At 38.1% G+C, this 60,948-nt stretch overlaps 2 protein-coding genes across 2 annotated transcripts in view; both read left to right on the plus strand.

Moving 5' to 3' along the window:
• LOC145771261 (lysosomal thioesterase PPT2-A-like) overlaps positions 1-10,166 on the plus strand; it is a 10,768-nt gene extending 602 nt beyond the window's left edge. Inside the window, exons 2-6 of the mRNA XM_082582997.1 lie at positions 1-150; positions 3,208-3,303; positions 5,673-5,789; positions 6,631-6,863; positions 8,317-10,166. The exon at positions 1-150 is cut by the window's left edge and continues 4 nt beyond it. Coding sequence (XP_082439123.1) covers positions 1-150; positions 3,208-3,303; positions 5,673-5,789; positions 6,631-6,863; positions 8,317-8,460 — 740 coding nt within the window. The 3' untranslated portion in view covers positions 8,461-10,166. The remainder of the gene's footprint in view (positions 151-3,207; positions 3,304-5,672; positions 5,790-6,630; positions 6,864-8,316) is intronic.
• A 9,997-nt stretch (positions 10,167-20,163) lies between these two features.
• On the plus strand, positions 20,164-60,632 carry LOC145779640 (uncharacterized). Its single transcript, XM_082591279.1, has 23 exons — positions 20,164-20,288; positions 21,399-21,475; positions 21,973-22,024; positions 22,888-22,994; positions 24,077-24,223; positions 26,417-26,510; positions 28,148-28,252; positions 29,473-29,727; positions 32,275-32,351; positions 32,755-32,868; positions 33,118-33,232; positions 33,833-33,892; positions 34,124-34,222; positions 40,682-40,816; positions 42,112-42,240; positions 42,797-42,906; positions 51,504-51,585; positions 54,524-54,714; positions 55,429-55,489; positions 56,109-56,239; positions 56,780-56,878; positions 57,698-57,816; positions 58,376-60,632. The coding sequence occupies exons 1-23, from the start codon at positions 20,237-20,239 to the stop codon at positions 58,686-58,688; spliced, it is 2,724 nt and encodes a 907-aa protein (XP_082447405.1). The 5' UTR covers positions 20,164-20,236; the 3' UTR covers positions 58,689-60,632.
• The last annotated feature ends 316 nt before the right edge of the window (positions 60,633-60,948 follow it).

The following is a 60,948-nucleotide window of genomic DNA, read 5'->3' on the forward strand; positions in this document are numbered from 1 at the left end:
ACCCTGGAACGAAAGTTCACAGTGTGGACATATTCGATGACGTAGAAAGTTTACAGCCCATGTGGAAGCAGCTGAAATCTGTGCAGAAAATAACCAACAAAATCATGGCCTCCTCAAACGATGGTGTTCACATTATTGGCTTTTCTCAAGGTAAAGTGGATCACAATTTATGAAATAGAAAAAACAAGTCAGCTAATGCAGCCTTGTACCGATAGTGGACTTGGCCAGTTGGGCTATTCGAAATATATTTCTTTTGGATCAAACCTTCAGTATTTACTGAAAACTTGACGTTGGTTGAAATACACAGCTGTTTGCTATGACCGAAAGTAACCTCACGTTGTTAGGGGTGTTGCCTGACCTTCATATTTTTGCTTAACTCTGCAGAAACTTGTAACTTTTAGCTGATCGATCTACATTAGTAAATAAGTTTTACGTGCTTTAACCTTGGACAATAATTGGTGATTTGTTATTATCGTCATACGTCAAAATGATACAAAACAACATGACGCAACAACTCTTCAAGTCGATTATGTTTGACCGATAATAACCTCTCAGCTGGAAACACGCGATGTTCTGAACTTTTGACGTAACCAGCCTTAACTTGGCACAGTGACCTTCTGCTGCTTGGAAAGTTACGTCCGTTTGTCAAGCAAGGGTTGTTTATAAATTTTTGGTGAAGGTCTCTGGTACAGAGGGGGTAGGTACTTTTTTTTCTGAAGAAAATAACGGTTTATAACGTCAAGACTGTTTTCATCAACAATATTTTGATACAATTTTGGTAGAGAGGTAACTTTCTTCAACTACAGACAGATAAAACCAAGCAACCACACGGCATTTAACATCATACATTAGAGTGAACATAAAACTATAAACTACGAACGTTTTCGGCCATACTCAGGTTAGTTCTTCTCAAGTAACGAAAATAACTGATTTTTACAATAACAACTACATTGAAAATAACTGATCTACACAATAAATTGAAGTAATATTTTGATGTAAAATATTTGTCTTCTCCTGTTAGTATGTCTATGACGGGCATTTATTTGATTTCGAAACAGATTTCTTTTGGGAAGATGTCGTTTCGTCTTGAACTGAAAGCAAACTTGACTTGATAGCTAGTGTGAAGGCTACACCGGTATGGTCAGCGAAACACAATGCTCGCTGTTCTACAGTTGAGTACTCAGCGTAGTGCTGACGCCAGGAAGATCGCTCCTTCTCAACAAAATAACAAAACGCGATTTTTAAACCACGTTGTAAAAGAATTATCGGCCTACCGACTTTTCCCATCTGCTCTTGATGAATTTTATGAAAAGCTCGTCGAAGATTTCCTCACAAAGACAGTGAAAGCTTATCAATGCAAGTTTTTATGAAGTAAGGTAATGCAAAAACGCTCATATTATCTCAGATACGCAGCAACTCAAAACCGATTGTCTTTCTTTGTTATAACCCTTTGTGTGCCATCTGCTTGATAGGAAAATGGTATTGATGAGCGGTAACAAGTCGGCCATGCTTGTAGCGATGATGCAAAATTTCATTTGGACACCGACCTAACAAGCCAAGCGGATATCCAAACGTATCTCAATTACTTTGGGAAAACAATGAAACAAAGCTTGAAAAAAACGAGTATTTTGTTTATCAATGAGCTGCTCTTTTTCAACTTTTATTTCAAGTGGATTAATTATCCCTTTAAAGAAACTAACGGCAAACTATAAGAAGCATGGTTTTGAAGTGCCAATTATAGTCCTGACAAAGTGTTCATTTAACAAAAATAATTTTTGATCAAGGCGTAGGTGTCGCCTTTCTTGTCTTTATCGTTTTCGAGCGGCTTACAATGATTCGTTTAGAATCCTATATAATAATCTGCCACATTGTGTGAGCATTCGTGAGCATCGAATTAATTATATTTGGATGAAGAGGTTATATACTTTTTTATACCATAAACAGACATAACTTAGCAATCACACTCTATTTAACATTATAAAAAAAAACAATAAGCGAACGTTTTCGGCTAGTCATACAGCTCTTTTCAAGTTTATAAAAGAAACAGTATTGTAAAAGAAATAATACTAAAGAATCATACGGTATCACAGCATAAATACGGTCTAACATTCGAGAAACTGCTCAATGTGCCCACACAAAATAATAACTGAAAGATTATGCAGCGTCCACGTCCCACACCCTGACCGTTTTTATAGATCTCTTCAACCACTCTCAGCAAGCTATTTATCTTGATTGTTATTGATGATTTTTCACTCCTAGTTTCCTTGTTCTGTTGTTTTTGTGTGTTGAGGCAGCTATGGACAATTTTGACTGAAATAAAATTGAAATTGAAAATTAAGAACGGGAGTCGAGTCAAAGACTTTTGACTTAAGTTTTTCACAACATCAACTTCTTGTCTATTGATCGTGACTTTGATGTCGGTGTGGCCATATTTTCTGAGATGATGGCCTACCAATGTTTTCTTCCATGCCATTCCACCATCTTCTTTTCTGTCTCTTTCTGTTTTTTTTTTCTCGTCTCCTGGTGTCCACTTTGTGGGTATTTTGACCCATTCGTTACCAAATCAACAAAATGCAATTTCTAACTTTAACAACAAATTCGACAAAGAGAGCAAGTGTCAAAAAATAAAATAGGTCACGAAATACCTCGTGGCTCGTATTAAAAGCTTTTGCAGGCTGCACACGGCCCGCGTGCGGTATGTTGTGCATGACTGATTTAATGGATTTTTTTGGACAGCCTACTGCGCCCTCGTCTCGTATGCTTACCTCGTCACCTGTGTGACATTTGTAACACGAATAAATTATTTTTCAAAATTCTAAATATTTTCGTGGCACGCAGTTTGAGACCCACTGAGTACATTAGCCGTATAGGTCTATCACAGCAACATATGGCATGGCTATTCAGGAAATAGTTGATGTGTTATCATTTTTTAAATCGAGGGCAGCCAGTCACCGTATGCTAATGAGTTGTTTCCTTATCATAGATGCCACTCCCTGAAGTGGCGATGGGGTATTGTGGAATTTTTAGTGATTTTACCCTCCTGCGTTGGGTAAACTATAAATTCAGCCTAATATAATGGGTTGATACAATTGTTCAATCAGCCTTGGCTACTTGTAATTAAAATTCTTCTCGTAGAAAGTTAAGTTGTTCTGAGAGGATTGCTAAGCACAACTTCAGTTAATGTTTGGATGCTTTGCTGTATTCCAGGTGGATTGTTGGTCCGTGGCATCATTCAAACAACAAATGACCACAACGTGAATAACTTCATTGCTCTCTCCTCCCCTCTTAATGGACAATTCGGGGGTGAGTAACTAAATGTTAATTACAATATTGTAGTGCATAATATACATATTATATGCTACAGTAATATGTAATATCTATATAAGTAATCCCCGCTGATTAAGCCTACTCCGGGACTGGACTATTTTAGGCCTTAATAAGCGGGTGGGTCTATTAACTGTGGGACGATTGTCTGCCATTCATATACATTCAGTAATTGCGGACCGGACCAAGTTGGGTTTAACAATCGGGGGGGGGGCCTATTAACTGTGGGCTTAAGAAGCGGGGACCTTTGTAACAATGTATTAATTAGTTTGCTCCTAATGATTGTCATTTACTCTAACACGAAACTCTAGGTTGCGTATTACTTGTCTGTGCCAGTCATTACTGTAAAAGTTCTGTAATACTCATGTGTAAACAATATATATATATATATATATGGCATGTAGTTTAAGTGATGAAACATTTATAAGTATTTTGCCGAACAAACGCGTTGATTGCGTGAGTCAATGCGATGATTGCCTCAACTTCAAACACGTTTCTATTGAGATAAAAGTTTCTTGACCAATTCCTCCCATTCCAATCATTTATAGAATGTTGTCAACATATGCTTGTGCTTATATTTTCTAATTTTTGTTGTCTACCTTTTTGTGAATGGTTTAGTTTCCCTTTCAACCGTAGCGGGACTGCGCCCTGCATGCAAATTGCAGTCTTCTTGTGTTTTTGTGATGTGAAGAAAATGTAGAGAAAGTAGAGCATTACGAATCCCAGCAAACAGCGCTCATGATTTATTAAAGTGATAATAAAAGTTAACACTATTTAGATTGTAAATTCACATGGAATTAAGCTTACATTTTGTTATGTAACGACCATACAATCATTTCTTTATCAAGCGAGAAGTGAAGTGGTCTTTTGTGGCTTATGGCTGTACTGTGAAAATAAACAAAACCCTTGTAACATGTTCTGTTTATAGAATTTTCTTAATGCTTTTCACATGGATCGAACTCGCGTTCACAACGCAAGAGACGAATAGGCTTTTTATTGTGCTGCTGTGGTCCGTAACAGTTCCAAATCCCGACCTTAAGCTACACGAATTATTTTATACTACTTTCACAGAGTGCCATAGAGGACTTTGTGCGGATGTTATTCTATAGGCGATTATGATAAATTTAATTACAGTCCAGGTCTTGAACCTACTGCTGAAAATCTGTAAAATGCAGTTACAGCAAGGGAGTTTTTGTTTGTGCTTTTTGTGTGAGGCAGGCCTCGAAATTCGTTTTTGTTGACGGCGGACAAACGTGTCCGGTCTGAGCAGCTTATCTCGGCGGACAAATTAAGTCTCAAGGCGGACACACCAGTTTTAGCGTCGATTGTCGTGCTTTATTCACTTTATCTTGAAAATTCTTCGCCATTTGAGAACTATAGCTACGGTTTAGAAGGCTTTTTAAAATTTCAGCAAAGTCACTCTGAAAGGCTTTCAGACCAACGACGTGCGCTTGAAAAGTCAAAGCGCCGTGTCGCTGCTCAATACGCCGCATAACTGATTGACTTTCGCTCGAACGAGGTCGTGCGGCTTCTTGCGTCACAATGCTTTGGGCACGAGTCGGAAAAACTTCTACGCTAACGCTACTATTTTCTGCTGTGCAAAGTTTCACTTGGCCTTTTTCTTTAAGTTTATTTTTGCGTGTCATGTGAGCGAAAGTGAATTTTCCCTGGGCCTTTTTTTTCTTACAGTAATACCAAAACTTCACAAATTTTGCTGTAATAGCTTACTGAACTCGTATAATCTAATTTTGTAACCAACCTTGCCGTATCAATATTACTAGGAGATCAAAGCCAGATATTGTGACGTAAAACTTGAACAAAGTTGCGCTGATTAGTGTAGAAGTACAGGTACTCCCATCGATTCTTAGCGAAGAATTCACCTGAGTTGTTACCCTGATTCAATGTCATCAATTGTTGAAGCAACGTAAAAATCGAACGTTTTCCTGCTTGTATGGAAGCTACCCAGATAACATAATCTATCATTTTTACATTGATTCAACGTCTGCGTCTACAATGAATTAATATAAGAATGATAGATTTTGTTGTCTTGGTGAGAAATACGGTATTCACATTTTCTAGATGCGCGCTAGAATGCGCGGGAAATTATATTCTTGCAACAATTGTTAGTACTATGCAATGACGATTTGTATCGCTAGTTCCTGAGTTATTTCTCGGCGGACAAATATGACCGATCTAGATGGTACTTCCCGCGGACATCACATGCTGTGATGGCGGACATGACCGCCGTGTCCGCCGTGAATTTCGAGGTCTGTGAGGTGATAACTTCTGCTGACTTGGTTTTTAGTTCAATACCAAATGATTTTTAACACGTTCTGTTCTTTCCACAGACACTTCGTACATAAAAAAGTATCTTCCTATTTTTCCTAGTGGCCTGAAGGAAGACATGTATGAGTTTTTTTATTCCTCATTAGGACAAAGATGGTCCATTGCAAATTATTGGAAAGGTAAGGTAGTCGATAAATGATAATAAAATAGGCTAATGATGTGTGTTTTTATATAGCGTTGTATCCATCCATTGCAGATATGCGCTGCTTCTCAGCGCTTTGCAAAGCAGACATGGTCAGTGCAGCTGTATAAAGACGCAACCGAGTACAGTATTGCCCGAATTTATTCCATTGCTGAGTGCCAAGCAGGAATAAGATTCAGTACCACTTTTAAAAATGCTTTGGATATAAACTAAATGGAAATAATTATAAGCTAATTTACATCACATAGCCTAATAGTTACTACTTTCTAAAACCTCTACAGCCTGTTTCTCTCTAAAAGGGGGATCATCAGAAGGTCCTTCTTCAAATGGAATCCTAAGATAATTTATGCATTCAGTTTATGCATAATAACATGTTGTGTCTATTGTTCTGTTTAAAGAATTCTGTAACATACAATAGGATGCTGCCACACTTTCGTTTCCACTTTCTACGAAATGATTTTGCTTTATCTATTTACTGCTTCACGCGGGGATCGAACCAACGCACTGTTGTTCATCAGTTGGAGGCGTGTATTAGGCTACTCGGCTACGCAATCGGCAGCTAAACGTTGTAACCTAACTAGGTCCGCTGAGAGGGAAATTTGGCCCCTGTGCCAATATGATCTTCGGGCCCCAAACCAAGACACCGCTGAGAAAAACGAACTATATCCAAAGAATACGGTGTGGTTTCCGCAAGTTCCGGGTTACATGTAAAGCCCTTTTGTTTAATCTGCCCCACACCATTGTCCTTTTAAGTTTGATTGACCTAGATGTTTTATTATTATTGAAAGCGATTACTGACTCAGTAAACATATTTACAGATCCCCACCAAGTTAAGCTCTATGAAGAGTATAGTTCCTATTTGGCTATTTTGAACAACCAAAGCAGCTCGCAGCCTCAAATGTTTCAACCCTCGTGGCGGAAGAATTTTGCTCGACTTAAGAACCTTGTTCTGATTGGTGGTCCTGACGATGGCGTCATCACACCTTGGCAATCTTCACAATTTGCTTGTTACGATAACAACGAGAAAGTAGTTCCGTTCAGAAGCTTAAAGGTGATTGACTGGTTGTAGCCTAAATTATCCAGAGAGAAGGCGATAGGGGCGATCTTCCCCTTAAAATGCACAAAAATGTGACTTTATTTATGATGTATTTGCAAGATCGGGTGCAGTCCCGGATTTAGGGGGGAGCAGAGGGTGCAGGTGCCCCGGGCCCCCCGACTTTTAAAAGGCCTTCTACGTGGAAAATGTGATTTTGTGTTTTTTTTTTTTTTCTTTTACCCTGCAAAATGCTGTGCAGTGCTGGATTAATGCTACTCTAGAAATGGTTTTTCGCGCTTAGGCGCGAAAAAATTTTTGCACGTGGGGCCCCCGATCTAAAAGTGCCCCGGGCCCCCCATCAGCTAAATTCGACCCTGGTCGGGTGTTTTGTTGAAATGCCCCCATCTAAGGATAATCGTTGGATCCACCCCTACATAGCCTACTGCTAATACTAAACAATTGGGAGAAATCAGTTAAAGAGCCCAAAATGTAAATACCGAACTCTATACATGTTTAGCAAACTCGCACTGAAGATGAAAACAGTTTTGTTTTGGAAACGTTTGCCATCAGTTTAGTGTCTACAGTTTGGGCTCTTTATTTTTTAGTTGAGGTAAAGAAGATATTAAACATTAAATTGAAGTTTAGTTGCCAGTAGGATGGCCAGACCCCTACCTCCCCTTGATTCTTGTGTGACCTTGTGGCACGAAACAGCTTAGTCCGCTTTCGGGATTTTGCTCTATTTCCGTACCGCAAACCTAAGTTGTTTCTGATAGAACACAAAACCCAACATAGAGAGCTCCCACTCTCGCATGTGAAGCAACGTCTACCAACGGGTGAGGACTAGCGACCCTCCCCCGCAGGCCGCACTCTCGCACCGCTCCCACTCTCGCATGTAAACCAACGTCTACCAACGGGTGTGAGGACTAGCGACCCTCCCCTGCAGGCCGCAACCTCACGAAAATTAACTAATAAAATTATTTATCATCATTGCTGATTCGTTGTTGGCTGCGTGGCTACGTGATGGCAGCGTCTGCGCGACGTTCGAAAGGACGCCGGTTCGACACCGCTCCAGAGCGCGTGGCTGTGTCTCGACAAGACACTATTAACATACCAAACACTGGGAAGCAGCTGACTCGACGACGACATGTCCCTTCGCTGCTTCTAGATGTTTTTTTTTTGCATTTGCGTGGTATAAGCTATGTTGTGACATGATAGTTATCGCAATAACTCGTTAGTGTGGCGATGTGTTGGCGCGATGACCTGCATCACTGGTTCAATGTCTCTACAAGTGTACGAAACTTCTCAGTCCGAGGATCAAGATTCCTACAATCAAGCAAACTCATTAATGTTGTCCCAACAAGGAAAGCTACTTTGTTTACGAAACATTTGTCAAGATTTTCGCTTCTACATCCGAGTTTTTTATTCTTTTCATTTACAGCTACTTCAGTTCATAATTTGTCTGTTTTAGATCTACCAAAATGATGTTTTTGGATTGAAGACCTTGGACAAGGAAAAGAAAATACATGAATGTACTGTACCAGGAGTTGAACATACTACTTGGCATAAAAATGACACTGTGTTTTTTAAGTGTATTGAACCTTGGCTTACATGATTTTTAGATGTTAAGGTTGCTTAATTTTTTTTTTCTGATTGAGTTACTTATTAACGTTGCAAATACTACATGAGCTTGATGCATGGCAACTGTGTAGGCCTATTTTTTAATCTGGCATTGTTTTATTTATATCCGCAGATGAGCTGTTTGCATAAGAGTTGTTGATTTGATTTTGTGTCGTTGTTTTAGCGTTTTATTACGCACGTTAAATGTAGTGTCAGTGTGGAAATACACCAAACTTAGACAAATTTGTAGTTCCACTGGATTGAGAGTTTGCTAATGTAAGGTAGCCCATTTAGGCTGTGTATAGGCTAAGCTGTCTCAAAGCGCTATGCTTAGTTAGTTAATTGTAAATAAAATGCTTGAAGCGTGTTATCAATGTGAAGAGACTTTTCACTTTTTGACGTATGTCTTACTTTAGACCTCTCATTCAACATGTAGGCTACGTGTTTTTATGTGTGTTTACGTGTGTATTAATCTGTACTTTATTTGCTGCGTCCTTTGCATTTTTAATCAAACCTTGCTGTTTCAAACCATACAAAGAACGATTTTTATTACCGCACTTTCTAGCTGCATTTTGGGCTATGCTATTTGGTTGATATAGCCTACCACATCTTGAACACTTACTTAAAACATACTATGCAAGAAAAAATGTGCGTTTGTTTTATAAACCAGACACATATTCCTGACTATCCCCGCTGGCCGTGATTTGTGGTAGGCCTACCTCATCTTCCATGGTATTTGGTGGTAGATTTACTTTTTTCCAGTGTTTCGTCAATTCTTTTTGTAATACGGCCAATGCCCAATTGTAGCTATGAGTTTTATTTTGCAAAATTCCGTGGCCAAGTATTTTACCAGCATGACAAGCTTAAGCTGTGCTTTAATTGTGAAACAAGCACATAAAAGTTGGAAATAGCGGCCCACCTCACAAATTCTATTCGAAGACTAGTGAGATTAGCCAATATTTCTGACAGCACTCCACTAAACGCTGCTAATTTTCAATTTATTTGAAATTGGAGTTGACGCAAGCAGTGCAAAATGCCCACTTTCAGCCACTTGTATCTGATCACTGGGAGACATTTTGCAATTATTTGCAAGGTTTAAAATAAGCGAGATTTCAATATATGTTTGTCCTGGCTGCTCGGCCCACTGGTTGAAAAAACTTCTGTAGCCTATATTCTTTTTTCGAATTTCTAAGATGTTTTTCAATAAATGAAAACTTTTTCGTTCATAAATTCTTCATGTCATTGTTGTCATCTGCGCCAAGTTATATCTGAACAAGGGTCTCAAAATATTTAAGAGTAAAATGGTTGGAGCTCCTGGTCAATCAAATAAAAAACACGAAGAACCCGAAATGCATGCTCAGCAAACGTTTCGAAAACTAAACTGTCTTTATCTTCATAGCTATTAATAGTTAAGCTAAGCAGTAGCACTGTAGACAGTTTAGTTTTCGAAACGTTTGCCAAACATGAGTTTCTTTAGTAGGCTACTTATCTTCATTTTGGATTTTTTATTAGATCACCAAATACCTTCACATAAATCACAACTGTCACACAGAGTCAGTTGGCCTTTGTGGTGCATTGTAGTCTGTGATATTGTTAAGCCAATAACAATAAGCTTATGATTTCGTGTGTTTTCGTTTCAGGTGGTTGTGATCTTTCGTACCGTGTGGATGTGTGTTTTCGTGAATAAACTCTTTGAGCAAACTTTGAAGTAATTTTTTAGGTTATTCAGGCACGTTTAGAAAATGTAGGCTTCTTTTCTGAAGTACAGTAGAACTCGGTTAATCCGGATGAAATTGGAAGTACAAATGATTTGTAATCTTTTTCTTAAGAAACAGCTTCGGATTATCCGGATTATTTAATCCGGATCTTTGCCTATTCCGGACAAAAGTTGCGTTTTCTCTATCGCTTTATCCGGATTTTCCCGACAGTTTTGCCATTTTATGCTAAAACGTGACGTGGCTTATTGCAAGAAATTTCTTATCTATTGTTCCGTTAATGTGACGCAATAAATTATTGCGGATTTCTTCTTTTCATGAACAGTAATCCCTCCTAACGCAAAATTCGTGCGCAAATGCCCAAACTCGTACTGTCACTTGAAAAGATGTCAATCAATCAATGTTTTATTTGTCAGTAACAGGAACATAGGTACATGTTTGAAATATGCAATATACACAGTACAAAAGTTACACAAGTTCCCATACCGATACATATGTCGGTGGAACTTTCGGCGGTATGTCGGTGATGTTTTTCCAATGGAAGACTAATGTTTGATTTTTTGTAAGTTTTCCAAACAAACTCGTCTTCCGTAACTGTTTTCAAAAGTTTTGAGTGACTACAGATTATTCCGACACGCATGTCTGAAGATATAACTTTTGCCAGTGTGTTCTTGCGTTAGACGCAGAGTCTACAAATACAATCGTTTTACATGCATAGGCTACTGCATTTCAAAAGAATTCTATCGCTAATATGGTGATCGCGCGTCTCGGAATTGACAGATGACCACACTAATGCGTTCAATTTCGGTGATTTTTACCGATACCCTTCTATCTAGGTAACGTCAGGCTTGATAAAAACCGTCATCGGTTAATCCGGATCTTCGCCTAATCCGGATGGAATCGCCGGTCAAATCGAATCCGGATTAACCGAGTTCTACTGTAGAACAAACTTAGGCTTGTAGTCTTTTTACCAAGTAGGGTAGCCTACGCCTAATGGGTTAGAAACAGAGGTGGGCATCCGCAGCTTTGGAAAAAGCGCTCTGTCGCCACAGCTAAAAGCACGCGCGCTGCCAGTTGATGATAGCCTGAGTGATGCGCCACCGCTACTCCTACCAAAATAAGCGCATGCTACAACAATTTGTGTCGAAAACCGAAACTAGAAAGCTCTATTCAGCTTGTGAAGTCAAGCTGATGTTGAACACGAATGAAATCATCTTTCTGTAGACGACACTGCCATTTCAACGTCGTTATGGAATACAAGTTCAACATGAGAGAGAGAGAGACCTTTTATTTTGTCTGTTGCGACAATAGTACGGTACAATTATACACAATACGGTACGAATAACATAGTACCATAGCTATCTAAATACCACAACAGTCAGGAAGCAGCGAAAGACTATATCAGTCATCGAGTCAGCTGCTTCCCAGTTCTTAATGTGACAAATGTCAAGCATCGGCAAATTGCGTTGAAACAAGATAGGCTGATGTTCAGTAATATTAATGAAAGAAAAGAAATCATGTGCTGCTGCGATCCTCAAGTGAAGTCCTGAGGTTTTATTCAAATATAAACTTTACTCCGGGTGATTAAAAATAGGAAAAACTTTTGAAATCAATAAACTCTTGTAGCAAGGGCGTTTAAACTTCAGTGCAACCAAGAAAAGTTCAAGCCAATAAATAGTACAAAGCTACGAGTAAAAAATATTTTCAGTAACAGTATTACAATACAAAAATAATCACAGTTTAAAAAAGGTATAGGCCTATTGTTCTGTCATAAAAGAAATGACTGAGTGACTCTCAGTGTGACCTGTTAGGCTGCATGAAACTAGCGCAATGTGACCGTATAATTTGACAAACAAATTGAATAGAATGTAAATGAGAAATAATTGAGTGTAACCGAATAACACAATAGGTCAATAATGTTTTCTTCAGATGAAATTTAACAAATCAAATCCAGGCGACGTATTATTACAAAGTTTGAGCCCAAAATAACAGTTTATGACACTTTTTCACTGACATAAAGCAACAAACTTTAAATTTAATTTAAAAAAAATCAAAACTTCGCATTGAAATAAAAGCAAAAAAAAAAAACAATTTTTGTCGATTTAGGCTAAGTGCGATTGATCCAAACTTGTCTGGCAGCCCTGCTTAAAAACTGACTAGGCTTGATTGCTGGCCAACGTTCGATTTTATGTCAAAAACTAAGTAATTTATCATTAAAAACTCTTGCGCTGGTTTAATTAAATTGATTTATACCGATACAACACACACTAATCCAGAAAAGTTAAAAAAAACAAGTGAATTTAAAACAAAAAATTTTAGGACAAACTTTGAACCGATTTGATAATGGGAAGCAAACAAGATGTTACACAATAGAATGTAAAACAATTAATCCACATGGCTTACTAATCGTTGTTTGATAAATTTTCTACTGTACTGTACTTCAATTGCTTCACTGGATAATAATTTACTTTCCTCATCTCTATTCTTCCAAAGCTGAGGCTGGCGAGTCAATTGCTTGTTTGCTGCATGCGGCAACCGCAGACTTGGATTCTTGATATGGGTTTCTTTGAATTGTTCTGTCTTTGCGAATTCTTTATCGATTTCAAAAATTTTTGGACTGAAATGACCACAATTAAATTTCTTTCTTAATTTGTCTAAAATTAGCTATTCTCCAGGCCTAAGTTTTACTTTAATCCAATTTATATATTTAGACCTGGAGAGCAAAATCTTTGCTGCTTACTTTGTAAAAAGCGCGGGAAAATTGAATTTTTATTCATGAAATTTTATTCTTATGCTCCAGTGCTTTCATCAATTCTCTCTATAAACAATTCGTTTTTTCCACTTTACCAATGAAATCCTCAGGTCTCTGAATCAAGAAACTTTTAAGAAAAACGAACCATATCCAAAGAATTCGTGGTGTTTATTTTCAATTTCTCGAGCCTCTTGGAAAGATTCCGGGATCTTAAAATTATCCCGGGCCTCGATCCGACTGGATCTAGGAGTCAACGTGATTGGCTCAAAGCTAGTCAAGAATAGCACCATTGGCAAAAATATAATCTTTTTATTCTACGCAACCTTTGAGCAGGTGGCAAACCATCAAGCTACACATGATCATAGAATTAACAAGAAATACAATTTAATTTTTCGTTTTCGAAACCTAGACTGTTTTTCTTTACAGCCCATGCTTCCCTTTCTTTCTTGTTAATTGTGTAATGGTTTTCTTTTTCGAAACCCACACTTTCTTCCTTAGGCTACCGTACTACTCCCTACAACAGCTTATACGCCTACTTCTTGAGTTGGGAAACTCACTAGTAGGCATCTGGCAACACTGACTGGCTACAGTTTGCTGCATCGAAAGTTGAGCAGGTACGCCAGGCAGTGTTGTCAGATTGGGCGATTTATCTGCAATTGGGCTACTTTTAGTTGGGCTTGGCGCCAAAAAATGTTGGTTTGCGACTTGCGCTTTTTTGGGCTACTTTTAGTCTCTGATTTGGCGCGAGACGGCGCCTAAATTTGGCAGAATTTTAAGTTGTTTGACAGTAAATTTTGAGTTGGCAGTACTGAATAATTGGTAGAATCCGACCAGCCTTTGAAAATGTGGGTAAAGTTTCGGTTTATTACGGAAAAAATGACGTTATTTTTTTGATTCGGCATGAGGATTGATTTTATTGCTGACCATTAGCAGCTTTGACTGTTGTTACAGCAATGCTGTATTCATTTTCATCCGGGAGAATGGAAGGACTGACTGGCGAGTGGTGAAAGCGAAATTGCACTTGTATCGAATATCGGAAATTATAGGGTAGTTATGATCTTGGTTTAGTACGGTACCGTACCATAATTTTTGAAGCTTTTATTGGTGTCTAAGCTATAAATTAAAGTGGGAAAAATTGAATGTCAGTGGAGAAACTTACTGAATGTAAACTAGTCTTCCTTATATATATGATTGAAAAACAATGATAGATTCTTGTATTTTTTGTACCAAGGTGTACGAGTTTAGAAATGCTGCAGGGGAGTATAAATTTAGAGAAGTTGCTCAATTGGCACTAACAATGTAGCCTATACCAATCAGCAATGCATTACGGTAGTTGAGCGAGCCTTTTCGAGAGTTTCTGCAATCAAAACCAAACTGCGAAATGGTATCGGACTTCAATTTTTGTCAGCGATTGTGAGGATCAGAACTTTGCTGCAACAATTGGAAAAATGCTGTTTGATCCCCGGTCATCAATGCGGAAGCATGACAGCTCTATATATGAAAATGAAGCTTCAGCAGTTGATGATAGAATTTTGTTGGGTGTTGGTTCTTGGTAGTTCATCTGAGTTGACGGGCTTATGCTATGCATTAGCATCTACTATGGAACCATTTGTATCTTGAATTTGAAAATAGGAATTTGTATGAAGTTTGTATAGCATTGGCTCGTCTAAGTTTTTTTCTATTGAACAATGCTTGATTCAATATTGAACATTGTACTTATTGTATGTTGTATTAATGTATGTATTTTGTATCTACACAATCAGCATGATGGACAAAGATGTTGCTTTGTCCATGACTCTTGGGGGCATGCCCAAAAACCCCCCTAGAAAGCCTGCGCCTTCGTTGCTCAACCGTCGACGTCGCGACGGCAAATTGGGCTACTTTTAAGTTGCTTTGGCGCATTTTTGGGCTCTTTTTTAAAAAAAAATCTGGCAACACTGACGCCAGGTAGAGCAGGCAGCAGCAGTGCAGCACCACCATTCATCAACTCCGGTCTGGTGGGCGGCAATTGCTCGAATTCTTGAATTAAATGAATTGCGGTTGATATGAAAATAGATTGGGTCTCTGATGCGTGGAACCAGGATATAGTGTGATGTTAATTCGTGATTATAGGCTTTGAACTGGTGTGAAGAATGATGCCTGGAACCATTATTGCACTTTAGGCTATGGTACCGGTACTATCAATCATCTTATTTTTCGTCATTAACGCATCCGGGACGAAAAAGATAAGCTACTAACTACAAAAATCGATATAAACCTACCAGCACGTTAACGAACAGGAAAAGGTGGCAAAACCTTGAAAGGTTTAAAACGTGCCTGAATGAAAAATTATGTAGTAGGCTATATATCAGTAGATAGCACGGCAGTACAACTATTGTTGTAGTGCGTCACATAAGTAGCTTGTAATAGAGATAGATGGAGGAGTCGCTGCAGAATGCAGATAGCTGGTCAACCATGATGTTTTGGTATAAAGACCAGGCTCCTTTGAAGAAAAATAGATGTCTGATGACTAAAGCCTACTATTGAACCCACCATTTATAGGGCTAGTCCAGTCTATTTATTTTTACTGCTGTTTTGGTTTTAACTTTAATAAACTTTTAACCCTCTATTACTGCATTATTTGATTAAGTTTTTTTATTGATTTAGGCTGAAATTACCCTTGGAATGCGTTATTTTTAAAGTATTTTTTTTTCGAAAACATCTGGGAAAGGCCCCAGACCCCCCTTGTAGTTGCTCCTCCCGAAATTTTATGCCTGCCTACCCTGCGCATTTCCATTCAAAACACGCCTTTTAAAGTTAAATTTTCATCATCAATTAACATTTAATGTTCACCTTAATTTTAAAACAATTTCTATCGCCTGCGTTGATGATGTCACTGAAATTGTTGCTCCTCCTGGACAAAGCCTTGCCCCCCCCCCTGTAAAATTGACCCACATTTATGTTTTTAAATCTCAGCTGGAGATGCAGCCTGGGTTTTTTTTTTTCGGTCATTTATCGGTCATTGACCGATTTTTTAGCAAAATGTCCGAAAAAAATATAGTCAATTCGGTCAAAATGTCCGAAAAAATGTGACCAGAAAATGTGAAAATGACCAAAAAATGTAAAAAAAAAATATGATTAAAAATGACTAAAAATGACCGAAATAAATAAAAAATGACCGAATTTTTTCAAGCCATTTCGGACAAATGACCGAAAAGTCTCAGTGATAAAAAAAAACCCAGGATGCAGCTACCGTAGCTAAGTGTGTTGAGTAGGCTAGCCTTTGCCTAGCTACGACCTCTCCAAAAATTTCATAAATGGCTGGTATTTAAGTCTAAGCTGGAGATAAAAACCAGTCATTTGTGAAGTTCTTTGGGGTGTCCTGTCTGTGTGATTGTGAAGGCTAGGCGGTGCTCTTTCACAATTCGCCCTATCGGTCAAGTGAACTGGACGATGACGTCATCATACGTCATACATGTTGGAATGGACTATTATAAAGGAGGAAGTACGGGGTGAAAATGCACTGAATAACACCTGAAAAAAATTGTCTCCCATGTATTCATTTGTTGTTCTATTTCAACAAATTTGCTATCGTTGGAAAACACAAGCATAGATCTAACCAACTAAGTTAATGTCAAGTCCCAAAATACCACTAGCTCCATCTGGTGGCCACCTAAACTTGACCAAATTCAAACAATCACCAAAACTTTATTTTAAACGATAAACAATCTAAATCAAATCCAATTGAAAGAACATGTTACTGTGTATTGAAGTACTAACTTTCATGTTTATATCTTTTTCAATATACGAGCAATCGTTGTTCGAAACAGCCCCCCAACAAAGCTGGTCAAGTTTACTTTGGTCAAGAAAGGAATTTGGTCAAGTTTAGGTGGCCACCAGATGGAGCTAGTAGTATTTTGGGACTTGGTGTTAACTTGGTTGGTTATAGATCTATGCTTGTGCTTTCCGATGATAGCAAATCTGTTGAAATTGAACAATAAATAAATAAATGGGAGACAATTAATTATCGCGATCACGCAGGGCGAATCCCGAAAGACGATCGATTCGCCATTGAAATGCATTGGGCGAAAGCTTCGTTGGGGAGTTGTTTTCGAACAACGATTGCTTGCATATGTATTAAATAAGATATAAACATAAAAGTTAGTACTTCAATGCACAGTAATATGTTCTTTTAATTGGCTGTCGTTTAATGTTTTTATCATTGCAAATAAACTTTTAATAATGGTTTGAAATTGGTCAAGTTTAGGTGGCCACCAGATGGAGCTAGTAGTATTTTGGGACTTGGTATTAACTTAGTTGGTTAGATCCATAGGCGTCGAAATAGGGTGGGCAGGGTGGGCGACGCCCACCCTGCCGTGAAACGAGGGTGGGCAAAATATGTTTCGCCCACCCTGTTTTCATGACACTTATGAAGTGTTTGTTAGAATTATTTCCGTTTTTCTTAAACGCTGGATTATCCAACCAACAGCAGCGCAACTTCTTGTTTTACGCTATGTCTCTCGCTAAGTATCCGACAGAACAAAGCAACAACGCTGCGTGGAAAAAAGGGGGTACTCACTACACTGTTGTTGTTACGGCAACTGCCACAGCTGGCAATTCCTAGTGAGAGAAAGCCACGTTTGATCTTTTTCCGAATGGTCTCACTTTCGTTACGTCACAATCAAACTTGAGTTCCCGGTCAGCGTAAGGGAATGTGAATATGACATCATAATGAACATGACAATAAAATAACCGATACAAACTAAAGACGTACTGAAACAATTGCTTTTACAAATCAAAATGCGGCAAATCCGAAGGCGCCACTTTAAAGATAACAGGTCACGAGTCATGCGCTTTTTAGGTCCCAAAGGAAAACATAAGAGAAGTTTGTTTAGTTTAGCAGCGCTCATAAGATCGCAAGGTGCAAGAAAGAAAACATCCAACCTATTAAAGCTTAGCTTAATTGCTGCAGCGACGCTAAACGCAGTCTTTGTGAGAAAGACTAACCAGTAAACCACACTCTTCGAAATTACCGTCGGCAATTGCCGAGGTGATTGTAAGGACCACAAGATTACAAGAAAAAACTAATTTTCTTAGACTACACCAGACTAGGATGTTGATTCAATCTTGCTATTGCTGGATGTTTTATTTGGGTTACTTCCTACTTCGCCGGCGCTTAGACACGTGCCCACTGCCCAGCTGAGAGAATCTTTTATAGAAATATCACTTTATTTGCATTGATTTCTACGTCAAATTAATGTAAGCATCTCAGGGATATCTATAACTACGGGATTGGAAACTCTGTGGAACTGAAAACCATTTTATACACCAGTAGGGTCACTTTTCTTTGTGAGCTGCTGTGATAAATAATAACATAAATTGATTTCAAAGGGCAGCAAGTAGTAGGCTAAACGAACAACCAAAAGTGTAACAATCAATTCACCTGCTGTAAACTGTAAAGTCTACGCTTGCCTGGTTTGTTTATTTGTTTGTATTCCATTAGTGAAGTGATGTTGTATTTGGTTTGCTGCTTAAAAAATTTCCAGAATGAATATTGGTTTTAGTTCTGATGACATCGTAAACGGATTGGTTTCATATTGGATTGGTCTGTGAACAAGTTGATGATACAACAGCATATTTCGCTGATTACTGAACACTCCTCGTTTACTTCTGATCTGATTTGCATTACGCAAAATGCTAAAGAACAACAATAGGCGGTTTTTGGACTCGTTGCATTCATTCATTTTTTGGATTCATTGTTTTTTTTCTAGCAGCGTAAATGTATTTTTATAATCAATTAAGTTTTAATGTGAGAGTACATTTTGTATTATTATTGTAAAATCGAATTTTGTATATCTTTTAGTCGGTGTTTTATTTTGCTAATCTTTCTGTAGTTGTAGCAGGTCGTAGTAATGTGATGACCCTACTGATGTATAGCACTGGATAGAGTTTCCAATCCCGTAGTTATAGATATCCCTGAAGCATCTACTCCTTGTTGCGCCTCGCTTTCTGTTATCTCGTCCAGCTGATACAGCTCTGCTGATACCGATGCTGACTAGTTTATCACACAGACTTTGTTGCTCGCAGTAAATCGAGGCAATCTTCTCGCAGGGAGCTCTTGATATGTTACCTGTACCTGGTTGAGCAATTAATGTTATTTTATGATAATTCAACGGTACTAGATGTCGAATTAATGTAAAACAAGCGTAAATTTCTTATTGGGCATTATTGTTACGCAATATAACCCGCCGAGAAAATTAAATCGATTTGTGCTGACTCGAACGTTGAATCAACCCAAAATTAACTACTTTCCTCCTCCCCGTGAGTTTTTTAACGTGAATTACCGTAACAGCGTGCGTATCGCGTTGCTCGCTTTATCACTACTTTTGGTATTATTACATCACAACAAATCAAACAATGCGTTCGTGATAGACTACTCTAGTATATTTTTCGCTTCTCGTTTTAGTATAATCTTTTCCTAGTAAGTGTTCACAGCAATTGCCGAGGCAACTTCAACTTTTGCCGTTTGGCCTAAGCAACGTTTTTGCCGAAGTAAAAATATGCTAATTTCGAAGACTGAACCATTGCGAATTTGCAAACATATACAAAACACATCCAATGAAATCTGTTTGAAAACTCTCGCCCACCCAGAATTCCTCTTTTCTAAGAAAAAATCGACGCCTATGGTTAGATCTATGCTTGTGTTTTCCAACGATAGCAAATCTGTTGAAATTGAACAAGAAATGAATATTTATAATAAAGTAAACTTTTGATAATGGTTTGAATTTGGTCAAGTTTAGGTGGCCACCAGATGGAGGTAGTGGTATTTTGGGATTTGGCATTAACGTAGTTGGTTAGATCTATGCTTGTGTTTTCCAACGATAGCAAATCTGTTGAAATTGAACAACAAATGAATAAATGGGAGACAATTTTCTTCAGGTGTTTTTCAGTGCATTTCCACCCCGTACTTCCTCCTTTATAATAGTCCATTCCAACGTGTATGATGTATGATGACGTCATCATCCAGTTCATTTGACCGACAGGGCGAATTGTGAAAGAGCACCGGCTCCTACTCAACATACTTGGCCAGCTGTATGTCAACTGTTGCCTGGAAAAAATGAAGCATGTACCGGTAGGCGTAGGGCTACTTTCTATCTTCTAGCTTATAAGACAGCAATTCAGGTAACATCCCCCAACTGCTGCAACTACGGTACCAATGCTGCAATTGACTATCTACTTACAATAAAATAGGAATAGTTTGAGCATAAGGTGATAGAAAGGTGTTTGTTGATTTCTTAAATTTAGAAGCAAAGGATTGAGCACCAATGAATTCAGACAACATACCCGCTTGCTCTTCTCGATCTTTGAGTGAAGAAGGTAACAAATTTTGCACTTAAATGGTTTGTGTAAACAAAAAATAAACTGAACTGTGTATTTAAATACCTGGCTATTATTACAAGTACCACATTTGATTGCAAGTTTCTTATATATTTAACATTTAGAGTTATATCAAGTCTTACTGCGCAGCAAGGCAATAACAAACCTCCGCCTGCTTCCAGACAGGCACATGGTCCGCATGATCAGGAGCTCATCAAAGCAGGTTACGACACTTTAAGAATGGCGTCCCACAGGGATTTGTCCTAGCCCCCTTTCTGTTTAACATCTACACCCACGACTTGCCAAACATTGTATCCGCAAAGTACGCCTATGCTGATGATTTGGCCATTCTATACCTGTCGAATCAATGGGAAACATTAGAAGGGACTCTAAACCAGAACATGTCATACCTGTCCTCCAGAGATGGAGACTGAAGCTCAGTGAAACCAAAACAGTGACGACAGCCTTCCACTTAAACAACCGGGAAGTGAAGCGTGAGCTCAAGATCAAGACCAATGGAAAACCCTGCAATTCTGCCCAAACTCTAAATACCTAGGGATAGTCCTGGACAGGTCGCTCACTTACCGTCAACATATGGAGTCACTACGCAAAAAGATCTCAACACGCACAGCTTTGCTAAGGCGTCTGGCCGGCAGGAGTTGACACCCTGCGCAGTGTGCATTGCCACCATTGCGCTAGTTCACACTCCAGCAGAATACTGTGTACCTGCCTGGAGCTGCAGTGCCTACTGCCATCAAGTCGACACTGCCATAAACGATGCCTTGCGTGTCGTGACAGGATGCCTGATTGCCTGTGACCTACACCATCGGACAATCTCCCTGTTCTTGCAGGCATGCAACCAGTTGAGCTTCGTCGCGAAGAAGCCATCCTGTCTCTTTTTCACCACACTACAAATCTTTTTTGTACCACGACAAATACCTCTTAACCAATTACGATTATAAATAACTAGCATTTTGTTTGTTTTTAGCTTGTAGTAGATTTATCTATTTATTAATCATCATAAAAAACCGCCAGATACTAAAGACTTTTAATTAGATTTAAATATGTAGCGGCGTAGCTCACTTTTATTGTTTTTTTTTTTACCTTTAGGTACAAGTGTCTCCAAGAACATGAATTCACCTGCCCTCATCAATCTTGAAGAAGTTGATACTGATTTTCTCACTTACGTATGTGATAGAATGTATCATACTGGTTTATAGTGATTGTATTAATAACACGTACGTGATATTGAAGTTTTGTATTGATAGGATAGGTAATATCTATCTACCTTACCACCTTACAGGCTGCATATCCAAGCGATGAGGGCCCAGCAATGATACTTGAAAGGGTGTCGGTCTGATACCACTTAACAGCATGTGTCTATATCTTTGGCAGGACACTTAAAGATAGGTATGCCCAAAAGGGGCCATAAAAACTTAATTATCGTGGTATAATGCCGTTGTAAGGCCAGGTAAAGGGTTCAGAGATGGTTTGCTCTTTATACCAGTTACCACCTTCAGGATGGTAATAACCTGTATGAAATAACAGGACTGTGAGCCACTCACTGTGAAAGTCTTTTTGTGAATCTTTTAAAAACTAGTTTCCCACCTAGTTTAAGTCAATAATAAATAATAACATACCTGTAGGTCTTTCTATCTTTTAGTTTTATCCTTTGTTATCTCAGGACACTTCAATTGGACACAATGAAGCACTATCGTTCATAACAGAAGGTTTAGGTGAGAGGCTATTGTTTTAAATATTATTATACAAATATCATCCTAGTTTTGTTGTGTCTTGTATATTGCGTACCTTCCACAGAGCACAACTTGTAGGCACATATGCAATTGCGTGGTAGGACACTGTGGAGCTGGTCAATGTAGACATCGCCTCACTGTGGGTAATTTCAGTGTTATTTTGAGTAAAGTTTATTTTTATTTTTTTGTATAGTTTTATTGGGTGCTTGGTTGGTGGTTATGTGTGATCATTCTATTGGCCTGTTTTTGTGCATATAATCTAGTTGACCAACAACACAACTATATATGCGGATGAAATTTTATAATGATTATTTAAACACATCAGCTAGAATGAAATAAAAAGTACGTACTTATATCAAAAGTTTGTCCTCACAAATCAAGCACAACTACAAAAAACAACGTACTTTTGCATTCCACTTCAGTTTACAGAAAAACCATGCAGAATCCATGTAAAAAAAGGAAAATGATTTGCTATTTGGGTTGTTACTGTTATAATTTGTATGATGTTTATAGGAAAGTAGTTAGTCTAATCATAATCATGCTTTTATTTGCGCCCATTGCGATAACATACAGTACACTGCGATCACGGATGCGATACAACAGACGACAGGAAGCAGCGCAGTGACATATAGTTTTCGAGTCAGCTGCTCTCCTTATTTTGGCTTGCCTTTAAGTGTCTTTCGCCGAGACACAGCCGCGTGCTCTGGAGCGATGTCGAACCCACGTCCTTTCGAACGTCGCGCAGACGTTCTCACCACTCGGCTACGCAGCCGACTGGCCTCTTTCATAAAACAGATTTAAGGTTTCATTCAACTTCTGAGATCATTCATGTTTTTCTTGTGCAGTTTTTGAAAAGAAAATGCTCACAGATGATGAGATACCGATGAAGTTAGATGACTCTTCATTATCGGTCATTGACCTTGAGTTGGTGGATGATGCTGACATATTTGAGGTACGGTAACTTGTACAAATATATCATTGGTTTTGATACGTTGGTTTTCATGTTAAACTGTAGATATGTTTTATTAAAATCTAGTCAATTTTTCAAACCTGAAAAAAATGTGTTTTTACTGCGACATGTGTCGGTTAAAACAAGCACGGTTTAAGCAATTGCATGTTTTTGATAGCAACACTTTCTTTGCAAGGCTCTCTGAACATTTTTTTCCAGTAGCATATTGATTATATGACGCGGCAACGAGTCTTTGTTGTGAAATAGTTTAAGAAATTGAGATACACCTGGATCGTTTGGCTTCAATTATTCATGACACCAAGCTTTTTGGCTTGTGCTTAGGACTGATTTCGGTTCTATCAAAGCAATGTTTGAAACTTTGCTTGTTTGTAAAATGTGAAACCAGCTTGTATATTTGTTTCAAGATGAAACGAACGTTAGTTGCAAAATTTTACGCCTTATAAGAACAAACAATAATTCACAGGTTTTACATTCACCCCAACCTGCCATTTTCACTCATTGTAACTATCTCATATTGCTCCTTCATTGAACTAAACATCATCATGCAGTTTGATCAAAATTGAGATTGAAGATCTTGGCTAGGTTTTGTATTCGCGGCCACATCCAGACCTTGTTGAACCAACCAGATTCCCAGACAGAAATCTGCAGACGTTGAATCAAAGCAAAAAACGGTTGACTTTCTATCTGGGTTAGCGCTTTAAAGTAATGTCGATCTATAAAGAATCTGATTTTTATCGTTTGTCGAATGAAAAGAGGTGAAATGCATTGGAAGAGATCTATTCAACCAATTACACGAAACCAGATAGTCGCATAGTTAGTTTTGCCGATCTTTGTATTCGTTAACCGACATGTACGATTATCCGAATCAGGCTATTGTCAAATTAATTATTTTATGGTATGATTTGAGATTAGAAATCTCATGCGCCACAACGATTTATGCGACTAACCGATTTCGTCTGTAACAGCAAATCCAAACCACATCGAACTGAAACACAAAACCATGTAAAGCTTCAAAATTAAATAAATCATCTTCACCAACTAACCATATCTATACTTTGTTGCAGCCACCAAAGGTTGTCCCAATGGCAAACACACCGTCTCGACCATCCGGCATGTGCGCACTCACCAATCACATGGATTGTGCTTCTCCAATCCCCATCGAGTCCGACATCGGACCTCGCATCACCAAGACTCCGTTCAAGGATCCAACGGTATGCAGATTTCTATCGCGGCATGAAATATTTATTACATCACTTTTGACTCACTGATGACATCAGCATGAAAGTGATTGTCAGATGGAATTGCTGCAATTCCTTTTAAATCGGAGGCATTTTTATTTTGCAGCTTAAGTAGAAGGTATGAACTTTTGAAGCAAGATATCTTTGAATTTTTCTTTGTGTAAAATCTTTGCACCTTGAAAAATACTAGTCCGAAAATTGTTGAAAAGCTAGTACAATATGTTCAATTGTTTGTTGTAGTAGAACATTAGATGAAGTATTTGTTTGCCTAGTTTTTTGTGATAGTTTGAAAATTACAATGTTTAAATCGAGTCATTATGAATGCTGTGTTATGTTCAACAAAGCCCAATTATTATATTTAGTGCTGTGGTTCAAGTGGCCAGTCAGTTGAAGTGGCTTATGTGCTTGCTTGTTGCACTTCATTGATGAGCAAATGTGACGCTATTTTACAATATTTCCAGGATGGTAGTACCACCATCCTTTTGTTTGCTTAACATTTGACTCGCACACGCGCGTGTGTATTAAACATGGCAAAACCCTTTATGTCTATTTGTACGTGCGTTGCTTTTGCGTTGCGTAGTTAGCGTCCAATATTTAGCAAGCTCTTTAAATAAGCGTCTATTGTCCCAGCACTTGTAGCTTATTATAAATTACATTGTATTTAATGTCACTTTTTTGTTGTTTTATGTAGAAATATCGATGTAGAATATTTTAAATCTAAATTAAAGACCACCAAGTACACATGACAATTCACTCGATATTTTGTCAATAAGAAAGTATCTATTTCTTTTGTTGTCATGCTCTGAATGGCACTACCAATAGTGGCAGTAGTTATGTGGGAGCTTTACCTTGCTTGGCAACCAGCGCACTTTATTTTACCTAAAAACTAATGTGAACCTTAATTAATTGAAAGATGGTGTAATTACACAGGTTATTATCAAACAACTGAAATTTAATTTTCAAGTCAGGCATGACTTACATGTTCATTCGGGGCTATCAACATTAACCAAAACCTTTGGAAGCTGATTAAATAAAAGCTATCCATGCTTTGAAAGATTTTCTTGATAGTGAAGAGACAGACAGACTATCAACTTGAAGCTGTCGGCTGACGGTATCTATAAGTTAATTTCTAAGCAAGACAACTTTCTTGTTGCTGTTCTTTCATTTTTAAAAGTGATGTCACTTTTTCAAAGCAGTTGCGTCATTTTGAGTCCTTGGAAAAGTTTATCTCAGTTTAATAATGATCTTCAGTGATGCTAGCCTAATGATCCACTCCGTAATTTTCGAGAACTTATATCCGAAATGCTGAACTTCTAGTCTTCTTGCGTTTAAGGTTTTTTTAGACACCGAAGCCGAGGGCTTATTCTTTTATCACTCCGGGAGTCCGGGTGCCATATGAGTTTCGATCTTTGGTGTTGCCATTTTCTTCAAAAACTTGAATTACCAGAACGCATCACGAGGAGGTTGGCAACTTGAGCCCCAACTTCTGGCCTGCATCTTAGGCTTACATGTATATTACACTACTACTACTGATGGTGGCATAATTTATGCTTTGATTCTTTTTCATTCTTTTAAAAATGTTATTTGAAGTCGCTATAATGAGATATTCAGGTCACTACAGGTAAGCAACAACTGGGATCTCATACCATGTTCTTCGGACGTCCTGATAAAGCATTTTGAAGCATGTTTCAATAAAAAAGTGAAAATACTTCTCTATTAAGGGAAGAAATTTGTAAGAAAAGGCAAAAATCTTGGATGTAACTCTTTTGGATTATAATGTTTCAGACAGCAATGTTCAGCATTGATTCAACCATTGATTGATTTAACGTCCAGCATTGTAAAATGACGGATAAAAACGGGTAAAATGACGGTAATTGCTGTCTGGTGTGTTTCTTCTCATGAACACATTTATATACATCAGAAAATTACCAAGATTTTATTCATATCAGTCAAGCAACCGCAATCTGACCATTGAAGTTCAAAGGCTTTCGTTTATCGTATCATCATTTTTTGTTTATTTCATGTAGAATTTTCACCCATAAGTTCACCATACAAGACAAAATAATACTAAATTTAAGTTCTTTTTATTTTTCTTGAGACTACTTTCCACCATAATAACCAACACTAAGTTTCCTTTGTAACGATGTTTCAACTTTATTTACGTAGATACCCCCACAAACTCACTCCTCCCCTGCGAATCAGCCATCCACGCAAGAAATTTTATCCATACCTTCTTCCACCGCATCTCCTATACAAACAGGTGAGAAGATCTCTGTCATTCGATTGGGGCATACCTAAAATGGTTGAAATCGGACTTGCAGGATATTTTGAGCACGTACGAGACTATTCTGCTCTAATAATGCAATGAAAATTGTAACCGATTACTGGAACGCACACTCGCAACAAGTATTTTTATTAAATGAGATGACAATGTTAAATTAACCAGCCAGCAAATCAGTGCTTTTATTTCATTGATGCAACGTCTACAGACGTTAAAACAATGTAAAAATAGACTGATTTGCTGTCTGGGTTACGAATACACAAAAGTGTGCAGAAAAGTACTTCACTGTTAAAAATTGTTTTGTAGCTATTCTATCTACAAAGTGTGGACCTGTATTTGTCCACTTTGTAAAATTTAGATTATTTGTATCATATTTATAATAAGGTCGATGGCTTAGTGGTTAGAGCAGTGGTTCTCAACCGGGGTGCCAATTGCAATGCTCAAGGGTGCCGTGAGATATTGAGATATTGCAATACTGCGGCTCATTCTTTATTTTAACTTTAACCCGTTAAGAGCGAAATTTATTTATTTCTAACCGGGTTTCAGTGCGTATTAAGTTTGGCGTCTCCCAGTTATTCCCTGCTCCTTTCTGGAGAGTCGCTTAGTGGGGAAGTCGCTGGCGGTAGGTTGATAATCCGCGGTAAGCCTTTGTTTTCTCAACCAGGAAAAACAGTGTGAAAGAGATTTTAACTCGTTGTTGTTCTTTCCATAAAAACGTTTAAAACGCATCATTATTGCAAGGTTTCATGATTTTATTTTGCGAAGATACCGAGAAATCCATTTTTACTGGACTCTCATATTGTTTTGAATCTTAAAGAAGAAGAAGAAGAATTAATTGACATTCGTAACAATGGAAATTTTAAGCTTATGCACAAGCAGATGCCTCTCGACGAGTTCTGGATAAAAATTCAAAATGAATATATAACCTTGCGTTTGGAAGAAAGCTATTGTGCTTTTGCTGCAGTTTTCCACGTCATACCTATGTGAAAGTGGATTTTCTGTATTAACGAACATAAAAACTAAAAAACGAGAACGACTGCTTATAGTCGAGGAAGAAATGCGAGTGGCTTTATCGAATGTGCCTCCAAATATTAAGGGCCTTTGTGCAAGAAGTCATGCCCAAATTTCACACTAACTTTTGAATAAATACCTTTATTTACCCGCGCTATAGGCTACTGTACAACTCATTCTGTTATTTCATACAGTTATTTGAAATGCAGAAACCTCATAAAATTGATCCAGTTTTACCAGGGTGCCGCAAACTATTTATCTCTTTGATAGGGTGCCGCAAGGTCAAAAAGGTTGAGAACCACTGGGTTAGAGTGTCCGCCTCCGAGCCAATAAACGTGGGTTTGATACTCTGTCGGGTGATACTCTTTTAAAACTGCGGTAAATTTAATTTCTACACTTGGCATTGAAGAAGTGACCTTGGGTAATAATGTACTCGGTTGCATCTCTGTACAACTAGACTGAGACTATCTGCTTTGCAAAGCAACTCGTATCTGTCATGGATAGGCTACAGCGCTGTTTAAAACACTCATTAACATATTCTGATCCAATCTTAATTTGTGCCTCTTGGGATATCGACCTCCTCTATGAGCAAGCATATTTTCCAGGGAGCATCGTATCCTCCACTCCATTCCACGGCCGGATGTTGTCCTCTTGCTCCGACAACACGAGATTAGGTGAACCGAACCGGACTTACAACGTTGATGAACAACGTGAGTATCTTAACCAGCGAAATCAATCTGCTTTCATTGATTTAACGTCTGCAGACGTTGGCGATGCTCAATTTTTACGTTGAATTTTGTCTTTCCTAAATGTTAAACAGCGCATCATTTTAATTCATAATCTGACCAAGAAAACCTTTTTTATTTTGCATTGCGACGTTAAATCAATGGAAAGAGCGAATTTGTGAGTGGGTCTTGTTTGATTTCCAGCAGCGTTGTCATCACATTCGTTTGGACAACGTAGCATTAGAGACAACGTGCACTTAAAAACAAAGTTCATTTTAGAGCCATCACTGGGTAATAATTCAGTTATCGTGATCTTTTTCAACGTTAAAACAACGAAAAAGCTTGATTTATCATACAAATAAACTTATCTGGTGGTATATCTTCGGAGAGCACTCGTTGTATGTGTGAGAAGATAATGCTGTGGCCTGAGTCTGACGACGACTTCAAGTTATTTTAATCCAATTGCACTTCTCATCAGTGATTAGCCTATTCGTAAAGACGCCAGTGCAGCTGGGGTATACTTCTTTTTGATGATGATTTTGTTATAAATACCGTTCATATATGTACTGTACATCAGTTCTGTTAATTTTTATTTCTGACCACCATAGCGCAAAATAAAACTTGCCATAACATAACGTGGTAGAAAAGGTAAATCTGACCAAACGCGAACGTTAAAGCCTGCTAGAGATTGAAATGATATGCTACGTACAAAGAAATTGGAATAATGGCAGAAGAATGCTTATACTGTATAAGAAAGGGGCCCATTTTTGCACATTTAGATCACCAATGGGTATTGCTTCCGTCAATCATCCTTTTTCTGGTTTCTAAGCACCACATCACAATGCAACGCATTCCATTTATTCTATCATGTGGTCGACCTGATAAACTTTGAAAGGACTCTATTTTTGGCCTCTGACTTAGATTACCACTCTGTTGCATGCAGGATGGTGTTTTTACCATTGAAAATTCATATATATATATATATATATTTTTTTTTTCTTAAATTGATTATCACGGAATGATGACTAAAAAAAATCGGATTACATTCTATTAAAGATAACTTTTGACTGAACAAGTTTAGAAAACATTCAAAACACTCTACCGAGCACCTGTTTCAACACTGCACTAAAAGCTTGCATTTAATTCTACTGTCTAATGCGTTTACGATTAAACTACCGTTAAGCTTTTACCACCTTTTTCAACAGTCATGGATGTGACAGCTCCGGTCTGCAACAGAAAGCCGATGAACGTGACTTACGATGAAAAAACGACGGCAAACAACGTCACATATACGACGGTTGCAAGCGCTTCGATTCGAAACGAAACCTTCAACAAAACCAAACCACAAGTCCATCCAAACGAAACGTTTGAGATAGTGGTGGGAACGGTGTCAGACAGCAGTGTATTTGCCTCTGTGGTGTCGCCATCGAACAGCGAGTCTGCATCAAGCAAGGGAGGAGGTGAGCACTTCTAAGGTTTATGACGTTGCTTCTAACTTTTATGACGTTGTTGTCTTGTTAAAGCAGTGTTTCCCCAACCTTTTTCGAGCCGTTCCCCAAATAAACGTAGCAGTTATAGCATATTACCCTTAATATTTCACTTCTAAAAGGAACTTAACTATTATGCTCATATTTATATTGTTTTATTCATTACTTTTATATTGTTTTATTCATTACTTTTATATTGTTTTATTCATTACTTTTATATTGTTTTATTCATTACTTTTCAGTAAGTTTTTAGAAACAATCACTGCAAGAAAAAACATTGTTTTTAGTGTGTACTAGCCCAATTCCGCAGGAAAACCGCGGAACTGGCAACTCTTGTAACTAGCCTAGCGCAGTGGTTCCCAACTCATGGGTCGCGACCCAAAGTTGGGTCGCGTGATAATTTTTTTGGGTCGCTTGTTTTTCAGGCATATTGTATCTTGGGCGAAAAAAATAACAATAAAAATAATTTAAAACGTGAAGAGGTCGATCACAAAACTGGAAAATGTAAACACAAGTCATGAAGCGTTTCATGTCGAGACATCGGAAAGCTTTGTAGCATGATCGTAGTGCAAGAAGTTTTAACAACTTTCGCTTTTATTATTGTTATTATTATTATTAAATGTAAACCCAACAAAAATTTTAGTCTCAAACATAAATTACCTTGACAAAGTTACTAGATATGGGCTATATTGTAACGTGCACTATATGTTACGAACGCTATGTCGGACAAACTATGACGAAGTTTTCCACACGTTGGACCACGCATAGTCTGGTGTGATAAAAAGCATCAAAGACAAAGCCCCAAGTGCTGTATGGACTTATTGCTTTCTCCACAGAGAGGCCTTTGCTGCAAAAAAGCTGTCTCAAGAGCTGTACGAAGTGTTGAATGATGTGAAGTGTGTAAACTTCATCAAAACAAGTCCACTAAATCGGCATTTGTTTTCGTCTTTGTGGATTCTGATTATTATCAAGCATTGCTGTTGCACACAGAAGTGCGATAGTTGTCACGAGGTCGTGTCCTGAAGCGAGTTTGTAATTTGCGAGAGGAGATTGCTATCTTCCTGAGGCAACAGAACTGTGTGAGATTAGCCGAGAAGTTTTTGCAAGAAGATTTCAAGGCAAAAGTTGCTTACCTTGCCGATATATTTGACTCTATGAATTCTCTAAATTAATATATATGCAAGGCAACGGTTTTACAGTGATTGATCGCGCCGCAAAAGTTTCTGCTTACCACAAAAAACTCATATTCTGGAAAAGTTATGTTACCAGAGATGAGAACGATATATTTCCTCAGCTAAATAGTTTGGAATAGTTTGCCAAAAAGTTTGTGGCACACTACTATGGAGAATCTCTAACACTTAATAACCAAAATGATTGGATAATTGATCCACTTGTTGGAAAAGATCTGCCTCAACTTTCCATCCATGTTGCAGAACAGTTTATGGACATACCGACAGAAGTAGCAATCCGTATTTCTTTTGCGTCCTTCAAAGACAAATACCCCAAAGATTCTGCAAAAATCCACTTTTGGGTTTCCATGTACAAAGTGTATCCCGCAGTTTCACAATTAGGGATTCAAAAACAGAATCCATTTGCAACAACTTGGCTTTGTAAGATTGGATTTAGCGCCATGTGTGTATTGAAAACTGAACAGCGAAACCGGCTAGAAGTTAAAGTCGACATGCGGCTATGCCTAAGCAAAATAATGCCTCGATTTCAAAAACTCACTGACAGCAAGCCAGCGCAGCTATCTCATTAGTGATTTGATAAACATATTATTTTCGGAAAAAGTTACTGCTTTTGTAGTGCTGCTTGTTTGCAATACAATCTTGTATGGCTTTTAAAATATTACGACAATTTGCTTGGGTCGCAAGATTTTACCGAACTGAATTTTTTTTTTAAATGGGTCGCCTTAAAAACGAGTTGGGAACCACTGGCCTAGCGGAATACTATATGCCACAAATATATAAAATGCATTACGACGTCACAAACAAAAGCCTTTGCAACCTTTTGTATGAGCTGCCACTGGTGGCAACCGTTGTTTGTTACTGCAGCTCGCACTTCAGGTGAAAATTGTTTTTTGCGATGATCGCTCGTAATGGAGAACAACATTTATTTTTTAGCGTGATAGTGGTGCCGCGTTACCCCCCCCCCCCCCCCAAAGTATTGCATATTACTCCCAGGGGGTAATTTACCCCGAGGTTGGGAACCACTGTGTTAAAGCAACCTGTAAAATAAACAAGTCATTCATGCACTTTCTTGACCGGCGTCTTTCATGGCGTTTTAGCTTAACTACTTGTCTAAAGAAATGTCAAGTTACATCGGTTTTACGTTAGATTTGTGGAAATCGAATTTTTATTTTGTTAGATCTATCCAATATTAGCTTCAAGTTCAGTACATAGGCCAAATAAAAAAGTAGAATACGATTCGTACAATTGATTTTTTTCCGAACGCTATGATATTTTATGTTCGTTATTTTTAAGCTTATTACATTGAACATGTTTGATACTCATGCTGTAGATTCCAGTGCAGTCTCGAAGCAGTCGAACAGCGGGACCAAGACAAAAAGCAAACTAAGAAAACCACTGTCGGCGCTGGTGAGTTTTTCAGCGCTATGTACCTTGCTAATGTGCGTTTCACAACGGAAACAGGTAGCTCTGCCGTGTATCGGCAGAGCTACGTGCTTTACTGCTTTATGTGCATGAAATCGTTGCGGTTAAATGAAATATTGTAATCCAATTGAATTTAAAACATGCTCAAATATGAAATGCTACATTTCAACAACCATCGAAAAAAACTTGGAACAAGTGCATATAAGCTACATGGCATAAACTATCAATGATGTAAACTAACAGATTTCGTTTCTCACGCTTTCACGGACCCTTTGAAACCTTTTCGCGGAACTCCCAATGGACCCATGGTATTCAAGTTGAAAACCACTGCGCAATCAACTAAACGTTTCAGCTTTTGTTATTAAGTTTGTTTACTTCTTTACCACAGAACAACACAGGCAATTCCCGCTTGAAGACATCTTCTACATCCTCTCAGACTCAGAAGAGAGTCAGTAAGCTCCAGACTCCGAGGATGAACGCAGCTGCTTTGTCAAGGATTCAGGTACTTTTGTCAATGGAACTCTTGATGCCAGTTCTACTTGATATCAGGAATAGTTAACTTGTATTATTGAGTTGCTCTTCTGCTTGTCAAACGAACTTAACCGTGCTGCGTTTGTTTAACGTTATTGGACATCGGTTTAATGAAAACCGTACAAGACTTTTCTTGAGTTAACTTCTACATAATTGAACGCTTCAAATCGATAAACAACCTTGAAACAAGATGTAAATCTGTGTCCTCCCCCTCCACCAGGCGAGATCTCCAACAAAGCTGGACACAGAAGTGCAGGATGAGAATGCTGCCACCATGAAGCCTCCCACCGGTGTCAGTGCATTGAGGAAGACACAATTGCGGAAGAACATCCCAGGTAAGCTAGTCACAGTCCCAGACAGCAAATCACAGATATGCTGTCTGGGAGTAGTTGTAATTTTATTTGAATAAGTTTGTCAAACAAACCACCTTAATCTGAGAAATAATTTGTTTGTTAAGTGTTGGTTTTGACTGTTTTGTTTTGTATCAAGAAAGTTACATAGAGCCTTTTTTATTTGTACTAATTTTAGATACGGTAAATGAAACAAACGATATGAGAAACTTTATATTATAAACGGTAGAAGAAACAAAGGCAGACCAAGAATGATTTGGACATCAAACATCACTAAATGGACAAAATTAAGTTATAAAAGTGCAGTACAAACTGCTTATGGTCGAGAACAATGGCGCATTGTAGGCTATCCAACCCTCAATACGAGGAAGGAACTTAATGTAGCCTAGATGATTTTATATGTCGTTTATAAACTTTATCAATTAATTTTCGTAGCGTTCATTGCGCCTCGCGTGTAACCACGTTACTAATTTCAGTTGCGTATAATTTTTACGTTTGCGAAAGGCCCGGGATTTTTTTAAGCAGCTATGTTATGTGTCCAAAGTTTCTATTCTTTGTTGTGTTGAATTTCTTGCTTTATCGCAGTGCCAAGAAAATCCTTGCTACCGCCATCCACCGCTAAGCCTCGTCCTCACACTTCTCCAGGTAGTGGCGCTGTTATGTAGCTCTTTTATTGTAGTTTTCAAAGTAATCTCTCCTGAGCAAATCAGGCTGCTTTGCGTTGGTTAATCGTCTGCAAACGTTTAACCAACGTAACCTGATCTGATCAACCACAGTTGTTAGAGTTTTTGGAAGAAGCGTTTATAGAATTATTTGCACTCTATGGAACATCGACAAGTTGTATGTAAGCCTACCAACATGCATCTTTACATTTAGCGAAAAAACCACCATCTCCTCGAAGTACCAACTCAACAGCGCCTACTAGCGGTCAAATCTCGCATGGCAAGCGGAAGCTAGAAAGTCCAAAGCGAAATGGTGAGTTTATTTTAAAGAATTTTAAACATGAATGCTTGCAACAAATTAGTTTTCGAAGCTTTTACAGGGAAATACCACTTGATAATATTTTGGATATAATATTACATATCGTTGAGTTTGAGCTAGTCAGAAGTACTGTGCAGTTTTTGTTTTTTCCTGTTTATAGATTTAGTTAACCATTGTATTTTATTCAGATGTAGTTAAGTTCTATGTATATTATTCCTGAAGAGGACATCTCGTGCTGTCGAAAACGTTCGATATTTAATTGTTCTTTAATATGTTAAACTTGATAACGTTGCTCGGCTTCGTATGCCTATGGTTCAATATTACATATGTTCCAGCATACTATGTCTTACCTCCTGGGCCTTGTCATGGGCGTGCAAAAGCAAATATTTGTATTTCTGTATAAATTTGCAGACGTTGAATCAATATAAAAAAATGTCCACTTCAGAGAACCTTATGGCAATAGGCTACTCAAAATATCTATCAGTGTTCTAAAGCCTTGAGATTTTGACGCATCCCAACGTTCAGACAGCGTTTTGGTATATCGTGCATTGTAGCTGGTAGTTTTTTCGATTCACACTTGCCAGTAGTGAAAATAAAACAAACACTTGAAGTCTTTTAAAGCCTTCTTCACCTGAAGAATCCTGTTGTTGTTTTGAGAAGTGAAAATTCATTCTGGTTGTTGATCCTTGATATAAAAGTGTTGTTTGCTGAGCGTTCAAAATTGATACTTTCCGGACGTGTTATCAGTATGAAAATAATGTATGCTTCAAGTGAGGAATAAAATTATTCTTGTGCCATGCATATTTCATCCAAACTGTGGGACACGTTCATTTAGAGAAGTTGTTTGGTTGCCCGTTCAGGCAAAGCAACTATTAGCTTAAAGCTCCCACGACATTGTACAGCGTAACTGCTCTCTATGATGTCATCAAGTAAAGTTTTATTTTTCCCAGAGCAACAGAGGTCGCATGACCGACTGGTCTTCAGCATTCGGCAAGGGTTGTGCTTTTTGTCGTAATCAGGCTTACATCTTGTGCTATTAAATGGATTGAAAGACAAGGAAGCCAATCTTCGTTTTCACCTTCAGGCATGCCTTTAAGTGTCCTGCCAAAGACACAGCCGCATGCTCTTGAGCGGTGTCGAACGGGCGCCCTTTCGATTGTTGTGCCAAAGCTCTCACCTTTCAGCTAGGCAGCAGAGAGTTTTGACACAAAGACGTACGCTAAGTAGCCTGCAACAACAATTTGATTTAGCCTTCTGGCACTGCACAGTGCACAATGGCTGCGAACACACATTTCAACACAGATGCAATAAAGGAAATTAAATGTCCTGCTAAGCCGATTTGTATGCATCAATATTTTAAGCGCATGCTTTGCCATAAGGTACACAATATACACATATTATTACTTTTTATAAACCACACAAGCTTGGACGTGTGGGTGGCGAATGAAGCTTTTACTTTCTTAACCTGTGCGAATTCGCTAATCTCCTTGTGAAAGTGTTTCTGGTTCCGTATTTGAGAACCACTGCTTTTACTGTTGAGGTGACAAGGTTTAAAGAGAGTTTCTGTTTTTCTTCAACCGTTTGCGTTCTCGATAGTCATTGCTATGCAAGGAGCCGGCCTGTCTTTGCAAATGGATGCTTAGGGTTATTGAAAATTGATTAGTTTAGTCATTTACTGGAGAACAGAGAAGTAAGGGAACCTTCATCTTCCCAGCCGGCAAACCAGATTTTTTTTACGTTGATTTGACGTCTGCAGACGAATCAATGTAAAAGGACTGATTTGCTGGCTGCGTTATAGAATGGTAAATGGGCATTTACCGTTGGTATGGTAAATGGGCATTTATTATTGGTAAATGGTAAATGCCCTTTTTATTGATTGTTTAGCTCTAGCTATCGTGGTATGAATATAGAAAGAGCGTGTTAGTCGTGCTGTGATTGTAGTTGCCCTCACTAAGCAATGGGAACTTCTCCGCCTAGTGAATGTAGCATGTGCACTTGCTTGAGAAATCTCCTGGACTGCCGATCCCCCACAGTAGGTGAGCTAAATCATTAAAAAGGTTCTAAAAGATATTAGATCTTCACCAATTATCGCACAAAAGAAAGTTTGTCGCCAATAATAATAATTAATCAATGAGCAAGAACATGTTTTTGTGATGACAACACTGTGAGGCGATAAGTTTTATTAAACGTTTTCGTTGAAACGAATTCGTTTTTTTAATACAGTACTGGTGTCATTTTCAACCACTGATGTTAAATCTTCATTCTTGTGGAGCTATAGAGATGTCTATGAACGTGGAGCTTAATGTTCATTTTTCATTGTTCAATGTCTTAAACTCTGCCGGTGAAACATAGTTGACACGTCTTACGTACATTTAATACATTTAAAAAAATTTTGTTTGTAAGTTTTTGTTGTAAAACGTTCTTTCACCACCGGAGTTTTCCACTCTGATATGTGCTGTGTCAGTTTCTATCAGTAAGGTTCATTATTTTATTACCTTGCCGCTTTCTACACTAAAAGTAGATTCAGTTTTCGCTTTCTATTGCCGAAACAAAACAAGTTCAAATAGCAATCAATGAAAGACCCCTTGGTATGTAGAAATCATCAGTTTATCAAACGGTTGTTTCCACATAATGTCCTTCCCATAAATATTTCATGCTGGGTAAGCTAGCTGTCGCAGCGAAGTGCGATGTTGGATGCATTGGGTTCAGGCCGAGTTGCCTCTGTCATCGATCAATGGCTTTTGAGTTCGCTGTCAGAAGAACACGTTAAATTTTGCCATTTATGCATCGTTTTAGTGTCTGGTAACATTAAAATAATGTAAAATGGCAGTTTTTACTGAGACACGACAATAGAAATATTAAGAGTTGACAGTTGACCATCAGGATGGTTATTGCTTGAGGGATGATCAAATTTTAGCGTTAGAGCATGTAAACAATTTAATTTCACGTCTGCAAAGGGCTTCTCAAGCTATAGGTAGCAACCCTCAAATGAGTTGGAAAAGTGTAGTTTTGGCCCTAAGTTTTGAGGTCGTGAAACAAATTATAAGTAAACTACCTGCCTGTGGTAGATACTCTATGGCAGGGCTACTCAACTGGCGGACCGCGGTCCGAATCCGGACCTTCTGAGTGTTGAAAGTGGACCTCGGGCTTTCTGAAGAATAACCTCATTGCCACGTTTCTGGGCCACTTTAAACAGATTTCTACTGGAAGAAAGCTATTTCTATGATTATCCTTGTAGCTGGGGGGCGAGGCCCCCTAACACTTTGTCAAAAATCTTAGAGGAGTTACATTTTCCCTAAAAAAAATGGTTCGTTACTATCATTGATACTTTAACTTTCGTGGTTGCGTATGAAATAATTTATTCACTGGACCGCTAAAAGCATTCAGTTGTCACACTGGATCTTTATTAACATTAGTTGAGTAACGGTCCTGCTCTATGGATTGATTACCCATCAAGAAGTCCACAATGGGACTACAGAATTGACGTTTGAGAAGCGCGTACACCGTTTTTCCCGTTCTGCTTTATCAATTCATGTAGTATTTTGTCATTCGAGTCTCATACAAGGCTTGTTCCTACCCTAAAACCCCCACTGCTTTGAGGTACAGCTAGACTGCAGTGAAGGGCTGTTTCAGTTCAATGTTTAATCTGATCAGACAGGACAAACACATTTTAATTTTCTTGTAGGTGCAGAATGTGGTACACTTAGTTTTATGTTAAGCAATTAAACATGAGTGCATTTTTTGTCGTATGCAGGCTCTATGCTCGGCGATGGAAGATTTAGATTAGGGTTTAGAGAAAATAAGAAAGCCAATTTTCGTGTTCACCTTCAGGCATGCCTTTAAGTATTTTTCCCAAGACACATCATGCACTTGAGCGGTGTCGAATCGGTGCCATTTCAAGTACCAGGTCTTTCGCCTCTTGGCTATGCAAGAGGCCTAAACTGTTAAATCCAATTGAAAAAGTTTTATTTAACAGTTTACTGCATAGCCGATTGGTGAGAGCACTGGTACGGCGCTTAAAAAGGCACCGATTCGACACTGGTCAAGACAGGCTGTGTCTTTGGCGAAGTACTTGGCACCGATTGAAGTCACTACAGTGACTACATGCTTTGGTTTGTTACTGTAATCTTTTTACTGCAACTTTCGATGATCATGTAATCATGACTTTGTTTGGCAGCAATTAGTCTGTTTTATGATGTAAAAACAGACTGATGTGCTAGCTGGCGGAGCCATCACTAGACAGTTATTTATTTTGCAAACACTTCTAACCTAAAATTTCTTGTTGAACTCATGGACAAGTTGGAGAGGTTAAATGAGATCTATTGGAGGAGCCGGGATTTGCTGAAAAGTAAGAGCTAACACTGGTATGTGTTTTCACTGAATATTTTGATAAAAAAAATTTGTTCCATTTATTCATAGAAAGAAAAAGATTTCAACAACTTGCTGATAAAGGAAATTTCATTTTGGTTGCAGCGTTATCAGTTTTTACTGCTGTCTAGTTATGAAGACGGTGATTTACAAGTTTTGAGATAAGTTTTACTTATCAGAAAGAAGATTCTCAATCCCAGACACAACACACCAACACTGAAGAACTATGGCTGTTTTAGCTACGAGCCAATGAAAGCGTTGTAAATGCGAGCGTAATTGTGTTTGCAATCAGTGTAGTGATGAGCCTAGTTAGAAAATTTGTTTGTAAATTTGGCATTAAATGGCTTTTTGAATAAATCCATCTTAACCTTGGAGAAATTTAAACGTCATAAATTCGAAGACCCTGTGTTTGTTGTGATTGGTTCTTGTTGTTTTCCTGACCTCGTTCGTCGGCTTTTAAACCGGAATATCCCACATCTCGCTCAAGTGGATTTTATTTTAGTTTTTTTCGTCATTCAATGTCAGGTGACATTAAAAACATAACGTTTTTTAGCGTCTTTATAATGCCCAATGTGGACTTTAATAAAATACAACTTTTGTCTTTGTTTTGTTAAGGCATTAGGGGAATGGTAAAATCCACCTCTAATCCATTGTAGAGATCTTGGTCTTGTTGAATAGGAAGCCAAACAAAAGCAGGGAACTTGGACAATAAATAGCTATATTTGCTCTCATTTTTGCTTTGTGGTTATGCCCTGGCTTTCTTTTCTATGTAGTTACTAGCTGTCCAGATGTAGTGCTTGGTTGATGGGTATTTAAACGTATTGCGTCGCAGTGTTGAAGCACGGTAGTGAAAAGGTGTAGTCATGTAAGATTGTTTTACAAGATCCATGGTTTTTACGTTGATTAAACGTTGCCAGACGTATATTACAGGCAAATACTTATGTGAGAATAGTACAGACAACGTTTGGACAAATACAATGTTTCCACTTCGTAAAACTCTATAAACTTTTCATATTTAATTGATGTACAGCGACATAAAATCAACAGAAATTTGGTACAAGTTCTCAATGTTTAGTTTGTGGACACTTGAACCATGGCTAATAATAACGCATGGTAATTCTGTAATATCTCTATGCCAGTTTGACTTTAAAACTACTGTATATTCAGTGAAATTTTCATGTGAGTTAGATTTGTGCAGGTTGAAGATAGTTTGTCAGATGTCTGCAGTGTTCGTTTATAAATAGAGCAGCGAGGCAGCCACGTTTACTAGCATCTTGTAGCTTGTGACATCTTCTGCAAAAGGCATGCTGTAAATGATATTGTACGATATAGGTTTTCGGATAGAAGATATCGCGACATTACCTTAACAATTTTGCATAGGTAGCGGTTTTAGTCTTTCTGCATTGCGAGCAGCAAAGCTCTACTTCTATAAGTTGTAAACTGTTAATTACTTAGCCCTCTCAACCTCTCAATATTGTCGTATTAGGTAAGATTAGTCAGCCAATATGCATTACAGCCGCACATACGAGCTTATCATGCATTATGAGTCGTTTTCTGGTGGTAAGTGTTTACTGTTTATTTATTTCCATGTTGCCTTTCCATCTGCCATATCTTAAATAACAATTCAACTCTGTAAAACATAACAACAGTTGTTATGTTTTACAGTTACTGTTGCAATCTTTTGCATTGCAATTGTTCATAAAAATGTAGTAGTGCTTTACATAAAGTGTTTTTTTGTTCTTCTTTTTTGCATAAATTTACACTAACAGTAAAAAAGATGATTTCTGTTGCTTGAATATTTTTTATTCATTTTTTATTTGTTTTTCTTGGACTGATTTTCCGAGCTGAAAGCTAACAATAGTGCAAATTCGAACGCTTTTAGCGCGTTTGCTCTCTTAATGAAACTAGCCACATACTTCTAAAGATATTTAACTGAATTATTTTGTTGCTTATCATGTGTTTATAGTATTACATTACAATACAATATTTACAATATATTTCATTACAATATTTCCCACTCAAATTTAGTCTATTCTATAGTCTATTTATAAATTTATTGTACTCAATGTTTTCTGTTTTCAAAAGGCCAAGCTTCGAAATCCGACATTGCTTTGACGAAATCTTCCACGTCGACGTCAACGTTACGCAGCAACGGTCAACTTGCGTCACGAGTTGCGTCATTAGGGTCAAGACCGAGCTCAAGACTCCAGAAATCCCAAGGTACGACACAGCGGCATTAAAGGCATAGTAAATGAAATCATCAAACGGGAATTAAGCATTAAAATGCGTAAACTGAACATTCAAGAATACATTTCAAAAAGAATTACCGAAAAAAAATTGTTTTCAATGGCACTGGCAAGGCCCAAAGTTCAATGTTTCATTTAATTTTATTTTTTTTCAAAATGACCAAAAAGTGCAAACACTGCTCGAGAATACGTCACTATCGACAGCACTAACAAAAGCCACGTTAACACTAACATCAGATCTGATGTTTTGAGCAAACTGTCTGATATTTTGATGTTGAAATCTGCTGTTTTGATGTACATACATACATAGCCTACAGTCAAATCGCCCGCAGTAACAACTGTTGGGCGATCAACTGATTGCTCGCCTATAGTGACGTAGACTGTACAGTCGCACGCTTCGCTGCTCACGCCCATTCTAGTTTTGAAAGCTCTGACAAAAGCACTCGCGCGGAATGCTGATCAGACCGCAATGGGGCAAAATTTTATTGAAAATCGTTTTATGGTAGCATGTTAAACACAAAGAACGTGGAAAATCGCCAAGTCCGGTTTTTCCTTCACGGGTTTTTAACCTATTTTAATGTTTTTTAGTTTGGGGGATGCTTGTACTGTGTGCAGCAGCAATGTTTTTTGGTCGTTCTAACGCTCTACTTCTACACTGTAACTTGTGTGTTACTTGTTGGATGTGAAATTAGGGCGACAAATTGCCACATTAGAATGCACCGCAGTGAAACGGTAGCAGGTTCATGGTTTGCGGCTAATCTTTGCATAAGCTTACTTACTACCCGCTAAAGTTAGTCACGTTATGAGGTTTACGTATGCCACCGATGGTAATTGATGGAATCTCTCTCGGCTGGTGTGCAGTAATGTGTGTTTGTTACCATATTGATGTTTTTAATGTTTTGTTGTGCTTAATACTGGCATGTGATTCCTAGCAGTGTGCACTGTAGAGTGTAGTAGACAGTTTCAGAACAGGTAAATACGCAACTAGAAGAAATATATTGTCTTGCTCCTGGATGTTATGGTTTTTATTTTGTTTGGTCAAAAAAAGACGACTCTCGTTATTTTACTTCAATATTTGCTGTGGTTTTCACAGGTGTTGCTTTCTTTAGTTTAATGGTGCAAAGTGATTGCAAGTTTTTTTTTTGCTGCTTTATATTTTTTGTTTCAATTTTAAAAAAAGCAGTTTTATTTTGCCTTATACAGTGTTTCAGAGTTTCAGTTCTTTTTTCTCTTTTTTGATCCACCATTTGTTTGTCCTCTTCTCCTTAGCATCTTCAATTCCATCTCGGACGTCCCAATCCGCATCCACCGGTGTTTCATCCGATACCAATAGTGGACGAGTCGGCCTCACCAAATCACGTGGCTCAAGTGGCAGATCATCAGCGGCGAAGAAACAAGGCGAGTGACAACATTTACGTTGATTTAACGTCGGAATACGCGTTGTTGTGGTTATTCCATGTACGGCTGTTTAAGTTCTCTGAAATTTTGGACTTTCTAGCATTATAGTTTTTTAAACTTGCACTCACAAACCCTAGCAACGTCATAGCTCAAACTGGTCCTATCCGGATTGAGCTGTTTCAATTGTAATCATGCACAAGCTGGTCTCATGTTGACTATAGAAAATGCTCTTGTTATGTCAATTTGTTTAATTTTGCAATTCTGTTTTTAAACACGAAAGCCAATCAAGGCGAATTCCTTTAATTATTTTTTGTAAAAAAGAGCAAAATATTATGTCGAGCAATATTTAAGTCGACTTTATTATAAAATCCATTGGAGCCGCTGGAAAGTTGATCGCATTGGATAGGCAGAATCGCAAATTGGGGAGATCCCTTACTTCAATCACACTTTTTCCGTCGAAATTTCTTTGTCAGTTTTTTTCCAGAAAATTATCAAAGCTCAACAGTCAACACCCTGGTAAGTCCAGCTGAAGTAATTTTTTTGATTGTTGCAACAGAATCTTCAGCTTTACTGAAGAGAACCGAGAAAGACCCACAGAATGCGGGCGACCTGCACTCTCAGTCAGTGGTGGCACTATCTACATTACTAGACTACGTGGTCAACAGGGTGAGAGCATTTACATTTTGTTTTAGAGTTCTCATTAAGTCTTCGAAAAGAGACCGGTTCAATGCTAGTCAAGAACATCGGTCATTAGACCAAGGTTTAGCCACTTTGTTTTTAGCCTCCCTGGAAGTCTAGCATAAATTTCTATTTCTGGTTTGTGAGCTTTTGCGAAATAACGTAAATATTTCTAGGTGTGTTAAAACGAAATATGTACGTACTATATATCTTCCAAAACGGAATTGTCTCAAAAAGAGTTTTTCAGTTTCTACACTTGTTGTTTTAAAGCTGCTACACATTTTGCCATTTCGTTGTTCACCTAAAATTGGTTTGACAGTCAAACCTCATGAAGAAGCAAAAACACTGTTTAAAAAACCAAAGCAATGAAGTTCTGACCACGCTGACGATTATTCAATGCTATTTTACCGTTTAATTGCAATTATTCGATTGAAGCAACAATCTAATCTCATGAAAACATTTTCGAATCATATTTTCATGTTTGCCAATGCAAACAGATTATAGCGAACTCCCCATTCACAAAAAGTGGTATATTTTTGGTTTGTTTAACGTTTGTCAATGTAAACTAAACGTGATAATGTCATGATTCCACTTTTTTTCCTGGATCCCCAGACAGCCAAATCAGTCATTTTTACATTGATTCAACGTCTATAAATGTAAAAATGACCGAGTTTGCTGTGTGGGTCCAAACCCTATTTCTTGTACTGGTAAACATTAACCATTTTATGAGCACTTACGGATACGATTATTTGAGCTGGCTAAAGTGGCTTACAATACAACCATTCTAAAGCTTGATAATTTTTACGTCTGAAAGCGTACAAGCAACGTTAAGATATATCTCTCTCTGAAAAGCTATTATCAGTAAAATTGTTGTATTCCAAAACTTTGACACTGTGGCAGATTGCACTAGCAATAGTATGACGTGACGCAGACTTGCTGTGAGTTTGACATTTTTATGAAGATGTAGCTTATTCAAGATGTTAAAATAATGTAAAAAATTTCGTGTTGTACATTGTACAACGAGATGGGTTTCATTTGCCACCCATGACTGGTAAAACATTTTGACTGTCTGTCGTATGGGTGCAATTGACTTTTTTTTAGTTTGTTTATTTATAGCTATGTGTATTGCAAGCAAAGGCCCTTTTGCTATTATGAAGCAGTTGAGTGCAGTGTTTTTCCAACTTGCTGGTTTTAAGGTTTCCAAGATAATTTTCATACGATCTCTGGTTGGTTTATTAAAAATGCCTATTTTCTGTTAGATTTTTGTTGTCAAACATTCTTCATCAGTCAATCGGATGTTCGGTGGTAGCCATGTTGCAAATGTAGCATTCAATCAGTGGAGAAGCATTGAGCTTGCAAACGGATCTGCTTTAAATTGCTTCGTTAATTAGTTTTGTTACGGGAAGAATCCAACGATCACTAAACAAAGTAATGCTTTTGAAGTCAACATGGCAATTTGTAAATAAAGCTTTGTGGCGTTATTGCGTTAAATGGTGAATAGTCTCATTCAATTTTTGAAGCTGTATAAGTTACAGCCTAATGGGGTTCGGAATGGCCCGTTTCGGCGAGTCCGATTCGGCGAGTCCGATTCGACTAGTCCGATTCGGCGAGTTCCCTATTCGGCGAGAGCCTTTTTCGGCGAGTGCCCTATTCGGCGAGTTTTTGAAATTTTTAAAAGGAAATTATCGGGTACCCTAGCCTAATTGCAATTGCCGTTTTTACATCGTTTTAACGTCGCTAAACGTTGAAATCGTGCAGAAAGGAATAAAAATAAAATGTTTGAACTATTAAATTAAAATTCGTCATGTCAGTTCAGTTATTTTTATTTTTGACCATCATATAAAAAACAATACACGTCAACATAGCAAAGGTAGAAGCGACAAAACGCGAACGTTAAAACGTGCTTGAATTCGTCATGTCAGTTCAGTTATTTTTATTTTTGACCATCATATCAAAAACAATAAACGTCAACATAGCAAAGGTAGAAGCGACAAAACGCGAACGTTAAAACGTGCTTGAATTCGTCATGTCAGTTCAGTTGTTTATCTTTCTGATCATGATATCAAAAACAATTCACGTCAACATAGCAAAGGTGTAGAAAAAGGTAAAAGCGACAAAACGCGAACGTTAAAACGTGCTTGTGACCGAAGTAAGTTATTGAGTTGAAAGAAATTTGGCAAGGTTGCATCACCTTCAGAAAAATTTAAGATATGAAGGAAAAATAAAACAAAGAAAATGTTACAAAAAAAATAATGTTTATGTCTATTAGTTAGTACTTTTGAATAGTTAAAATCATAGGCGCCTAACTATTTTTTTGGCCGTGGGGGCGAAAGCGTGTTTCATCAGCAGCAACGTAAATTCAGCGAAATGTCACGCAGATGGATGACGTAATTACTGTATGTCGTCACACTAGGATTGCTTTTATTGCCACACTCGGAGTCAGTGTTGTCAGATTGGGCGATTTATCTGCAATTGGGCTACTTTTAGTTGGGCTTGGCGCCAAAAAATGTTGGTTTGCGACTTGCGCTTTTTTGGGCTACTTTCAGTCTCTTATTTGGCGCGATACGGCGCTTAAATTTGGCAGAATTTTAAGTTGTTTGGCAGTGAAGTTTGAGTTGGCAGAAATAAATAATTGGTAGAATCCGACGAGCCTTTGAAAATGTTGGTAAAGTTTCGGTTTAATACGGAAAAAATGACGTTATTTTTATGATTCGGCATGAGGATTGATTTTACCGCTGACCATGAGCAGCTTTGACTGTTGTTACAGCAATGCTGTATTCATTTTCATCCGCGAAAATGGAAGGACTGACTGGGGAGTGGCGAAAGCGAAATTGCACTTGTATCGAATATCGGAAATTATAGTTATGATCTTGGTTTAGTGCCATAATTTTTGAAGCTTTTATTGGTGTCTAAGCTATAAATTAAAGTTGGAAAAATTGAATGTCAGTGGAGAAATTTAATGAATGTAAACTGGTCTTCCTTGTATGATGAATAAACAATGATAGCTTGTAGGCTACTTTTTGTACCAAGGTGTACGAGTTTAGAAATGCTGCAGTGCAGGGGAGTATAAATTTAGAAAAGTTGCTCAATTGGCACTAACAATGTAGGCTATACCAATCAGCAATGCATTGGTTGAGCGAACCTTTTCGAGAGCTTCTGCAATCAAAACTAAACTACGAAATCGTATGGGACTTCAACTTTTGTCAGCGATTTTGAGGATCAGAACTCTGCTGCAACAATTGAAAAATGCTGTTTGATCCCCGGTCATCAGTGCTGAAGTATGACAGCTCTATTTATGAAAATGAAGCTTCAGCAGTTGATGATAGAATTTTGTCGGTCTTGGTTCTTAGTAGTTCATCTGAGTTGACGGACTTATGCTATGCGTTAGCATCTACTATGGAACCATTGTATCTTGAATTTGAAAATAGGAATTTGTTCGAAGTCTGTATAGCATTGTCCCGTCTAAGTTTTTTCTATTGAACAATGCTTGATTCAATATTGACCATTCTACTTCTTGTATGTTGTAACAGTGTATGCATTTTGTATCTACACAATCAGCAATCGCAAAAAAAAAAATCAGCATGATGGACAAAGATGTTGCTTTGTCCATGACTTTTGGGGGCATGCTCCAAAACCCCCCTAGAAAGCTTGCGCCTTCGTCGCTCGATCGTCGACGTCGCGACGGCAAATTGGGCTACTTTTAAATCACTTTGGCACATTTTTGGGCTCTTTTTTTTCAAAAAATCTGGCAACACTGCTCGGAGTTATCGCTACGTTCGACCTACCGTTAATTATTATAAACAAAGCTCGACCAAAACACATGCTATGCGTCTGCGTTGGCTAGCGGTTGATGGATTGCGACTCTTTAAGCTAAGCGCAACATAAAGTTTAGCAACGAACTAGATTTATTAGCATGAAACAAGAGACGAAAAGGTTTACTAAAAGGTATACTGTAAATGGAATGAAAATACTAATTTGATCATATGCTTGAAAATATACCTGTTGAAAGCAAAATCATTCATGTTTACAGCAATACAACAGCACGTCACCTTTAATAAATTTAAAAGTTGCTGACATTCGTAAACAGCCCTTGAAAAATAGTTACAGAGAGACGTTTGATTAAGTTTTCGACTTGATATTGCTTCCTTTTCACTACAATATCGCAACTTATGGCTGACCAGCTTTCAAGTTCCAATTCGCTGTAATACGCCCGTTTTCGTGTTGCAAATGAAACAAAAGATGCGCATACTCCCCGCCTTTGATCGGGTTTCTATGGCAACGGACGTGTGTGCGCCATGCAGTTTGCGCGAGGCCGTTGTTGTGTTGATTATGCCGCTTGTGCGACTGTGGGCAGTGCGGTTTATACCAGCCCTTGTTACGTTGGTTAGTGGTAACCTCGGGCCGAGACTTCAAGTTCATTTTCAAAGCAACCGATTCACTGCCGCGACAATTCTCTGTAGAGGTTTCAACTTTTGAAAGCGACAGCGAGGCTGTTTGCAAGCGCATTATGTTAAACGCACGCTGCGTCAACGTAGCAAATTATGTTGTTTTTGGGTGCATTCAACATCTGATGACATTGAATCGACGCAAAATGGTAGATTTTTGCTATGTCACAGGCAGCAAAATCAGTCATTTTTACATTGATTCAACGTCTGCAGACGTTAAATCAACGTAAAAATGACCGATTTTTTGTCTGGGGTGGGATTTGTAGCATCGCTACTCGTTCTAGTGATTATTTACTGCGAAGCTGTTGCGGTTTGCATTTAAAAATGTTTTCCTGCTGCCGATCGCTAGTTCATGTATTGTTTTATGTATCAAAACTATCAATGCAGCATAAAAAGTTGCTCCCACGCGGAAATATGCGTGGGGGCCTGGCCCCCACGGCGTAGGCGCCTATGGTTAAAATGATTAGTTTGGATCAACAAATGTGTGACCTACACTCCTACAGCTTAGATTGAAAGGAAATTATCGGGTAGGCTACCGTAGCCTAGTTATCCCAACCAGCAAAAATTTGTTCCAAGAACCCAGTTAGCCTAACAGTTCATTTTTACATTGTAGTAACAGAATGAAAAGGCTAACCAAATGTGTGGCCTATCGTTTTAACGTCGCTAAACGTTGAAATCGTGTAGAAAAGGGTGCTTTTGCTGACTAGGATACGTTGAAACTGAGAAACATTCACAGAAGCCCTACGATACGTTGCATTTTTAAGATAATGTATTCAGACGTTGAATCAATGTACAAATGAAATGTTATGCTAAATGGGTTCTTGGAACAAATCGTAGAGTTTCTGTGAATGTTTCTCAGTTTCAAAGTATCCTAGTCAGCAAAAGCTCCCTTTTCTACACGATTTCAACGTTTAGCGACGTTAACACGATAGGCCACACATTTGTTTAGCCTTTTCATTCTGTTACTACAATGTAAAAATGAACTGTGTTTTTGGAACAATTTTTTGCTGGTTGGGATAACTAGGCTACGGTACCCGATAATTTCCTTTCAATCCAAGCTGTAGGCCACACATTTGTTGGTCCAAACTAATCATTTTAACTATTCAAAAGTACTAACTTATAGACATAAACATGATCTATTTTATTTTTTTTTTGTAACATTTTCTTTGTTTTATTTTTCCTTCATATCTTAAATTTTTCTGAAAGTGTTGCGACCGTGCCAAATTTCTTTCAACTGAATAACTTACTTCGGTCACAAGCACGTTTTAACGTTCGCGTTTTGTCGCTTCTACCTTTTTCTACACCTTTGCTATGTTGACGTGTATTGTTTTTGATATCATGATCAGAAAGAAAAACAACTGAACTGACATGACGAATTCAAGCACGTTTTAACGTTCGCGTTTTGTCGCTTCTACCTTTGCTATGTTGACGTGTATTGTTTTTCATATGATGGTCAGAAATAAAAACAAACGAACTGACATGACGAATTTTAATTTAATATCATAGTTCAAACATTTTATTTTTATTCCTTTCTGCACGATTTCAACGTTTAGCGACGTTAAAACGATGTAAAAACGCCAATTATAATTAGGCTACGTACCCGATAATTTCCTTTCAAAAATTTCAAAAACTCGCCGAATAGGGCACTCGCCGAAAAGGGCTCTCGCCGAATAGGGAACTCGCCGAATCGGACTAGTCGAATCGGACTCGCCGAATCGGACTCGCCGAATAGTAGCAGACCCAATGGGGTTAGGTGCATCAACTTGCAGGAAGAAGTCGTGTATTTGTTGCAGAAAGACGTCCCTTACCACTGATGATTGTGAAGTAAGTCTGAGCGCAAAGTTTCACGAGATTTTTTGCGAATATTTGATTTGTTCTTGATTGTATTTTGTGTTTTGTTGAAAAAGTATGAACTGTTACCTAAGCACTTAAACAACAAGTTTAAACTTTATAATAAGTAATTAACTCATTAACCGGGCCTGCGTCAGTGGTTCAAAGACTATACAAGTATGCGAAACTGCCAGGATTAAGTTCGCAGAGAGCCTTTCTTACTTTGAGTATTAGAACAATCCATTGGGTTTGGCAAAAGCTGTAGAATGATGCGTATCTTGAAAAACAAAACCATGGGAGGAGGCTTCATGAATCAGAATAAAGAGAACAAAACTCGAAACATGAAAACTGGACTCCACGGTTAAGAAAATTAATTAGTTACTACAATCAATCTGTTTTCTTTGGCAGTGTTAAAATCACTTTATCTCAATATCTTAAAGGTAAAAACTGCTTCCTGAACTCGTATGAAGAGTGGTAACTTGTCTTACCGTGCTAAAGTATTACGTTTAGAATGCAAAAATGGTTTTGATCACTTCTCGTTTGATTCTCCGATATGTATTCAATTCCAGCAAATCACTCTGGACTTGTGTATTTTTGGAAAGCAGCATTCATTTGTGGCGCATGTTTTCGAAGAGTATTTTTTTAGTGTGAAAGCTGCAATTACAATATTTTCGCTTCAGCAACAGAAATATTCAAAACGATTTCATCAACAAGTTTTCACTGGAATGCTGTAATATAAACACAAAAGAGTCGAATTTTTACTTATCTTATTCTTTGCGTAGTAGCTCAGCATAGGAGTGGCTGTGCGACCAAACGTGCTTCTGAGCCACTGCAGGGCAACAAAGTTAGTCTTTGTTTGTTTAACTTATTGGAAAGAGTCGCTTAGCGTCCATTTGTTTAACGTCCATTGTGCTCTGTGGATTATTATTTGTATGGAATTCGAAGAGTAGCTTTCTGGAAAGGTTTTATGCACCTGAGAAAGGAGAATTTGATTTTTACGCGGTTTTAACGTAAATGTACGTTGAACCAACATACAAAACCAACGCACATGAAAATCCAAAGTAAGCTTTTTCTGAGCAAATCAAAATAAGCCTATTTATCCACTGAAGTTTACCACAAAGGGAAACAATGTGTTTGGAAATTGTATTTGAGCAAACGTGTGATAAATCAGCATGCTCTACAGTAAATACTGAAGTTATGAGTTGCAACGTGATATAGAACAGCCCGTTTCGTCATTGGAGACGGGCTATAAACGAAATTTAGATGTTAGTTTTCGAGAATGAGGTTTTTGCTTTAACTTGCATTTGTAGTTTCACGTTTAGTTTGTGGTGGTTGTGTCAAGTTATATCGCTCTTGGTAAGTGGAAACTGTTTGCGTTGTTGTGTTTTTTGGTTGCAAAAGTTTCAATTTTTCCAATTTGAGAACAGTTATCTATCAAGGATTCTCCCCCAGCAGAATATGTTGTGCAATTAGTGCACAAACTTTGATCCGAAAAGAATTGTGACAAGGGTGAACCAGAGTAACAAAGTAGAGAATCCATACTTTTGGTAGCATGTCTAATTAAGGTTAGGTTTGATTATTGGCGTCTTTATGGCCAATGGTGTCAATGAATTGCATGAAACAAATTTTTTTCGTGAAACTGTGTGTTATCTTAGTTTTAAGCCCAAGTTGGAACACGCCAGCTTACATGATATATTTAACAGTTTACATTATTGCACTTGCAATGAATGATGCACTTTTTAAATGCGAAAAACGTAGGGCAAAGCAGAACCACTCGAATGATAGATCACTCAAGATGTACACGTCCATGTGGTGCGGTGAGACGTAAAGAATACCTAGTGCAGTAATGAACAATGATGTTATCAACATCAATCTTCAAAGCAAATAATGTGATGTGTTGAACAAATAGAAAGCTTCGATTTTTCGTCTCGTTTCAACGCCCAGTGCGAGTTGGTGGGTTGAAAAACCACCAAAATCATTAAGAACAAATGTTCCTTGTTCGATAACAGGTCACAGAGCTTAAACGGTGATGTTTTAGGCAACCCACTAAGGATAGGATATTAATTGGACTAGCATATTGCCTTAACCCTTTCGTTCCCATCACATAATTACCGATTTTCAAGGTTATTCCTTTTTAATTGACCTAGCTTTGTGGCTGAAGCATTTGGTTTTCTTTTTGAAAACTGATTTACAAAACCGCTTTGGAAACCTTTAGACATCGAAATATATTACTTTAATTGTGTGATAAATCCACCTGTGTGAAAGAGCGACCAAACCAATGAAATATTCAAAACTTCTTTTCCTCAACAGCTTGGTGGCCTCTCTGCGCCGAAGCTCACCGCCGACAAGGAACACTTGCAAGCACTTGTCTGCAACCAACATGCCTCCAACGGTGAGAATGGCAAAGCGCGTTTGCTTTCTGTGACCGACAAAACCGCAAAACAGTGTCAAAACGTTCTTTTCGTTTTGACACTGTTTTATTTTTGTCGCATCCAGGCACACGCACAGTTGTTAGAGATGTAGATAACATGGACCGGCCGATCTTTGTGTCGACATCCAAGCGTGTCTTTAAGTGTCTTGCTAAAGCCGCACGTCTTTGAGCAGTATCGAACAGGCGTCGTTTCGAGCATCGTGAAGGGGGCTCCACACACTCTGCGGTGTAGCGATTATGGTTCAGTGTACCCGACTTTGCAAACGACGAATCAGATTGATCAACCAAGCGTGACGCGCTTTGGCTGCGCGATTGACCAAGGACGGTTGTCTGATTGGCAACACTTAGTGGATGGACTGGGTCCGTGGTTCAAAGCTTTTACAAGTATGTGGAACTGCCAGGGTTAAGGTACCACAGGCTTTATAAGACGACAAAAATACCTACCATCATCACCTACTGTACAGTGTGGGTCTGCTACTATTCGGCGAGTCCGATTCGGCTAATCCGATTCGGCGAGTTCTCTATTCGGCGAGAGCCTTTTTTGGCGAGTGCCCTATTCGGCGAGTTTTTGAAATTTTATTTTTGAAAGGGAATTATCGGGTACCGTAGCCTAATTATAATTGCCGTTTTTACATCGTTAAACGTTGAAATCGTGCAGAAAGGAATAAAAATAAAATGTTTGAACTATTAAATTAAAATTCGTCATGTCAGTTCAGTTAAGTTGTTTTTATTTCTGACCATCATATGAAAAACAATACACGTCAACATAGCAAAGGTAGAAGCGACAAAACGCGAACGTTAAAACGTGCTTGTGACCGAAGTAAGTTATTGAGTTGAAAGAAATTTGGCACGGTCGCAACACCTTCAGAAAAATTTAAGAAATAAAGAAAAAAGAAAAAAAAGAAAATGTTACAAAAAAAAAATCATGTTTAATGTCTATAAGTTAGTACTTTTGAATAGTTAATGATTAGTTTGGATCAACAAATGTGTGGCCTACAGCTTGGATTGAAAGGAAATTATCGGGTACCGTAGCCTAGTTATCCCGACCAGCAGAAATTGTCGTTTTTACATCGTTTTAACGTCGCTAAACGTTGAAATCGTGTAGAAAAGAAAACTTTCCTGACTAGGATACGTTGAAACTGGAAAACATTCACAGAAGCCCTTCAATTTGTTCCAAGAACCCATTTAGCCTAACAGTTCATTTGTACATTGATTCAACGTCTGAATACATTATCTTAAAAATGCAACGTATCGAAGGGCTTCTGTGAATGTTTCTCAGTTTCAACGCAGGCCTTAAAACTCGTGTTTTTTTCCGGCAGCCATCGTGGCCTACCGAGAGCTCCTTCTCGGCGGCCAAATCTGCGTGCTTGGAGGCCAAAATACAATAACGATAGCACAAGTAAATAAAATTAAACTTGCAACAATGTTAAAATGATCACTTAGCGTTGTTGAAGTCTGGGCGACGTCCTGCAATAGAATCGTTGTACCACGCATTAAATGCTTTATCGGGATTGTAATCCGGTATTGCGGGACCATCTAACGACCCTAAATTGTTTTAACTGCTCGCAGCTCAGTAAATTGTTTCAACTCCATACCGCCTTTCATAAAACCTGACCATTTATTCCGTTATGATGTCAACATTGAGGGTGTGAAGTCACTAACCCACAGCGTTCTCAACTATGAAGACACGTGTTTTACCCACGGATGTCAACTAACCTAGTTCTCCTTTTTAACAACGATTCAATATCCGACAACATTGAATCGATATAAAAACGACAATATTGCCAGCCGATGTAAATTAGCACTTCGGATTAACACTTCGTTAAAATAAACATCGGGAATTGCAAACAAGACAAGAATATACCAGCTGATCGCAGCTGGATATATTCAATACAACAGTAGTGACAATGATGCGCTGACCTAATTTTGCATCACTCTTTGATACTACATATTTTCGACATTTAATCCACGATCATTCTATTGCGAAATTAAATAATTGGCTAGAAGAAACCGGCGGCCAAACTCGGCCGACGGAGGAGGTAGCACAGGCGGTCATTCAAGCACTACTTAGCGGCGATGGCCGCCGGCTGCTTTAAGGCTTGCAACGTATCCTAGTCATCAAAGTTCTCTTTTCTATACGATTTCTACGTTTAGCGACGTTAAAACGATAGGCCACACATTTGGTTAGCCTTTTCATTCTGTTACTACAATGTAAAAATGAACTGTTAGGCTAACTGGGTTCTTGGAACAAATTTTTGCTGGTAGGGATAATTAGGCTACGGTACCCGATAATTTCCTTTCAATCCAAGCTGTAGGCCACACATTTGTTGATCCAAACTAATCATTTTAACTATTCAAAAGTACTAACTTATGGACGTTAAACATGATTTTTTTTTATAACATTTTATTTTTTTTATTTTTCCTTCATTTCTTAAATTTTTCTGAAGGTGTTGCGACCGTGCCAAATTTCTTTCAACTCAATAACTTACTTCGGTCACAAGCACGTTTTAACGTTCGCGTTTTGTCGCTTCTACCTTTGCTATGTTGACATGTATTGTTTTTCATATGATGGTCAGAAATAAAAACAACTCAACTGAACTGACATAACGAATTTTAATTTAATAGTTCAAACATTTTATTTTTATTCCTTTCTGCACGTTCAGCGACGTTAAAACGATGTGAAAACAGTTAGGCTACGGTACCCGATAATTGCCTTTCAAAAATAAAATTTCAAAAACTCGCCGAATCGGACTAGCCGAATCGGACTCGCCGAAACGGGCCATTCCGGTACAGTGTACATACGTACGTCGAAAATATGTTAAAATGCGCTTGATGATAAAATAAGTATTTCAATTTACATTTCACATAATCCAGTGTTATAAATTTCTTGCTTTCTCAGTTGATTTAACGTCACGGCTCAACGATTTGGAGACTGCCTTGAGCCAATCACGTGACACTCACGAGCGTGAGGTCAGAGAAGCGGTGAACCGTTACGAATTGATCGTGAAGGAACTGAAGGAGAATCATGAGTTGACGGAGAGAAGTTTCCATGAGAAGTTGCGTGAGATTACACAACGTTTGTCTGACCAGGTTCGTAACATAAATTATATCGTACAAAAATCCGTCATTTTTACATTGATTCAACGTCTGCAGACGTTGAATCAATGTAAAAACGACGGATTTTGCTGTCTGTGTTTCGTATTGCCAACGCTTCTATTTCTTTTCTGTATCCGTAATTACAAGCTGCAAAAACTGACGGACCTCTACTAGGGGGGATAAACGCCAGATCTCATCTACTAAAATAGAGACACATGGATGGTGTATTTAGTATAGCAATTGTACTGATGAGATTATTGATAACGAAATATGGGGCGCTCTGGGTGTCCAACTGTCCACCTGGCCTCCTGAGGGGGAGTATTACGAAAAGGCCAATGACTTTCGTTGGGCATATCTATCGTAAGCGCGTAATCTCAAAATTTATTAAAAATGGGGTGGCTTCCTGGTCAGAGGCATCAGGGTGTCCACATCTGTTTTTTTTAAACATTTAGCAACTTGGACTAATGAAGACTTTAATGTAAATATAAATTTAATGAGAACAATCCACAATGAATCGTCGTAACGAACCATTGTAGCCGATGTCTTATCTTGGAAGGGCAGAGTGATGATTCTGTAATCCATGATGAATTGGTATATTTTGATTCCTCATAACTGTATTTGTCTTGTAACTGTATTTGTAACGTATTTGTCTTGCTTTTGGCTGGCCACTTTACGTTTATGAAAAACTAAGTTGTTTCAATATTTCAGGAATCCGATCATCAACGCCTTGTAGAAGAATTACAAAATGAAAGCAAGAAAGCTATAGAAGGTACAAACAAGTGTGTGTGGTTGTATGTCAGCTTTGTCGAGTGTGGTACTGTGGTACAGTTGTCTCCCAGGTGCAAAAAACACAACTCTCGTAATGAAACATGCAATGTGCTTCATACAATTCGCTTCTTCACAATTTCCAATGCGTATATTCAGCGAATGTGTTTCAAATGGTCAACTCTAGAACATCGATAAGAAAAAAAAAAATTATTTCTCGTATTTCTTGAAACCCACACTTTTTTTTCCTTACAGCTCATATTTCTCTTTCTTTCATGTCGAATATATCATGTTCTGGTTTTTACCGTTTTACATACCCCAACCTTGAAAAGTTGCCGTTTTTGCATCGTTTTAACGTCATTTTAACCTTAACAAATGGAGGGCAGCCTTCATTGGCTCGGAAAACACTAGAAGTTTGGCTGCCTGTCATTTTAATTTTTTCTAACTTGGTACTTTTGGTATTTATGCCAACAGATGTGTAGTTCTGCACCCACGAAACACTTAGAGATGTCCTGCTTTTTAATTGCAATTTTATGGGTTCGTTTTCATCGCTGTTTCAATTATTATGTTTGTCAAATCATTGAAAAATAAAATGTTTCACAAAAAAATCAATTTTAATTCAGACATCGAAATGAAACATGTCGAAGAAACAGCTCAATTACGCCACGAGTGGTCAGAAGAAAGAGCGGAAATAGAAAAGGAAACCTTGGAATTAAAAGAAAAAATGAACGCCAAGGTTCAAGAAAAAGTCGAGGTATATATCATTATGTAAAGATCATTTTTCAGACCACCATAGAATATTTTCTGTGTGTATACGCGTCTGTATGTTTCAATGGAGAAATAAACGGTGAATTGAATCAAAAATAAAAATTCTTGAAGTACATCGCGACCTTTTTTTAAATCCACCATGCTTGATAGTTCTGGTCAAATGCAAACTTTGCATAAACTATAAACAGGTTTTGCCACCTATTTTTTGTGCCTCACAGCGTTTAAAGCATTTTGCCTGCACTGTGTAGTGGATTCAAAATAATAATGTGCTAGGCTGCGCCTCTATGTAGCTGCGCAGACACTGACTGCTCCTGTAAAGCGTTGAGAGCCGCGCATATCTGCAATGGGTGCAGCGCTATATAAAAACACACAGCATTGTAATTAGTGTTAGTATTTTGATTACTTTCCACAAAATTTACGACAGACCTCTTTACTGCTGCAATCATCTTTATGTTACTAAACAGTCAAATTAGAAGCGATCTTTCCTCTCTCATTCACGTCTTAAGATCATCTCTTCCTCTTTCAGGAGCTGATCCAACCTTACATAAACTCTTTTGAAGAAAACAAAAGTCTTCGGACAGTCTTGGAGATGAAGAACAATGAACACCGAAAGCTCGAATTGGAGGTAAAGAAGAGGTCTTCATCCTTGTAAACAAAATTTGTCCTTTTTACATCAGGTCAACATCCGTAGATGTTGAAACTATGTGATTAAAACTTTTGTTTCTGGAGATAGCGATTTTTCAATTTGTTTTATTCCTATTTTCTCTTTTACTTTTGCGTGACCACCGGGATGCAACTTTCCAATAGGTACCATAAAAAATCCCTTATTTTAAAACTTCGGAAGAACAAAGGAAAAATGCAATTCCTAGCTAAATTAAGTCATCGGTTTGGCATCGGCTGACTTTGCGCAGAGGGTTAGGACGATGGTAGTCATTTCATTGATGTGAGTTTGATTCTCACCACTGCTATTGCTGCTTTTTCTTCTGTAATTACCAAACAACGTTCAAAGTAATAAATGTTAAAGTGCCTACCCTACTGATCAGCGCGACTCTGATTGGTCAAATTTCAAAGTAGGGAATTTTTTCATGGTACTTTTTGGAAAGTTTTCACCGGGATGAATAATCGTTTTGCGCTGTATTTTCGTTCTTCCCGTTCCCTTGCAGTATCTTCTACTTTATATTCTTATTCACGCAGTTCCTCAATCCTCTCCTGAGCCTTCCTCATCTCCATGTATACTACGTCCATGCTGTTTTCTCAACCGACCCTTTTATCTCGATTGTTTTAATTCGCAAACACTTTGCACGTGTGTTTTCAGTCTTGGCTATTTTTTTAAAGATGATAATTGTTGAATTGGAATTTAAACAAACATAGAAAATTTGCACTGATTTTTTTTTAACAACGTAGAAACTCCTAAAACGTTTCCATGTAATGTATACGATTTCAGATCTGTCAACAAAGCAACCAATCAGACAAAGTCCGCACTCTGAACGATCTCGTCATCACTCTCCAGCAGAGGAACGAGGATTTACAAACGCAAGTTGACGAGAAAAACGTTGAGCAAAGGTAGAGACTTGTTTGTATAGTCAGCTCTCCTTAGGTTGGGTTGTTCCTAGCACGTTTGGCCTCCGAGTGTGTGAAAGGATGCAGACACGTCAGAAAAAAAGAGTTTTGTAATTTTTCCCATCCCGTGCTCAGCAAGAGTTAACTTTGACGATGTCACAAGTTGTGAAAAGCTCTTCCTTGTTTGAGCTGTATTCAGCAGTTTTTCTTTTTATTCTACGCTGTTGGCTTATCGTGACCTTGCAGCCAGTACTGCTGGATGTTTTGCTTTTTGATTTGCAGTTTTAAAGCTTACTTCAAAAGATGTATTTCTTGTTTTATTTAAGCTAAAGTATACTAAGCATTAGATCAATATATAAATGTTGACTTTGAACATCAACACCGTAATTCAAAAACAGCCACACTTTCTGTCCAAACGACGTGTTATTTCTCTTCTGCAGTCATTTACTTTTAGCCAGCGCACCCCACCCCGCAATTAAATTCTCCACGTTAAAGTTTCGGCGCCAATAAATATTTTTCGCAATATAAAAGTATTGTTTTTTAATCGTTATTTTCACCACAGAGAGCTGAAGAAGGAAGTTTTACAAGTCCGTCGCAACCTCGAAGAGCAGCAGCACGTCAGCAACAACCAGCAGCAACGCATCGAGGAACTCACGTATCGGCTAAACGCAACCAGCCCCACCCCTGTGTCCCCCTTTAACCCAGTGTTTACCCCTTCACCCACAGCAGCCGGACCTCTGGCCTCCAACACCACCCCTTCACGCAGCAAGTCTTTTCGTGCGAGGCCAAGCAATGACGACATGACGACGTCACGGAAACGCCCTAACATGAGCCGTGACGTAGTCTCACCCGCCCGAGAAAACGGTACAACGTAGATTTCAATTTTTGCCATTTCCTGTTCCAAAATGTCATTTTTTTCAAATTTCCTTGATGGTGATACAACCCCAGGAAATTATCATATCTTCTGTTGCGTTCTACTTACGTTAGAATGTTCGCTTCTTATACTTTTTTTTAGGTTACTGGTGGCTATTATTATAACCAACTTTGCTTTGGGGATGCTAATATTTTTCATTTTGCGAATGAGTTATCCTTTCAACGATTTAGAGTCTACTGGTGGCTATTATTTTAACCAACTTTGCTTTGGGGATGCTAATATTTTTCATTTTGCGAATAAGTTATCCTTTCAACGATTTGGAGTCGCGTCACGTCCGTAATTTCAGTTACAGAAACGCGTGTTTGCGCTGTCGTGTGATAGCTTGGTCGTTCTGTTCAAATACTTTGTTTATCTTATTTATTTCTTTTCATAATTTTTGTGATCGTTTATCCCCGATATACGTTGGATCTCAGTTGGCAAAATCTGTTCTTTTTACATTGATTCAACGTAGGCCGATTTTGAATCAGTGTAAAAAGAAGACTTGTTTGTCAGCTAAGCAAACTTCGTCCAATGTAGGTGCTGCATTGTCGCAAATTCACATTAAACATAAGTGAAATTTTTTGTGTGTCATATAATCTGTAAGCATAATATTTACCTAGACTCTGAAAAATATCTTGCGAAATCGTAAATTATTTCTGAAGAAGGCAGTCATGCCCGATTGACGAAACGTCAGACTAAAAATACGTTGTGCTTCTTAACTCTTGCAATCAATTCAACAAAGATCGTCTTGACAAGTTTATTTGTTGGTACCTATTGATGGTTGTCCATAGTTTGTTTGTTTGTACGGTAGAAAACGAAAAACTTACGTGTTGTTTCTATTTCTATTGAAGGCACTTCACTGTTAATAGGAAATATTTAAACGAATACACTGCATCAATGCATTCAAGAGCAAAAATCAATGTTGATTTTTAAGTGATGATGGAAATATCCAACTCTCAAAATCCGTTTTATTTCCATTGATTCATCACTTTCGGTTCTTCAAACGTTGAATCGAAAGTCTCAGTATCTGCAGCCACAGCTTAGTTCTTTTTCCAAAGAACCTGGTTTCGTATCCCAGCTGAGGCATGAGTTTGTAGCCTACAGTATTGTGTTACTGGCATTCGAACTTGATTACTGCACAGAAAAATGTCGATTTTAATCAAAAATTATCCTCATCTTGTGGTTTAAAAATAATAGAATCATATCCTATAACCGATAATGTTGGTTTCATTGAAGCTAAATGAGCTTCAAATAATCTTGAACCAACCAAGATGAACCAACCAGTATATCAATGAAGTTTGTCAAACTTTCAATTTTGTTTCTCCTGGTACGACATTCTTGTCTGTTGATGCAGAGTTTTATACCGAATGTAGTTTTGCATCTTCAAATATGAATGTTTTTCCCAACAGTTCTCGTTGCCCTGTTTCCGCCACGAAATTTAATTGTAAATTGTGTAAATCCAATCACTCACTGTCATTGGGTGTGCAAGTGAATGGAGACCACATAGACACTAAACTTTCAACCACAGCCGAAAAATAATTATATCTTGTTCTATTTCTTAACTCTAATAAAACTGCACACGATTTTGACAGCATGTTTGCTTGTAAGCTAGTTTCTTCGCAATATTAATGTTATGCTAGCGTCCTATTATGTGTTGGGCCCTCCCAGTGAATTCCGGCATGTATCGACTGAACTGCCAAGCCATCGATGCAGTAGTTTTGCTCGCTTGCGAAGTTCGTCTTTGACCTATTTATTGTTTGGCCCAGTTTTAAATTGTGTTTTCAGTGAAACAATTACGTCGTTTCTATAAATTAGCGATTGAAATAACGTTAGAAATACATCATTGCTCCAGTGAACTATGCCGACGCAGCAGTAGATACACCGCTAATAAACTGATATTGCGACTTGCAAAGTGATGGTTTGTCTCACTTCGTCGTCCTATCCAGGCTTAACGTCCACCGGTTTAACATTTGCAATTTAGATCAAATGGTCTGGAAGGCAAGGAAGCCAATCTTCATGTCCACCTCCACTCCTCCAGGCATGTCATTGAATGCCTTACCAGAGATACAACTGATTGTAGTCTAAGCCATTATTCGCTATACCCCTAAAAAAATAATCTTAAATTTTGGTACATCGCGTCTCCTAATGAAATTACATGTATGTTTCAGAAGTTTCGAAGCGACATAGTTAGAAGAATTTGCTGGACTTGTGACGATTGATGA

Source organism: Aplidium turbinatum, chromosome 1 (assembly GCF_918807975.1).
Source record: "Aplidium turbinatum chromosome 1, kaAplTurb1.1, whole genome shotgun sequence".
In the NCBI taxonomy this organism is placed as follows: Eukaryota; Metazoa; Chordata; class Ascidiacea; order Aplousobranchia; family Polyclinidae; genus Aplidium; species Aplidium turbinatum.

Bases quoted from the DNA above. Each gene is read 5' to 3' on its own strand.
- LOC145779640 (XM_082591279.1), top strand. From the start codon at position 20,237: ATGAATTCAGACAACATACCCGCTTGCTCTTCTCGATCTTTGAGTGAA. The intron at 29,728-32,274 runs GTGAGCACTTCT...CTCATGCTGTAG, and splicing joins TGCATCAAGCAAGGGAGGAG to ATTCCAGTGCAGTCTCGAAG. The intron at 34,223-40,681 runs GTGAGTTTATTT...TGTTTTCAAAAG, and splicing joins AGAAAGTCCAAAGCGAAATG to GCCAAGCTTCGAAATCCGAC.